The sequence below is a fragment of the Buteo buteo genome, chromosome 22 (genome assembly GCF_964188355.1).
Source record: "Buteo buteo chromosome 22, bButBut1.hap1.1, whole genome shotgun sequence".
Classification (NCBI taxonomy): domain Eukaryota; kingdom Metazoa; phylum Chordata; class Aves; order Accipitriformes; family Accipitridae; genus Buteo; species Buteo buteo.
The window spans coordinates 5,479,078-5,551,166 of record NC_134192.1 but is presented as its reverse complement, the minus strand read 5'-3'; positions in this window follow the sequence as shown (position 1 = coordinate 5,551,166).

Sequence of the window (72,089 nt, the reverse complement as noted above, 5' to 3'; positions counted from 1 at the left end):
ACAAAAAGAAATGGAAAACATCACATGAGAAGAACGGGAATGTCATCCACAAGGAGCTTACAGCGTGCTGATTTGGGACCTCCGCTATGGTCCCTTAACCTCAGTAAGCCAAATGACTGCATGTTTAAATTGTCTCTGAATCAGGGAGTCTTGAAATGCAGTCTAATTGATTAGGAATTAATAAATTATAACACCCAGTTAGCCTGTAAGGAGGGCCTTAGCTCTTTGGGAGACTAAATCCTAAGAAGTTAGATGTAATTTCAACAAACATGGGTATCTATCAGGTTAGTTCATCTTAATTCACTGTATTTCTGACTCAGGAAGATAAGTAGGTAAAAGTCCTAGTTCATAATAAAATATCAATCCTACTTATTTCTTACTATTTTTTAAAACCATGAATGTATTTTAAAATAGACATTCTCAATAAATCCGTATCACTAACATAATCAAATGAGTTTTAGGCTTAAAAGTGTAGAAATGCCAATAAGTTTGAGTAGACAAGTGTGTAGGCGAATAAATAAATTTAGTTTATTCCATGTTAAATGAAAATAGGAAGTGTGAAATGAGCTGTATTAAGATTCAAAGTTAAGTATACCCACTTCATCTACAGTTTCGTTACAGTTATATATATAGTCAAAACCTTAATTCATGTGTGCAATTATAGTTGGCAAATACTAGTATAAGCCAATATTCTGTGCAACCAGCTTTCCATCTGCAATTCTGGATGTAAACTAGGAAGAATGCCTGAGAGTAATATGTACAATTTGGAGGTTACAGCACCGAATAACGAGAATGACAAAGTGAAAGCACTGAAGATCTGATTGAGTGACAACCACTGACAAAACTTTGGAAGAAAGGGATGCGGAAGCAAGGAGACAAGAAAAAGCAAAAATATTCCTAATCACTTCCACTATGTATAAACCAATATAATTCTTAAAAATAACCAACACACTGTCATCTCACACTTCCAAATGCAACTTCTCAAAGCAGTTTCTAATGTGTGTTTCTGACAGCCATGAATCAGAGATCTGCTATTTGGCATGAAAATCTAGAAACCAAATTGTACACTGCCAGCATAAATGTACCAAAAGTAGCGAGAGTTTGAAGGCAATATGTCAAGTTGTCCACACGGTACTCTAGACCGAATATTTCGTCAAGATGTGTGTCGCATAGACAACAGGAAAATAGTTTAAAGGAATATAGCCCTTCTAGTGAAATACTTCAATGTAATTACAAATCTGTTATCCCTTGCTGTGGATTACCTAGTGGTCTAGCACACCTTCAATGGACAGATTTTTCAACTTATTTTTTAACCTCCATAATAGGTCAATGCCCTACCCATCAATTTTACTCTCCCTTCCAGATAAATGAGGCAATGACCCTATTAACTGTTTCCTTGAGTAGCTGTGTGATGGCACAGTGCTCACTTTGCAGAGCATGTTAGAAATACAGTAATGATACGGCCTGACAAGCCGCTTGACTGCATGTTATTTAATGCTCAGAAGGCCACTAAGTGTGCAGTGAAATCTGTGCTCATAAGATAAACTAGGCAGCATTGACAATTGTTTCATTCAGTGGGTGGAATTCTCAGAGGAGGTTACCTAAATCATCTCTAAGCCAATGGCCCAGCAGTGTGGGCAAAGGAGAAAAGGACAGAAGCAGGGAGAGCACGTGGGATAATGCAGGGACTCACAGCAGTCTTGAGTCAGAAGTGTTAGATAAATTCTGAAATCTAATGTATTTGAGGGAGGTATTCAGGGGCGCTTCTAAAATTCTTGAGACACAGGCAGGAAAAGTCTCCGAAAACTATTTTCACCACAGCTCTATCAAACTTTTCTAAGCTTAGCCTAATGAGGATCACAGACCCAGCTCATCACAGACTACACTGCAGGAGTCAAAATTGGCAATATTTCTTATTCAGCATGCCATTACTGTGCTTCAGTCACCTTTCAGGTCAATTTAGAAGAGCTGATGCACCTTCTAAAGCATATCTCCCTTGCAAAAAAATTTGAGATTATTACTTTATAATGGTCATTCTTCCCCCACATCACTACAGTCACAATTATACATGCATACCCTAGGCACATATCAGTTAAATAGCTTGAGGTTGTTGTTACAGAAGGCTGAAAGGAATGAGGCTGGTCTTTAATAGCATCTGTGAGAGCTTCACGGCATTGTCAGGAATAGAAGACATTAAACACCTGGCTGAAAAATACAGAGCCTTTACTTGCATCATTCGGTTGTTTTATATTTTCTTTTGCCATTCTAAAAATTTATATTTTTTTTATTTTTTTTTTTTAGAACAACTGTAGTGATCCTGAAATAACAACAACAACAACAACAACAGCAGCAACAGAAGAGTATGGCTAGCATGTCTGGGACATTTGCCATAAATGAAGCAACAGCTGTGGAATACCCCAGGATTGGTTCCACTTGTTCTTTGATAACTGCTGTTTAGAGAAGTCAGAAAAAGCAGAAAATATGGATAACAGAAGAGTGAAGAACTGTTGCTCCCTAGTGCCTAAAAAAGTAATCCCTTGACAAAGAGCAAAGCATTACTGTAAAGGAAAAACAATTAGGTGATCCATGTATCTCTAGCATTTAGCTTTAAGCAACATGATATGTTTCGTGATATTCTTAACGTTTTGCTCCAAGATAAAGTATTTTCAGGAACATTGACCTATACAAAATAGAAACAGCTTCCTGCATTCAATCATGTTTCAACCATCTTGCAAATAATTCAGAGATAATAAAAAGTAATAAAGACAACTGTCAGAAACTAGATTGTAGTATCTGTGTTGTGTGTTTGCATTACAATGTTTACCAAGAAGAACGGATTAATTTTAGGTCATATTGCATTTGAATTCAGTATGTATATTATGAATAAATTATCATGGAATTTTAATGCACGGACTGCTTTAAGTATATTTTTCATTCATGTATCAAAGAGTACAAGTGCAGAAATAGTACATTTATCCATTCTTATGGCATTAAGAACATAATCTCCTTGCAATTGTAAGCTGTTTTGTTCTATTTTATTTATTATTTGGCATAGTACTTTGGGTTACACCATTTGCTGTCAGAAGTTGAACCTGACATAATTTTATCTATTCTAGGCTTTTACTGCTGTTGTAGTCAGTGCTCTGTTTATTGTCCAAACTATGAAAATTACAATGCCTCTTCAAGTAAAATTACACTTTCTTTCTCAAAGCTGCTTAAGTCTCACTCTACAATTATCCTATTTTAAACATTGTGCCTCTGTAGCGTACTTCCAAAGTCCTTTTGAGACATTAACAAATGAATCATTTAACATTTCATCAAGCTATGCATTTCGTGTGTTGTTATACATTTCGAATCAGGCCTTCCTTACTTGGCCACAGTAAACAGGACAGCGTCAGCCCTATTGGTATGCAGAACCAGCTACCAAGACCGGACTGCAATGGACTCCCGCTTTTATTTAACGCTCTAAGGGTTCCCCAGGACTGTTCTCCCTTTCTAGTGCAGGGACCTCGCTCTTCAGCTGTCACGCCTGGTGGGCCCGCAGAAGACAGGCTCCCTCTAACGTCTCTGGCCTTCTCCCGAGGAGAGGGGCAGCCCAGGGTCCAGGGAGGACCCTCGAGTCACGCAAACTTGAGATTACCTGCTCGGAGGAGAGAGCCGGACCGTGAAAAGGTCGACATGCCCAGCCTCTGAAAGACGGGGAAGAAGTATCTCGGCCTTGCTAGGCAACCTCCCCCTCCGCAGAGGTCATCTGGACTCCCAGTCAGGACAACACTGGGAACGGACTGGCTCTTCAAAGCGCTCCCTGCACTGGCTTTGCACGCCTGCAACGTTCATTCGCGTGAGAATTTGAAATGATCTGCCATACATGAGTGTGATCGCACTGCGTTGGGTTTCAAGGAAGCTAAAATACTAGGTAGTGTATTGGGTTTGACCTTAGCAGCATTTGAAATAGTCTCCTGATAGTAACAGCGAGTTCTAGTCTATTGTGTCCAGCGATAATGAGCACTACCTTAAAAGAGCACATATCGATTTCGCTGCCAGTTGTCAGCCCTTACTTAGTCATTTCACAGCACTACAATAAGATCAACAGTGCTATAACCGTGCCACCCTGATCATTGAAATATGCACTGTGATATAATAACACTTTGCATTTAAGCAATGGCCTAGCAAAAAAAAAAAAAAAAAAAATCCTGATAGCGCAGAAACAATTTCTTCCTGTAAGATTGATAGCAATATCAAGTGGGAAAAGAATAATTGGTTTTGCTCGGGTTTCAGGTGAAAAACATTATAAGCTTAAAATATTACCCATGCTGTTAATTCAAATGGATTCTGAAATTAAAAAGTATAATAATTTACCTATGTAAAAAATGAAAATATCAGCAAGTTCATTAGAAACTTTAATTTTTACTTTATTATTTTCTCTCTAGAGCATGCATTGATCATATCTATGCACTATGGGTAAGTTCGACTCACTGTGATAATATACCAATTATTATGAAAATCAGAGCATAAAAAAATCATGAACACATTAAAAAATATTTTAAAAAAACCCAACAAAACCAACCATGAAAGAGTGGGTTTCAAACTTCAGTACTTATATTCTCCCTCATGTCATTAACCACTGCTCAGTTGATATATAGGAATGTCTAAAACTATTGATTTTATAAAGACAGAAAAATCAGGATTATTTTCATGTATTTAATTTCAAGATAGTAAAATTGTCCTTTTTTATAGCAAACCATTAACAGCATTTCCTAAGCAATGCAATATTGCTGTCCACAGGAAGTCTTGCCAAAAAGTGTAAAAAGCTTGAAAGAACTGAAAGTGTTTGGTCACAACTTTAATGTATCTTTCTCAGTTTTAGCTTCATGATTAAATTAACTCAGAGATTACACCTTTGGGTTTGATAGTCTTCAGCAGATTTGGGTTTTCATGAAATTCTTTGATCACCTTCTGAATCCATATAAACTTTTGCATCTTACACATTAAATAGTACAGAGAACCAGAATTTTAAAACGTTGGTGGAAAAGGGCTTCCTTTTTCTTGTTTAAATTTTGCTGCTTGATGTTTTCATTTGTAAATGCCACCATCCTGCAGGGAGTTCTTATAGTCTATGAAAGAGTGGACAGTTGCCCTCGACTCGCTCTGTTACTCATAATTTTCTAGACAAGTCCTACATCTCCCAATGTTGTCTCATTCTCAGGGTGCTCCATATCTTTGATCTTTACCCTTTTTACACCCATTCTAGCATTACTAGTTTCAGGTTTTGATATACGTGAGGATAAGATGGTGAGGAAATGCACAACTAAAATATACAGACATGAGAAAATAGTTCACTACTGCTATCAGCGTCCAGCCTTTCCCCCCCTCAACTGTTGTAAATCACATTGTCATTGAAGATTGACTTAGTTAAGTATCAGTAGAATTTTTCAGACAAAAATCTTACAAGGAATTGTCAGCCAATCCACAAGACCAGAAGACTACCTAACATCTTGGAGGCAGTTATTTAAAAAGAAAGTCGCTTAACTCTGAGGATCACTTTATACTGTCAGCAAATACGAAAACTGTGTCTACTGTCACACCCTCGGTGACAGCGTGCTAACAAAAAGGCATTTCCATGTGGATGTAATGCCACAAATGGGCAAGGCAGAAGCTCTTGCACCAAATTAGACTGCTTTTTGAATCCTGACATACAGCCGAAGAGCGTTTTGTATAAAGTCACTGCCACCTTAAACTGAACATCTGAAACTGGAAACAAAACAAATGCAAAAATAGAGAATTAGAAGCAGGGGTGTTTGTGTTGCCTGAGCTCAGGGGTTTAACCTCAGTCACTCGCCTTCCCACATGTCACGCAGTCCACAGTGAAAGCCCAACCATCCAAGAGACCACATCAGAGAACCTGGCTCTGAACTGAGACCAGCACAGAGGATGTGCGAAGAGCAGCTCAGCAGAGACAGGGATGATGCAGCCGTTATCACACCCAAAGTGACATCTGAGTGGGAGATTCAGAAAGGCAAGGGTGACAGCTCCCCGGGACAGGCAAGTGGACTCTCTGGAATTAATCAGACACAGATCAGATCAACGGTGGTGCCTTTTGACATGCTGGTCTTTTGTATGTAGAGAACGTAAAGACCGCTCTCAAACGCAGACCTCTCCTGTGCAAATGTTGAGAGATTAACATCTCTAGAACTGCCAAAAGCACAGAGTAGAAGAAAATGAAGAGTCATGAAGTTATCACATGGATTCATTAACCAACTGATTGGCGCTTTCCTATTGCTGCTGTCACGAAAAAGGACAGGAAGACAGATTCACATTTATCTTAAACACTTTGTAGCAGCAATTCTCAGGGAAAGTACATCTCATCTCTGAAAGGTGTCTAGCACTAACATATTTTGAAGATAGCGGGTGCTAACTGTGGAACGAGCAACTTTTATTAAGTACAAACTTACTAAGAAAACTTGGCATTTGCCATGGGGGTTTTGTTATTTCCATTCTTAGTATAATTACAAATGCTAGAAGTGCAGCCACTGAAGATCTAGGTATTAAGAAACAGGACCTAAAAACACAGATAAGTCCTTAAAAAAAAAAAAAAAAAGAAAAAAAAGGCACTTTTGTTTTAAAGTTAATTAAAAAAAAAAGTAAATGATGGGAAAGTAATCTGAGACTAGGAGATTAAATCATACTTCATATCACCTCCTTACTGACAAAAATCATAATCATTAGCAAAAACTAATTGTACCAGCGTTTTACACCAAAACTAAGATTACAAATCACTAAGATAAAGATCAATCAGTAATGAACAGTTCCTGAGGCTAAACTCAGTATTCTAAAATATTAGAGTATTGCTACAAAGACACAGCATTTACTAGTAAATCATTGATACAATATTCTGGACAACAGCCTTCACATATGATATGCCTTTGCAGAGTATGCTTCAGGAAGCAAGCATTCCTATTTTTGTCTTTTTACCTTCATAAAGCTTGACTTCTCTATACAGAATAGCCTAAAAATCTTCCCAATAGCACGAACGATGAGATTTTACAACTAGCACAAAAATTGGGGCATTGTTAAAATGTCAGCTACAGAGATACTACAGTTACACCGCTATCTACTGGTAGATTTCTTCTCTGTGGGCTGTAGGAATGCACACAGGCAAGTTAAGAAAAGCGGTTATTGATAAGAACTAGTTTCCTTGCTGTGATTTTCCCCGAATAGAAAGTGACATTGAAAAAAAAACATCACAAACCAAATGGGTACTATCAGTAATTATACTTTTTATATGGCAAGATTATTCAGAGCTTCCAATTAACTGCAGGGTTGCATCTTACTGGATGCTGTGTGGAAGTACACACAAAGAAACGTCTCTTTTTGAGTAGCTTAAAATCGAAACAGACAGTTGACACAAGAAGCAGGAAGAAAAGATGGAAAGAGTCTTCTGTAGACAATTAAATATACACAGAAACATATGTGAAAATACTAAATGCATATGGAGAATGCTTACTAGAGTTAACAAATGAGGAAAAGGGCTCAATGAGAAACAAAGAGAAATAAAGCTGAGAATCACTGCTCTCCTCCCTGCCACTACCAACATGCAATTCTGCTTCATTTTATCTCCAAGGTAAATGAGTCAGTGTGACAGGAGCAGATGCCACAAATGCTAGCATAGCAGGAACAGTTGCTGCAACAGAGGAGAGGAGTAAACAAAGGGATTCAGCAGCAAACAGTACAATAGCAGTTTCTGCAGCAGGCATTACCCCTCTTTCCCCCTTTGGGGCAGCCCCAAAGCCATTGGTTTTCCTGAGAGCATGAGAGAAACTGCCATAGATAACCTTCAACTTCGGGGCTACAGCTCATTCTCCTTGCAACCCTGAGAGCACCCAAGTCCAATACAGCAATAAGAGCAGCACTCCAAGTTACAAGTAAGTAGCCTGATGTACAGTGTTGCTGAACAAAGTTCACTTTTCAACTGTTAGATAATTCCAGTAATAAATGATGTGCTTCAAGAGGGTCAAGGAAAGTTCTCTTTGAAAAGCCCAAGAAACACCTTGATTGTTGTCATGACATTTGTTCTCTTTTTTGGCATTCATCTCCATTCTGCATTGTGTCCCCATTAACAAGCTCACATACCTTAACAAAAAATGCAAGAAACTGGCTCTACGGAATGTATTTTTAATGTCTCTGAAAAGATTAAAAGTAATTCTAAGGTATATTGGCATTTGGCTGCAATTCTAGTAATCTCTTGCTTTATCTCTTTGCCTGCAGTTCTCTAGCATGACTGTTTGGCACCAGCAGCTCGCAGAGTCTGGCGTGAGCCCAGCACAGATGTTTTCCAGTAGTTAATCTGTGGCTGTGACCAATGTCTCCCAACAGGAGTCTATTCTAGCACCAGTAAGACTATCTCTGAATCTAATGTAAAGTCAGTCTGGCCCAGCTTTAGACCTCAGGATGCCCTCAACAATACTGCTGAGCCTTGTCTTTGGACTTAATTTTTTCCCATGTTCACCATCATTGTGGCTTATAAAACTGTCACATTTTAACACAACTATATATTCTTCGCACCTGCAGCAAAAATAATTACTTCAAAAAGCACAGGTTAAGACCCATGTCTCTCTGAAGTAAGACACTTTATCCTAAATCAATTCAAACAATACTCTGTGAGATAAATTGATATGAAAGTTTGTCAGCTGTGTGATTCAAGCTATACATTCTTAATAGAGAAGAACTGAAACTCTTTGAGGCACAGGCAGAAATTTTGAATGGTGTGAGAAGAGGTGACAGATATAAAGGGTCATTTCTGTTCCTTCAGTCTTCTAGCATCATACTTTTTCTGATAGTGAACGTGCTAGAAGTATGTATCTCCTAATCAATCTGTTACAGTGCTTAGTTTTTCTACAGTCATTCTCTACATTATGCTATGAAAAAGTAGAATTTTCAAGCTTCAAGGAAGAATACTGGAATTTAAAGTTTTAAATTATTATCTTAGAATATTTCTCCCAAAACCCAAGGCTCCCCTTACTTGCTACCTCTTCTTAAGTATTCAAGCTGCCAACACAATCATGTCTATCTTGGCAATAATTATATTTTGAGAACACACTTGGGGGTTTAGAGGTTCTTTTTGATTTTGTATCAGCCTTTGATTCTGCTGCAGAGATACATTATATTTATTTTCTGAGGACAATGAACAAGTTTACTTTCCACTAAAGCAGGAATTCTTGTCTTCTCACTGAAATTGACTGGCTTAGAAAGTATGCATAGAAAATTATTCTTGCTCTGGCTTCCATTTTCAGAAGAACATATATGCAGTCAACATAAGACCAAATTTTTAAAATGCAAAATGGAACATGATTCTGGAATGAGACCATTTCTTGTAAAAAGTTACTTCATGATCACCTTCAATCACACACTCTAAAAGAAAACACCTTTGCTCCTCACCGTTGCCTGCCTAAATGCTGTCTGTTAACTAGGTACAACCAATAATTCAGCAGCAAAATCAAAGATAAACAAGTCTTGGTACTGAAGGTGAAGAAAATATAATCCAGTAAAAACTCAAGTTGGGGGGGGGGGGGGGGGGGGTAGAGTTCTGTACGTGGACATCGTGGTTCTAAGAATTCCCTCCCAGCAATACTACTCTGTGACAATAAAACCACAATTTAAGCCCACAATTACCATTTGACAGTATTTGAGGAACTTCAGTTATTATCTATTCTCAGAGCTACTCCACTACCCTCAGGCATTGTAGAATAAAAGGATAAATTTCTGCTGCTATGTCCTGGATGTATGCAGGCAGGGGGATCAGAGAGATGCTCTCTGCCACAAGTATTCTACAAGTGAAAGAATAAAAGAGGTTCTCCCAAGGTTACTGAGCTTACATTGAGGTGGATCCCAAAACGAAACCTTGGGAAGGAATGAGATAACATTACAGTATAACAGAAGAGTCAGAAGATTGGTTTTTGGGGGTCACTAATCTGTCAGCACTCCCATGTGTCTTTTCTCACTCCAGGGGCACAACACCCCTGGAAGAAACCGTATATCAGCTGTGGTAGCGTTCTCTTAACCCGGTAGAGTCTCCCGGCGATGTGGCTACTTCCAACCTCAAACACCCTTGGATGAGGAGCAATCATGGAAAAACTGGAAAAGGCTACAATAAGATCAAACCTCGGAGGTGGCAAAACAGCCTGTGGAGACCAGGCTTCAGGCTGGGTTTAAAGACAGCCTTAAACGTATGGGTGTTTGAAGGAAGCTTGAAATCACTGTAGTGACAGTGCTGGATACTTCTCAGGAGGAGGCTAGCATACAGTTCTAGCTATATAATATTTAGCTCTACTACAAACTTTGCAGTAAAAATCAAAATTCATGTAGCTTTACTCTGTAGCAATTCTTTTCAGCCTAAATGAATATTTCAAAGGGGTGATTTTCCATGTTTGTGTTGGTTTTGCTTTTACTAATTTTTGCCCCCCCCCCCCCCTCCTGTTTTTCTTTCTCCACCCTTTTGTCTTCATGCTTTTTCTCTCTTCATCCTTGTTTCTCCTTTGTGTTTGTCACTCACGATTTTCACTCTTTCACTTTTCTTCCCAACCAGCTCTCCCCTGCTATACTGAATGGACTGTTCAGACAAAGCAGTTCCTCTTGGATTGTGCCCACTGATTTCACACATCAAAGAGGAGATGTTTTCCAAAGTAACAATTCAGCTCAGCGAGGGCAAAGTGGCTAACACCAAGAGCAGCAAGATATTAGTTCATTATGAGGGGAAAAAAACCCCAACAAACCCACAACCACCAAACAAAAACCAAAACAAAACAAAAAACAAACCACCCAACGCCTACAAAGCTAAAACTTTAGATCAGCAGGATGGGAGAGATGGTAATTTTATGAAAGTCTATTAATACATTAAGGCAAATTCTCAAGTAAAGAACTGTTTACATGACAGGAGTTCAAGCCTGTCTTTGCTCTGTGATTAGCATGGGACCCATTTGGATCTAAGCCATGGGATTTGGGAAGATCAGATTAAAAGTAGATTGGCACCCAGTATTTTAGCTGAACAAATATCCGGGAAGATATTTGCTGGATACATCCTTACAGACAGAATAAAAAGAGAATATGTCAGTGAGCATAAGCTGCATTATCAATGCCATTACAACCCTGCAACTCTTTCCAGTCTGACAACACTGTTCTAGCAGTTTATGATTTATGCTGATTTCTCCCATCTTCATTACCATCCAAGTAAGTAGAGATTGAACCACACATGAACCTAGCAGCATCTGAATTAGAGAACTGATTTCAGTATTTGCCTTTCCTTTTAAATGTTTAGAAAAACTGGAAATGATTGGCTCAAAGGCTGGGTTGGTTTTTTTGACTACCATTAAAATCGGCTCCAGATTATCACACTTCTGAAAGCCAGACACATTTATTTCCACCTTAAATATATTTATATAATCCTTTAACTTGCTTCTAATCTTTTGATAGATTTATCTGGGTGGACTAAACACAAGAAAGTCTCTTAGCCTCTCCTCTTATGAAAGACTTCCCTATCTCCTGAACATCCTAGTTACCTTTCTTTCCACCTGTTCCAATTTGAATTCCCCTCAATTAAAAGCAGGCAAAGGGAACTATTACAAATATCCTAGATTATTGTTTCTGCAGGACCTAGTTCAGGTATTTGTTATTTCCTTTGCTAATGCAAATCTCTCATCCAGCACAGCCTAAGATTGTATTTTCCCTTTTCATTGATGTGTTGCATTGGTGGCTTGCAGTCATCCTGTGACTTTCTCCGCCTCTGTCATTTCCAATTAACGAGCTCCTAGCTTATAACAGAAATGTATTGGTTTTGTGCATGATCTTGCACTTTGTCCTATTGAATTTCATTCAGCTACTATTACTGTATTCCTCAAGGTCATTTTATTCTTCCTGTATGGTATTCTGAAATCCCCATGTGACAGGGCCCACAAACTTTGTGGGCATCAGAAAAATTGCTTTTCTTAATTTGTTTTTTCAAGGGAATTTTTGAAATTTTTAAACAAGATATACCAGGAGCAATTCTTGAGGGACCTACGTGTAGCCCTGCTACAGTCCCTCTGGTGTAATCTCAGTTTGTCTCCAGCAGATTACAGTAGTGGATATCATTACTGCAATGCCTTTGAGGTACTTGAAGTAATATTCAAGAACACGTTGGTCTTTCTCTGAAAAACTACCAAAGTTTTCACAGACATCTGGGCATTTTACTTACCCAGGGAATCAGATGCTTTATATATCTTTCACATTTCTGATGATCTCCATACACAGTATTGTCTAAACCAAAGTAATCGTACTTAAAACCTCACAGCAGCACAATTGTAAGGTGCAGAGCAGACGTGACATAGCCACACACAATGCGTGGTGTGAACTCTTGCTTGGAGATGCAGTCAAATCATACCTGGCTACAACACATTTACCGGACACAGACCAGCTTCTTCATTTATGATGAAGAAGTTACCCTAATGAAAACTGTATACCTCTAAAGACAAGTCTAACCTTTATCAATTTATGGCTTGAAACCTCCTCTTAACCAACTTTAGAGAAAAATGCATGGTTATCCTAGCTCCAGGACACTGGAAAACTGAAATATAAATTTGAGTTATGAGCAAACCAGTGCTAACCCCATGAAAATGAAGTCTTGGCCTACCCCTGATGATGAATCTTTCTGTGTTACAAAGAAGTCTATTTTTTAGGTTTTTTTCCTCTTGCTTTTGAGTTCTCCAGCTCAAAGGCTTGAATGATGACCTATCTTGAGAATAACTTTTCATAGTATTTTACAGGACACTTTGGAAGTATTTAGAAAATGATGCAATTGATACACATCAGGACTTCAGAAACATTAGCCACACAAACAACAACCACGAAAGCAAGAATGAAGAGTGGAGAAGGCTCCTTTTACTCCTTAACTAGGAGATCAAACGCACAAAAACTACTCGTCACTTTTGCCCTTGGGTTTATTTAAGCAGCTGTAAAACAATGTTTTGAAATTCAGAGGTCCATTTGAATCCTGCAGGAAAATGTTAGTGAAACAGTCATTCTGCTCTTACACAGTACAAAAATAATGAATGTGGAAGCAGGTATTGCTAACGTGCTGCATAGCAAAAAACCAGCACTCCCTGCGAATCATTTCTTCTTGTCCCTTCTGCCTCCCAGCATCCCTCTTCCCCTGGAAACACACATGGAGGACACACAACCTTTTGCCATGGACTCGGGTGTCCCCTTCGACACTCATTCTGACCACGTGCCATTTAGGGAGGACAGAGGACACATCTACACTGATCTTCCCCTGTAAACTGCAGTGTAGTTTCACCCAGTGAACACACTTGCCAAGAAAGAGGGTATATGCCATGCAGACCTATACATCAATTCTTAACTCTTTTTTTCCCCTAAAGTGGTACAGAACATTTAAGAATCTCAGTTCCTTGACACATAGCATTTGCTGGACTCTATTCTCGAATACTGTGTTGCTGCTCAAAATGTAAATGCAGCTTCAAAACATTTCAAAATAATTACGCAAACTTCATGAACTTCAGGTAAGAGTGTAATTAATTGATAGCAAAGTGGGAGAATTGGAGCTCTTCCAAGAGCCTCCCGGAGGAATCACCTGAGTCTAGTAGCAAAACTCTTCCAGTGTCACACAAACTCCAAAGACGCTAATGGCTAATGTGAACACAGATTCTGAAAATCTAAATAGACTTAAATGCAGACTTTTTTATAATTTTTAAATTTTTCCTCTGGTCTTGTTATATTCTTCATATGCATAATTGGAAGAATTGCCTTCAAACAATTTTATGAGATCTAAAAAAACCTCTTTTATTTCTCTGCACAATACTATATATTTAGTTTTTTAATAATTAAATATTACAGCTCCCTGTCAAATTGTATAATAAAATTTCAGAGAGGAGAAACACACATGGAGAAAGACTATTCAAGACTTACTGCAGAAACAGAAACAAACTCTTGGAGTGCATGTCCTATTGTAAATCTCTTTAAAATTCCTAAGAGTCATGGCAGTAAAAAATGTTTAATGTCTTGGGCTACTCAAGCTAGTTCCTGTCATCTCATTCTATAGGACATTTAGTTTTAAGCATGTGCTTAATGAAGAGAAAAATAAAAGGAGGAAAAAAAAAATCAAATACAGGCATAAATGACAAGGACTTGGTAGTCTCTATTCAGTAACCACCAAACCAGTAATTTGCAACTAACATATCTATCACTGCCCATGCCCATGCCAGGTGTCCTGGCACCTGCATCTGCTTTTTTCCTAGTTTTTTAGTTTTAAGTGTATAGTTCATTAAATGTCAGTACAAACTGAAGCATCTTTACAAAAATCCGCATTTGCAAGAAAAGCACTGACTAGTAATCATTCGCATTAGACACAAAAGAAAACTTTGTGGGATGCGCCACTGTACAGCAAGGCTAAAAGTACACAAAGTATAGGCTAAAAAGAAAATATTCCATGCGTTTATTATTTCAGACATCTATTGACTTTGCTTTGACCCTTTTAAAAATTAACAAAAAGTGAAATTTGGAAAGTAACTACTGGTAATTTCTTTGTTGTATTTTTAAGTTAAGGACTCTCAAGGAACAAAGTGTACAAAACAAAAAGACAGAATATGCTCAGAATTTCAGAGATACTTCCACTGATGTCTCTCAAACTCATTCTTTGGCTAGGTTTACAACATGCAAACATGGCTGCTCTCCTAAGCTTAGCCGAGCCCCATTCACCATTCTTTACCTCCTCATACCTAAACGAGCACCCCTGAGAAAGCCAGGTTTCACCTCTAGCCCCACGACTAGCCAAAGTGCCAGACTTCCATACGTACTAACGTTGCTTGGAAGTAAATTGCTGCGTGGAGCGGTGTTGTGGATAAATATCTAAAGATAGGAGAGGACACCGGCTTATTTGCAAAACAACATAGGAAGGTCTCCTGTGGTATTATCATTGGTGCAGACAACCAAATCCCTTTTGCATGAATTGGGAAATTTCAGCATTATACCAGATTGATATGGTAGCGATTCAGCCACTAATGAGAAGTAGAAACTGAGCAGAGTGGCAGAGACTTCAGTGGTGTTGGCTTAAATGCAGGTAGGGAATTCCATCCTTTCCATAATATGTGTATTCATTTCATAAGGCAACAAATTACTGCCTGAGCTGCCAATACTGCAAACCCAGCTGGACTCCAAGTCATCACACTCTCCCAAACCAGCAGTTTGCCACCAAGAGCAGGTTCTGCAAGTAAGCTGACAATAACTGCATTTTAATCCACATCACCCACCATAAATTCCAGTGTGTTAAGAGAGGCAACATTACTCAAGGACATAGCATGCAAAGAATATGTCATTCTTACATTGCTATTATTTATTGCTTACCTCCCACCTTGCACTGGTCTCTGTACCATACTTTGAAAAAACGACAGCCTCTTCTTTAAGTCTATAAATTCTAAACACAAAGTGTATTTCAAGGGCCATTTGCGGGTAGGAGTACAAATAAGTATTTTTTAGTGTCCTAAAGGCATCTGGAGAGAGTTCAGTGTCTTATGAATCAAGACAAATACTACAGCTGCCAGGATGCCCTGGGAGGCTGGCATTCCACCCCACGCCAGAAAAGAAACACAACACTGGCATGCTGTGTCTGGGGATAGAATGGGAAGATGGACCAAACAGACTTAGCAATCTCTCATGTTGAGGCTACCTTATAAGTAGCTTTTTAGGAAACTCGACTAAATATTTGGGCAATTTTCCTGCTTAACAGGAGGAAAGATTCAATAATTCAGCTCCAAGCAGTCGACCTTTGGTTTCTGTTGCTATAAAATTATACCGAACTGCTGGGGTTTCACATCAGTGCAACATGTAATTCCTCTGTCATTCTGCCTGAATTACGCTCACTTATGAAAAAATGCTGATCTTAGATGATCATTTGATATTTATATACCATATAACAATTAATTTCAAATATTTGAGTACTTAAAGGTCACAATTCATTTGAAAATTGGTTCTGATGTCCTTACCTATATACTCTGAGTAGTGTCTATTCTCTCTAATTTCTAGAAGGTCCACAGATAAAGTGTTGAGTGTAATAAAGCCAAATGAGTTTTGTCCTATGCAAACTGTTTTTCTGGTTTAGTATCTCACACTACTATTCTTTTTTTCCTGGCAAGAGAAAACAGAAGCCTGTCATTCATTTCTGCAGACTTCAAGATCTCATTAAGTTATGTGGTGGTTTGATGTTAAATCTGGCAGGTGTTTTGTAGGCAAATGTAAATAAAGGTACCAGCCGCTCCGGAACACTGGGGTATGCCTCACGTTCAACAAAGCACTAATGTCAATAGCTTGATGGATATATTTTATACTAGCAAAACCTATTTCATTTAAATAGCTGTCATCTTAAGAAAGAACATCACAAAATAAAGAAGTTTACTATAAGAACAACTTTTTTACCTTTACTGCTTCTCTTTAATGATGTTTAGCCTCCCTGAGAGATTTGCACCAGTCTGATTGACACTGAAGTAAGGAACAAGCACAGAAGGAAAATACACCCAACAGCATAGCCACTTCACAAAAATGATTTCTTCCTCAGAATTTCAGTTGCTTACTTCTGCTTCTTTACTGGTGACTTCAAATTGCTGCACATCTCACTAGGTAGGGTGCTGAACAGAATGATCTTCCTTCTCTCCACCCCCTATACTTTCAACAATAAGTTGGTTTACCCAAAGAGGTACTTCAGAGTGACATTTATTGTAGCAAACTAATGCACTATAATATAATAAAAATCACTTTTCCATCTCTCCGCCTCCCTTGCAGCTCTCCAATAAGGAAGCTTAATCCTGACAAATTTTACCAGCCCTGGAAAAAGCCATCAACCTTGACACTGCCCGGTTACTTAAAGTAAGTATGAAAATAAGAGCTTGGGAACTGTACAAAGGGTGATTAATGTTTTCATAAAACACTTACTAAAAGCTAACTAGTTTTGTGTTTTCAGGGTTTTTCAAGCCCCATATGGTACAAGTACTTAGGTGGTATTTCCTTTTTATTTGGAAAAATAGCATCATTTTCTGTACTAGGTAGGATTCAGACTAAAGACTCATGTAAGCCAGTGTCTGGCGGGGGCAGGTTTATTCTAAATTACTCAGATTACATATTTAACTTTTGAGGTTTGGGGTTTTTTCCTGCCTACATTGTACGTGGGGCTCGTTAGATACTGACCTAAATCCATCTCCCTTCATTTCAATGTAGCATGGCAGATTTTGTGATGGTTCTAATCAGCCATAGTAGAGCTGCCCACCTCAATTCCATTAACAAAAAGTCAACACATGCACACTTGCACCCTAAGCTATTGATGATTTCTGCATCAAGCAAGCAAAGCCCACAGATAAAACAGCTGTCGTACTTGAAAAGAAATAATATTATCTAGCTTGTTTCTTACTCTTTTTTTTTTCTGGCCACTGAAAAGTAAAACAATGAAATAGAAAGACAACATTAAATAAACCAGGAACTTTAAATAATCTTATTGACTAAGCTGTTCAGCTTCCAGTTTATTTTCTGGACCTCTCACCATTCAGTTTTGCTTTCAGTTTTGAACTCTGAGCAAGGCTGAGGATAATAAGAAGGCCAAAACATCCCAAGACATTTTTTTCCAATTCTGCCTCTCCTAAGAGTGACCTATATCAGAAGAAATTCCTTGTGCTAAACACTGCTGCCACAGCTGACTGAATCAGATCAGGGATGAGTTTCTATCCAAAGTTATAATTTCATTTAGGAAAAAAAACAACAAAAAAAAAAAACAAAAAACCCAGTCAGATAAGTCATTTCTTTCTTTAAAAAAGAGATTATGTAAATAATAGTATTGCATAAGGTATCATAAAAAAACAGCAATAAAGTTTCAGGGGAAATAACAACAACAAAATCCCCACATTTTGTGAAAATTATAGCCTTGTAGGTATTACAAATCCAGCTCCAACATCACAGCCTTTCCACATAGCATCTAAAGGCACTAAGAGGGAAGAAATTATTTAATGAGTCCCTAGTTGCTAAAAAAGTGTAGGACAGGTAAAGAAGTTCTACCACATGAAATACGCAGAGAAAATACCCACCTCAGAATTTCCTGTTGCTGTTACTTTAGTTAACAGTCAGTTTGTTAGAATATTAATGGTCTAGCAACCAACAAACCAGCAGTTAATTGCTAATAATGATTGGTTTCTTGGGGATTACTGCCTAAATAAATCTCCAAAGTTGTGTGCTGTTAAGTAACTTACTATTTTCTTAAAGTTGGCAGTGAAGTCCAATGGTAGCCATGTTAGTTAATGTTAGTCAGCCTTACCATTAATCCTGATCCCCTGAGTTCGATCATTAATTCTAATCCCTTGCATACGCAGAGAGCAAAGTACAGAAGTCCCTGATTGTCCTCAAGTGTTCATTTGGAAAAACGTTACTGAATATCTTGACAGTGGAAAAAGAAAAATCTGGTCGCATACTCTTGTTCATGCTCACGGTAGGAAGAATACAATGCCTGAGCGTGAACAAGTCTGGTCAGTATCATTCTGCCCCTCAAAAGCTTACTATGAGGTTGTTCAGAAACTCTCATGTATAAATTTGCAGAGTCATCATACATTACTGGGACTGTGTGTTTAGTGTTTTGCTTCCAAAAACCAAGGAGCTTATTAAAATTAACTAAAGCTAGATCAAAAGATAATGGCCACTCAGGGGACCCATAATAATACAGAATTATATCAACACCTAGAATTTCATACGCTGCATTTTGACAGTCCTTATACTAACGACATACTCTCCAGGCAGGCTAATTTCTTGATGCAGTAAAGTATCAGAAAGCACCAAGAATTATCAATTACTTGTACTTTTACAGACAGACCTTTTCTTTCATATGTCAACAGATAAGACCCTTACAACAAACCTGAGGCTTCCTCGTCTTATTTCCAATGGCATCAGGAGTCCCAGTTCTCCACCAAATGGATCCTGAAAGGGGTATCACTGATCAGGTCTGGGAACTCACAGAGAGGTAGGGAGCCGTGGTCGAAGCCACCGGCATAAGGGAGTACCGCTGCATTGCAATGTGGCAAACAGGGACGTCAGCTAGTAATTCCTCTGCTAGTCAGATTAGTCTAGTTTTCTATTTAAAAAACACTCAGCATAACCGATTGCACCATTTCTGTTGAGAAATCATAAGATTTATGGGACAGTAAGTCCGATCTATACTTTCAAATATGTAGACATCATAAATTTGCTAGCAGTGACTCTTGAGCTCCGGAGGGATCTCATTAAAGCAACAGAATTCCCCAACGGGACAGGGCCATCCCACAAACCCAGTAAGCTCTCTGCAGTAAAGGGAGTCTCTTCCAGGGTAGGGATGAAGCATAAATGGATTTCTGCTACCTGTTTTATAAATGACAAATGATTTTTAGTCATGAAGAAAGCAGTGTTCGTTCAGCAGGCTTTTAGTAGGGTGAGCAACAGGTAACATAGCAGGAAAAATTATTAAAGTCAAATTCATAAGCTACAAGATGAACTAGAGTCACAAAAAAGCAGATCTACATAAAGCACCAGTAGTGTGAATGAGGGTAGTCTGGAAAAACTCAGATCTGCAATATGTTTCCAAATAGACAGCTGCCAACACCTGTATTTACATATGAGTAAACTGAGGCATAGAAATGTAGCAACTTGCAAACAATACCAGGCTAAGAAATCTATATGTCCCAATGCACAGTTCTCTGATGATTCCTTTCTCTCAGAGAGGCCTACAAAGCGTGACAATGAATTAATAAATAAGAAACCCTGAAGGGAAAGCCAAAATGTAAGGCCTGAGTCAATTCATAATTTTTTTTTTTTTTTGGAGAATGTTTGAGGATTTTACATGTTCCTAGGGTGAGCATTTGCACCAGAGGTTTAAAAAACAAACCAACCAACCAAAACCCAAAATAAAATATAAAAACACCAACCAGCTGTACTTTACATTCAACTTCTCTGAAACTTGAATGTTATAAGAGTTTCTAGTGAAATCCATTAAAGTGTTCAACTTGCTACACTTACTACCCCCTTTTTCTCTTTAAGGTAATAATTCACTTCAGTTTTACATCAAATGTATACCTGTTAAGAAAACAGGAGGGCATGTGTATCATTTTCTTCATCACATATTTGCTATATCAAGAGAAATAAGAGGAGTCAAGAATCACTTTCCCATTCCAGTTTTCTTCCTATCTTAGTTGCTAATTGAATCGGTACTTTCTAAGTGTGAATTGTCTGAAGCGTTGGATTTCTCAGAACAGATGAACCAGAGGGTAAAACTCTTCTCAGCTGCTGCCAGGTCCTCTAACCAACCCTGGTCACTAACTAGGTCTCACCTCTATTTCACAGCTATAATATCAAAGCTGTTTCTTTTTTACCTCCTTAGGTTTTATTACTATCAGATATAATTCTCATTTTCTAAGAGTTGTTTTTTTCATTATGCTCATCAGAAAAAAGACTACGGATTTAGACATCGTCAATGGTTTTTCCTACAGATAAGAGTCACAAGATACCTTTAAACAATATATATGGAGCTATTTCTGCATAGAGCAATTACATACAAGAAGAGGTTTTGTGGGTACAGTCATCCGAGAGCACTCTGCTATTATCAGTATTTATTTTTCTATTACAGCAGCAGTGCCTAAGCTCTGACTCTTTTGAACACTATTTTCAGGTTTTCTTGCAAGCAACTGAATCTTTAGGCATGGTATACTTGCTTACACCACTGCTTACACTTTAAAAATACATATATATTTTTTGCCCTTAAGAATTCACTGTCACTGGTCTTATTTACAGAAGATAACATTAAAGCTTGCGAAAGTTTGCCTCAGACTCCCTTACTGCTCAGAAGACAGCAACTTACATTGATCAAACAATGAAACTTTGAGACTCTCACAGACATCAGTGTGACCCTTGCAGGACTGACTCCTAAGCTCTGAATGTATTTCTTCGTTGCATGCAAATGCTACTCTTGCTTTTAATAAATTGACTAAGTCACATTACTGTCACAATACAAAAAGGTTGAACAGATGTCACCTAACAACTCATTCATGTGAATGAACACAAATACAAAGTACTAGGAAGAAAACACTGCACGACGGGATCGCAAAGCCCAATTACAGATTTCTCCTCCTCCTCACTTTCCCCTCTGTCCTTCTGTAGGACCAAGGCAGACAAAATGAGCATATGTGACCTAGGGCTCCAGCCCAGCCCTCAAACATGGCAAGAGATGCCTGTGTTCCTGCAGGCTCTCAGCAGGCAATACTGTCAAGCAGATCTTGTAACCAGCTCACTACAATTATTACACAATTTTTTTGTTAGCAGGATTATTAATCTGCCACGTAAGAGATGGCTGTCTCAGGAAAGTTTAGAAAAGTCTTGATAAAATATGCATAAGTGACTATGAAAATATAGTAGATAACTGTCAAAATAACTTTGAATACACTAAAGCATATCTGCTTACTTTCCAGCACAAGAAAAATTTATGGTAATAAGTTTTGGAAAGTAATACAGCCATGTTGCTAAAAATGCAGAGCAGCTGCTTCAGTTATTATAAAATGGCTAATTTTTACTCATTTGTGACATGGTTTTGTAGACGGGTAACAGCTGCAGTTTCACCCAGCTGCATCCTGATGCTAAATGCACACCTCTGAGCAGTCAGACCAAAGTATAGATTGCTTTACTTTACAGCACTAAGTACCGGTGTCTTTCCAAGAAATACCCTGAAGGTCATTGGCAATTAAAGCTCCCCAAGGTCTCTTTCACTCGGGGAATGGTGACTAGCAGACACAAGGTCTCCAGAAGTCAGCCACCATACAGCAACATAGCAAGTAGTAACTGAGCTGCATGAATTAAAGAGGATGTTGAAAGGGCTTCCTACCTGGTACAAGTTGCTACTCCCTCTCACAGCCTGGAACCCTAGATGCTGGCTCTTCTCCTTAATTGCTGAGGTAACACGAATTTCTCTAGTAAGAAGTGGGGAAGAAAAAAAAAAAAAAGAAAAAAAAAAAGAAAGACAGGTTCTATTGGCTGCTGCCTCCTTCTTAAAAAGGTTACTTCAAATGCCTCTCTCGCTCCCTATTTATTTTCTCTCCCTCCCAGAAGAGCAGTTTAGAGGGAGAGTAACGGAGTGTTTATCCTGGCTCTGAGGATGCACGCTTGTGCGATAACTGCCTGCTCCCTGCAGTATAGCCGGCATGATGTGATGTGCATACTAAAGCAGTTTGCATTAGGCAAGGCTTAGCAGAGCCAGCTTCCCAGTCTCCACCTTCTATATCACAGAACAAGCTTGCTTCTTCGAAAACAGTGGGGCTCTAATGACAAGACGATAGGGCTCTGGTTATAGCATAAATGCATTTTCTTTGAAGATAGTATTTAGGGATAAGGGTATATTTCTTTATCACCTCACCTGTGAAAACACAGAAGAAGCTGTAAGTGAAAACACAATACAGTCATACAAATGTGCAAAAATTCCCTATTGTTTGCTGTCATATGACAGATGATACTAAAAGCAAAAACTAATGAGACATCTCCAGTTAGGAAACATTTATCTGCTGCCATCTATCAAACAAGCAAAGGCGTAAATAAATAAATAAAACCCTGAAGAACACAGAGGCTTCGATGTCCACAGGCTCAAAGATAAATGCGTGATATTTATACACCATAGTCACGACTGAACAACGGCTACATTAGGAACAAGAATTAGCTCTAAAGTACTACATTTATCATAAATCTGAATAAATATTAGAGAAGGGCTCAAGCTGTAAAGCCCTGATTTGGATTTTGAACACTCCACAGCTCAGAAGTGCCTGAATCTGGGGATTTGGCTGTGGCCTATCTGTCCATATTAGCTACTCACGCACTCACTTACGGAAGCACACAAAATAAATAAGACTATACACGATTATGTGAAAAATCCCATTGCTTGCCCAGGTGTAAGAGTACAGCAGGGAGTGCTAGTGTGTGAGCTGCTTATACTTTCTTGTTTTTAAAATCAGTGATTCAGTGCTTAGTTACAAAGCATTTTCAAAACTTGCTCATTTCTTGACTACAGGGGAGGAGCTCAAGCAGATCAAAGCTTTTGGGCCCAATTTTTCCCTTATGAATAGTGTGGTAGCTGAATGCTTATATGGGCTTGCAGTGCTGATTATTTATGTAAATTAACTTTATTATTCAGCATGTTCAGAACATGCTTCTTTCCTGTGTTTTTTTTTTCTATTTTCTCAGCTTTGCTTCTCTCTTGCGGGGTGGAGGCATGGTTCAGTCAATACCACTTTATTTCCATAGGCGAGTGATGTTGCTGCCTACTTCTCAGTAGCTTTCCAGTAAGCATAAACTCAGTTAATAATGAGAATAAACATAAAAACATTGAACAACTTGCATGAATCACTGTCAAAAACACCATATAGAATTATGTCTAGAGTTCCTTTAAAGGATATATAGATAGATTTCTAATATATCTATACATTCTGCTTTTTTTTAAACACAAGCAATGACTACATGGTCAATTGTCTGGCTTTCTGCTCTGGTAGCCCTGGGGAACATTGGCTGATATGTCCATCTTCTCTTGTGGGAAAAGATGTTCAAAATTTAACTCCTGTTGGTAACACCTGTACTGGCCATCAGTTGCTAATTTCTGCCACCATAGTAAATGCTCACGTGTTTAAACAAGAAAGAATGTCCTATGGGGTAGGACACCAAGCAAGAATTCTGCAATCTGATCTGAATTCCTGATTTCTTTGGGGAAAACTATAGGTAAGCTATTAAATTATCCTCCACTGTGGTCCCTCAGTTGTGAAATATGAACAAATACTTAGCCCAGGATTCTTGTGTGGACAGAAGAAGAGTATGTTAATTCGTGATCCTGAGATGTTTAGGGTATAGCAATGGTGAAAAGCGTATAGAAAAGCAGCAAGATAGAAAGGATTCCTATGCATTCACAGGACATTAGAAAAAATAAAAATCAGAATCCTTCACAACAGAAACAAGCTTATACTAGGATAGAAAAAAAAAAATCAGCACAAAGATACAACCTTCTCCATGCTTTAAAACAGTGCATGCAACTGCAATTTCAGAATGCTATCTTGAAACTTGAAAGTACACACCAGATCTGTTTACTAGCTGTTATAATATGGGGTAAGCATGTTTCTCTCTTAGACATGCTGATCAGGCATTATTTCCAAAGTCCACATAAAGCTGGACTGTTGAGTGTCTTGCTAAACTCTCTGGGTTCTTTCTTCTTTTTGGATGATGCTAAGCACTCTTAAAAGCACACAGCCAGAATGAGCATCAAGAGGCACCAAGAACACTTTACTACCTTCCTGCTAGCCCAGGCCTGACTACCCTGGGCATTAGGAACCTCGCCTGAACTCTCAATATATTCCGAGTAATTTTATGGCCACATATTCTTTGGCTCATATTTGACTTTTCCTGAACTAATTTTCCTTCCTCCATGCTGTTTACCTCCCTGGCATATTTATGAAAGGATCTCAGCTTTGGGTGACTGATTGGAGGAAGCCTACCTTAATTTTTTCTTATGAGGAAGACTCTGAAATCCTGACATGCCTGGCAGCCCTTCTCTTCTCCAGGTTCGGTACCAGGTGGTTTTTTTGTTCAGTCGGTTTTGGTTTTATATTGAACATGAGTGACCAGGACTCTGTACGGTGTCCCAGCAGACAGCTGAAGAACACTTTATGCAATTACAATATTAGCATACTTTCCTCTCTATTGGAAATAATTTGCAGTGCTTTGAAAGACTGCATTTGCCTTTTTATGGCTCTATCACTCAGGCAACCGTAGTCATCTTATTATCAACTTGTATACCTAAAGCCTTCCCACTGGATGAGTTCTCACCTTGCAGAAGTTAGTGCTAGGGTTTCTCATATGCATGGATCTGCTTTTCATACTAGTAAATTTGATTTACTTTTATTCTCACAGTTCTTATGGGTCTCTGTGTATGATATTCTAATACTCCTTTGTACTGACAATGCCTCTTATCTTTATTTGTGGCAGACTTCATCAGCACAACATCTGTACAAGGATCATTCTTGAAAATATATTTTTAATTGGTCCCAAGACTGATTCTTGCTGAATTCCACTAGTAAATTTCTTCCCATTTATTACTTCCATATATTATGCAAATGTTCTTCAAGCCTGGAAAAAGCATTTGGATGCTTGGGTTTAGATTCAGAAAAGCCTATGGCAAAATATCTCCGCTCAATAATCTGCTCCACAGTGTCATATAGAATAATGACTAACTTTGTACCTGGGCATCCACATAATGAACTCCCTTTCATTTGAACGTCTTGACTGAAAATTCTCATAAGAATCCTTGAAACTTCTTGTTAAAGCAAAACAAAATACCTCCAACACATGAATTAGTGCCACTACTTGAGGATAGACTACAGACCTCGTTTATAATTCTGTATTAAAAATCTGAAGGATTTAGTTAGGTGAAGTATTCATACCATCCAAATATCGGAAATGATGCAGAAATGTGTGCACACATAGATAGGTGCACAACAATACATCTGTATTATTCACAATAGCAAGTACTGAAGCCTTACAACCTTACAAGATAAAAGATGACAAAAGGAAAAAAAAAGTATTATTGGATTGCTTTTTCGCTTTTACTATGCGTAGCTTTGATACTTATTATAAGATGGTTTTAGCACACTATCAATTACAAATCTTGAGATCTCTATTCCAAGTATAGTCCAAATTGATTCAAATATTGTCACCGTGGATATTAATAATATAATAAGTCAGAAACTGGTGAAATTAATTGCAACACATGACTGTTCCTTTATGCATTTTTGTTAAAGACCCAGCATATCACTTTGAAGATATCCATTAAGAGATAGATATCAAATATATATGTGTGTGTACCTGTGTGCATAATTTATTTTTTTTTAATTGCCATAAGATTTTCAGTAGAGCACTCCACTATCCACAGCCAGCTAAAGAAAGCTTGAAAGTAATGTGTTTTATATATAATTGCTGCCAGGAGTTACTCAAAAGGCTAGCAACAGGAAAAAAATGAAACTGCCTGTAGCCAATTTTAATACAACCTGTTATTCTTCCTATCCCATGACAGACAGGAGTTCTGAGTGAAATAGAAGTAACATTTGGCTGGCTAAAAAATCTTTACAGACAACTCTGCCAACAGACATTACTCATTAACATTGACAATGTCTGATGTTCATTGTGCAAATATTCTCCTTGTGTTTCAAGTTGGAGCCAAAAGATATTTTACAGCTTACATAAAGTTTAGTGGCAACAGCAGAGGCATATTTTTATGGACAGTAGAGTAAAAGTCCTCCTGTTCCTGAAAAGGCTATTGGGAAAGAGCTGGCAGTCACAACCTATTAAGAACTACAGGTATTGAAATAGAGTGTAAAATATACCTGTCACTCTCACACTTTCCAGGGTGGACAGAAAGCACTGTGTACTACACCATTTTCTAAGGAGTAATTATGTCTTCCAACAAAACTTTAGCTTGCACTTTCAAAGTTGACTAATAGATTTATGACATAATCAATCCCCACTGAAATAAAATGGAGGTGGGTTTCTTTTTTTTTGGGGGGGGGGCGGGGGGAAACAGGGGAGGAGGAGATGGGAAGGAGAAGGAGCCATTCTAAAAATCCCAATTCCTTTGAAACACAAAGGTCAACTGGTAACCCAAACTGTCTAAAGCTGAAAGCTACACAACTGTATAGGTCAACAGAAACACAAAGATTTTTTCAGTAGGCATTTTCTGCCTTACTACGTACTCAAAAAGAAAATAAAGGCATCCAAAACCAAATTCATAGAAGTTTATAAAATAAAAGGATGATATATTATTCATAGCAATGTTAGTGTTATTATCTTACATAGCTAGACTTTAATCATTGCCTACCAAAATGTGATGGGTGTGTTTCAAATATCCTGGTGCTTCTTTCCTTATTGCTGTTGGCAGGTGTCACAGGCAAAAAAAGGCTCTGTGCCTCTTGGTGTATAACTTTTGGAAGTCTTATTGCAGAATGGTAACGTCACCATTCCCTGGTAACAAACTTTACTGACAATAATTTCAATGCATGATAACCAGAAAAGCTTGACATGTCATTATAAACCGAAAACTGGAAGTGGGGCAAGGACACGAAGCTGATCTCACTCCTCACTTGCTCAGAACTATGAGGTGTTTTCAAGGTTACAACATTCTGGCCCACCAAGATAAGTTTGAGACTATTTCTATTTCAAGCCAGTAACTTCTCTTGATATCCAGTTCTCTCTCAAAGAAGCAGCAGCAAGCCTTCAGAGATACACTAGAGAAGTCTGCTTAGCAATTGGCACATGACCAGCCTAAAGATTAAAGTGATTGCTATTCATGAATTGAAAAGAGAGATGGGAAAAATGCTGGGTTTTGTCTCTCATATTGAGTTTTCTTTTGCAATAGGCAAATTATTATGTATCTTCATTAAATACTGTCTATATTTGAAAAGAACGTTCCTGTTCATTACCTGACAGAGCTTACGTGTAAAAAGGCTGAAGGCCAAAAAAAGTGCTCCATATGATTAGCTCCGATTTTCTGTTCTACATAAAGAACATCATTAAAATGAAATTATTATTCACTGTAACCAATATAATTCAGTTCAACTGTTAGAATTACTGTTTTCCCAAACTCAGTTCTAGGAGAACGATCCAGTCTCCTCCTCTGGCTGGGTATTTTCCGAGGGACACGGAAGAGCGGGGTGCCCAAGTCCTATAACCTTTGGATGCAAGCCACTGGGAGATGGGTAGAAAACTTTGGATGGAGTACTAGCTTCTTTGATCAAAAAGTTATTTAAACAGTGTTGTTTAGCATTTAAATATTCAAAATAGAGATGATCCTGCTGTGGATTAGAATAGGAGAGGAAGTTCTGCAAACTATTTAGGAGAACAATAAGAAAGTTCTAAACCATCAGAACAAGACAGCGCTTTTTTTCTTCCCAGGAAAGCTAATCTATATTTAATAACAGAGCACCAGGAGAGGGGCACTCATAATAGGATGAGAAATATTATGGTGTTTCTCTTGTTAAGCAGTGAAATATAGCTATTAAATCGTTAAAACCTCTGTAGTGCTTAAATGTGACAGAAGAAAATTGGTCCCAATGAGATGATATGATCTTATTTCAGTCTTTTAGAATGGTGAATGTGGACAGCAAGACTGGGAACTACAGTATTTTTCAGTGAAATTTCAGGGCATAACCACAATTGTAGTGAATCAATTTTGACTTCCCAGAGAGATTTACGCAGAGATGTTTAATACAGCACATTAATCCCCTCATGTGTCCCCAGAGGTGAAACACACTGCTTATTAAACAACTTTTTTTTTTTTAAAGAGTCTTTTCAGACATGTATTTGTTCTCCAAGTTCAAAATGAATAATTTGGATAATAGCAGTATTCTTACTAAAATAAAAATAACAACGTCCCCCTATATGTGATGGTGCAGTTATGTATATTATAACATGAAGGGATTGCAGAGGCCGATCGGTTTGCCATTCTGTGTCTGCCTCTATGGGGCTCTGGGCATGAAGGCACAGATGTGGCCAGAACACCAGAAATGTTGCTTCAGAGACTCGCTCTTTGAGCCACGAACAGCTGGGCAAAATTTGAAGCAGATCTAAAACTGCTCAGTGCTGCTCAGGGACCAATGAGGCACCATCAGTCCCTGGATTCCCAAGGCAAAGGGGGTGGAGAAGAATAATGTTTTCAAATATTTCAGAAGCACACAGTTTTCTGGGTTGCTTGCATGTTTGTTTTAAATTATTTACTTTTATACCAGTTTGCATTCTGCAAATTCAAGTATCTTCCTAACATCAAAAAAACCACACCAAGAAAAACACAAAAACCCTGAATCCTGCAAATGTTTTATTGCCCTCCGTATAAATCAGCAATGAGATGACAGAATATCTGTAACCTATGAAGCACGCAGACAGCGTGCCAACTTTCCTCTTGTGCATCTGCTCAGCCAAAGTACAGCCAAGAGATATTAGCAGACTTTTCTGAAGACAGTAACAGCAGCAATGAAGTACCAGAATCATTGCAAAATGGTCACAAAGCTAACTTTTGTCAGGTGACTAATAGGCAGTGTTTCTAAAATGTCAATTGTAATTACCTGCAGACTGGTTACACATATCAGAAGCACTCTTCAGTCTTATAATCACTTCTGCATTTTTCTCAAAAATGTATCTTTATAGAAGCACTCACACTTCCTTACAAGTTAGCAGAATCCTACAAATTTACACTCTTATTTGGATTTCCTGTCCTCAGCCACTGGAAATAAAACAAATGTCAACAAATACCATTTCCACTCTAATTTTATAGACCCTGACAGCCTTCAGCAGCTTACTGTCTGCTAATTCCTTTAATAACCTTATTTCTCGGTATCATATGTTATAGTTTATGACTTCCTTTTTAAATGAAGTTGTATCACCCCGGAGGAAACAAAGCATCTACTCCTAGCAGTGTAGTGAAAACAGCACAGCTGGAGAAAACTAGTATCTAATCATGAGGCATTATTACTTTTCCAGCAATTGTACCACCAGTGGCTCTATAGTGCTTTGCTAAAGCATCAGGCTCCTTTTTTTATTTTATTTTAATTAACTCAACTTTTATTTCATTTTTAATAAATGTATCAAACATAATATTTATGAATTTGATTACATTTTGCATCTAAGACTCTAGGACTAGCTCTGAAATCTTGATTTTTGGGTTTGTGTTTTTTTGTTTTGGTTTTTTTTTTTTCACTCTCTTTGTAAAAGGCAGAGGGTGTATTTCTGCACATTTAGCATACACCATTTCCTATGTGATCGTTTTGTCAAAGGTGTTTTTATTTTATGGGCAATAGGCTGAAAACTCCAGGTTAGAAGTCAGCGACTTAGTCAGGAAAACTTAAATGTTCAGCTTAAAGGAAAGTTCACTTTTGGTGCCCCGTGCCAAAATTGCATCCTGAAAACTCAGAGTGGAACTGGTTCAAGACTGAAATACAGTGCATCACAGACTCCATTTGCAGAGCAAACCCAGGCACCAAACAAGAGCTAATAATAGCAGTTCAGCTGACTGGTGTGATAGTGCAGTTCAAATTCATGTGGAATTGTGCTAAAAATTCTGGGTAAAGCCAGAGGATGAAATTGTGATACAGCCCAGAAATCTCCTCAGGTCCCAGCTGGCAGACATTAAGTGAATGCTCCACAAAATCTTCCATTTCAATGACTTAGGAAGGCGGGGGGGGGGAATAAAATTAAAGAATTTAAGGCTTGTAAAAGGATAGACAGGAAGACCACCTGATGTTTTACTCATGTTGACTCGTGCTAGGTAATTGCAAGCAATTTCTAACCCCTTCTCCATGTATTACACTACACATGGTGGTAGGAGGACCTGTATTTTAATTTAGTGTTTGAGACAACATAGCTCATTTTTATTCTGAGTGCTTATTTTGGGTTCCTCCCCATGTAATATTAGGGTGCCCTTGTAAGAAAGTCCTGACTCAATGATCTTTGCAAAAATAAGAATTTATAACTCAGATATTGTAGAACTCACTCAAAAATACTCATGTACCTTCTCTACATTCAGTAATGTCAAAGTAGGTCATAAAACATTAATAGAAGAAAGTGAAATGAAATTATACTTAAGACTTAATTCAATATCCCTGATATCCCAAGTATTTTATTCTTATACTACTGGTCACTTTAAATTTTCCCTCTGTATCTCTTGTCTTTTCACCTTGGTTGCTAATTTGAACACAAAAATGCAGATATAAGAGCCAAGTAATGCAAAACTTTTCAGAGAAACTTTGCTAATTTTAGAATTGTTTTGATTAAATTTTGTGAACTAAATATTTGCTCCTCACTCTAAACGAGGGGTGCTTATAGCTTCCCTACTTGTAAAAAGATGCAAAAAGATATTTAGGGATTCAGACAGTTCTTTCTTCTGTAGAAATATAGTAACTCAGATATTCAGAAGATATTGTCTCCACATATCTAGGAATTAGTGGAATAGAGAAGTTTGTTTAAGCATATTGGATTTAACATTGTATCTTTTCATACTGTGTTTTCTCTTGTGGCCCTCCTACATGAAAGCCCTCAGTGTCATCATAGAATTAATATTGTGAGAAAACTCTATTTGACTTTATTGAAGAAAAATAAATTTTAATCAATATAATCCAAATCAGCTCCTCTGCTCCTTGTTTTCATTTCAGAACAAAATGAAAACAAATTCTCATGGGTAAAGAATTATTATCTGTAGAGGAGAATCATATGAGATGATTCAACAGGAGTGAGACTGACAGTAGCAGACACCTCAAGTACTCTTTCAGAAACTCAGCATAACTAAAGTAGTTTAAAAAATTTAAAAAAATGAGCACAGCTTTTTGTTTGTTTTTAAACAGAATTAAGATTACATGTGGCCCAATAGATGGAGAATAAGTCAGTGAAGAAATCACGAGCTACTAATATTGGGGAAATAACAGCAAAATAGCCAACCTCTGACTAGCAAGATGATTCAACTCCTTCATCGCAGACATTGGTATTATTCACAGAAAAGTCTGGAGAATGGGGCCTCAGTAGGGGCTGGCATCTGTCACCACAGGCTAGTGTCATCCATTAGAGGTATTCAGGGCAGCACTGCCAATACAAAAGCTGCGCAGGTTGGATTGGCAACTTGAAATAATTCACAAATAAGAGACATCATGTACCTTAACTATACTCTCAGAAGCAGATCAAATTTAATTACCGTGACCCCACTTTTCCATTTTGTTACACGATGGCCAACCTCTTCAGGAAAAGAGCAGACACCCGAAACTGTACTCCTTTGTGCATGAAAAGAAATAGTTTCTCACACACTTACGTATCATAACTGAAAAAGCACATATCACAACATGGAGAATAAAGGATCCCTTTTAATGGTCTTTCTGCCCCCTGTGCAGATATAGGGGCAACTATGTTTAAAGCACACCACCACACACAGAGACCTAAAGCGAAGACCTGTGAGGAAAGGTCTCCACCAGTAATGGGCTCAGTCTGTACCTCAGCAATAGCAGGACCTCAAGGTACAAGACTTCTCCCCCCAGCTTCATTTTTGAGTCTAAGCACCACCTGACCCATTGCACTCCAGTCCACACAGTTCTTAGGCCTTTCATAACCAATGACACCATTAATGAGGTTGTTTTTCTGAGGTCAAGGTGGCAGGACAGCACTGGAATAACTACCTAGACTCTCAGCTCTTTCCAGAGGACCTATGCAGCCCTGTTTCTTGTTGCAGTCAGTACATTTGTGATCTATACCAAAATGTTTGATTAATTTTGAATGCATATATATAGTTTTGACAGTCACAGTCCCCAAAGAATTAGAAGATAATAAATACGCATTTTAAAAAGTCTGTAAACTTCCATTCAAACAGAATGCTGAGTTTACTCAGCCTTTTTTGGTGGGCTTTTATGTGTGGTTTCTATAACCTTCCAGCAAATGAAGATGTTCACAGAAGGTACTGAAAGAGTAAACGTAGATACTTTGATGGGAAAAAAAAAAAAAAAAAACAACAAAAAACCAACCAACCCACCCTCCCCCCCCAAAAAAAAACCCAAAACCCCACACAACTGGATAGAAAGGAAGATAAAGGAAGTATGTATTCAGTCAAAACATAAAGCTATACGACCTGGTTAACCCTTCCCTCAAATTAAGAGAGATTATATTTTCTCTTCATCAAAACAAACCCAAAGGAGATAAAAAGGAAAAAAAACTAGACAGATCGCGTAGACCAACAGAAGACATGGGGCCAAAACACTCCAGCTCTTTTGCTCTATATCATGAATGACAGGACCAGGCGTTCTTTCAGACACCTTTCATCCTCTCCTCTGCCTCTGGCTACCACAGGATATTTTGTGATTTTCCCACATAGCAAGCAATAGCTCATACCTCAGAATCCCAACCAAGTTTTATAAAATGCCCAGAAGGTACCTCTCAGGAGGTGGGAGGAAACATAACAAGCTACACAGGAGAAGTGTATTTCTCCCTGCTACATAAAAGCGGGCTAACAGTGCCTGCCAATGGAAAGAAATCCTAAATGGCTTGGAAGTAATTACTCTAAACATTTAATTTACACTTGCCGTTTCTGTTCCTAATTCTGCCTTTCAGTGAAATGGTGTTTATCCCTTCTTTATTGTTAGTATGCAAATACTGTCCCCATTTCCTCAAAGAGCCATGTCATTGTTATACTGTAACATACTGTACATTAATGCTAAATGAAGTTTATGAACTAATGCAAAATAAACTGATCTGTGTCCTCAGCCTACCATGCCACGCTACAGGCCTCATGCGCAACAAACAGATTACACTATCGCTGTGACATTTCCCTATCATACCATAGTGGGGGCTTTTCTCACCTGACTCTTTGCAATATGTGAAATTCATGCGTAGGTAGAGAATTTACAGAAGGCATGCATTGATTTTGAAATCTGCCCGATTTTTATGCAAGTTGCATAGAAAAATGCTGCATAACTCTAAGCTGAGAGGCAGTCCGAAAGTAAACCTTTTGTCTGCAGCCTGAAATTGCTTGCATAAAAGACTAAACAATAGCACATTGTGCAAACGAGTATCTACCATTAAAGGAAATTAGTGTGGAAGCCAGGTGTGCTTCGCAAATAGACCTAGATTTTTTGTCCTTTCTTGTTAGATGCATGGCAATTACTGAGATACCAACAAATCTCCCTTTTTTTCCATATCAACACCCACACAAAAGACACATAACCTCTATGTTATTATGCAGCAAACACATTACAAAGTATATTCCATTTGGATTCACTTTGATGAACTATATGTACTTCAGACCTGACTAACTAAAACATTCCCATCAGACTTTCAAAATTACATCAATACAACAAAATTGGAAGAAAAAACCAGGCTATTTAAATAATAGAATTTCATTAGATTTGTTCATTTAAGTGCTTACTTCCTGCAACCTCTGACAACAGCTGTGCAGAAAATGTCTCCGAGCCTGGCTAGAAAGACCGGGAATGCTTTACGAGAGCTGCATCCTTCCTTCTTGAATATACACTGTATGAACTTATTTATTTGCACGTGAATAATGTGGAGAGCTACAGCCCTGGGATCGGAAGCTGGCTGTCCCTGCTGTCGAATAAACCAGTAACAGCAACAAAAAAAGATAGCTTCTTTCCTCAAGAGAGGTCATACTCGTGGAGGCAGAAAAAACAAAGGGAGCACCAAAACCTCCAAGAACATACTTCTCGGCAGGGAAGGCAATGCTGATACTAAATCACCCACTGCCTCCCTGTCAAGTTTTTGCAGCCTTTCTAGCGCAGGAGATCTCAAAGGGGGCTCTGAAGCAGGATGCTTGCAGGTGTTTACAAAGAGCTCCTCTTACATGAGCAAAGTAACAGGGGAAAAAATGCGACAGGCTTGTTTGGAAGCATACACGGGCACATATAGGACCGCAGAATCAACCTCTTTTTGTACGCCCAACTTGGAGTTCACTGTTAATCCAGGGTAGTAACTGTTCTTGGAATTCTTGTGCATCAGAATGAAACCGAACAGATCGTTACTTACATCAACAGTTATCAGAATTGCAGTGGTTTTTATCATAAATGCCCTGTTTCTCCAGAGGGGCAAAGAGACATGAAGCAAGATTTACCAAGTGGCTATGCGATGAGCAGCTCTACTAATTCAGGGTAGTGCAAGGAGTACGTTCCTGCCAGCTTCCCCGACCCAGATTTAGATGGCAAAATGCATTAGCAAAACAGAAGATTATCCATCAGCTATTACAAACCAAGAATCGTAAGAGCTGGATTTGTGTGTATGTGCCAGGAGCGGGGGAGAATGTGCCTGGTGAGAATAATCAATATTGTTAAGAGTTGTGCTCATTCTGAGATTCATCCCTTTTATACCACCTAAGTGGCTCAAAGGGGCCTTAATCCAGCCACAGATTGCCAGTAGAGAATGCCCTATGAATGAAAACCACTGCAGCATTTTGTGTTGGGCCTTGGTCCTGCAAACACCGCAAGATATGACACACACCAGTACGAGAGCTCTCTCCAGCCCTATCTCCTGCCCATCTGAGCCATCGAGCGCACTACCTTTGAACTTTTACGGGGGACATAGCAAGAAGACCTTAATGCCCTCAAGTCCTTGCACAGCCTGGAAAGCCAGGTACTGCCTAGCCAACAGGGGCAAGGACCAGTCCTAGCTGTGCCACCAACACTGGAGCCTGAAAACTCATTTTTAGTTGTTTCAAACTGCCTGGAACCACATGCCTACAGGACTTCGTGACATCTCCCCCACCACCACCTTGTTGATTTTTCCCCCCCCGTGGAATTCCTAGCAGTCTGACTGTGCAAAACAATGCTCTTGAGATGAAGAAACAGATCCTGCTACAAATCTCTGAATCTTTCTAAGGAGGAAAACAGGGAAATGGGAAAAGCCTCGCCAAATCTGAACGGTGGTCTGTTCTCAGCATCTTAACTCAGGCTGTGGTCACTGTGGCCAAAGGCCTCTCTCTTCCAAACTGCAAGAAGTAAATGCCCTTAGCATTACCCTTAGCAGATTTCAGGGTAATTACTTGGGCTTCCAACTTCATTGTTACATGCCTGAGAGATAGTTAAATGGTAATAGCGCTTTTTTCCCTTCAATTCCAGACTTGTACCTTAACAGAAGATCAGTCCTTCTTTGATGGAAGGCGGGGGGGGGGGGGGGGGGGAGTATTAAAAAAAAATATATATATTAAAAAAAAATCAGATAACAGAGGCCTCAGTAAACTAAGAAACCAAGAACAGTACTACATTTGTAGCTAGAGGAGTCTATAACAAGCTCAAATTCTAGAGCAATAAAGAAACTAGTCAATGTTTCATTCTTTAATTTCTTTAAAAGTCATTTAGAACTGCTTTATACAAAATCCCAATTTTAACCCCGTGTGAAGATAATGCTGTTGACCTATAGCCAGGATTTATCCTGTCAGCTTTTGTTATACTATGTGCGTTCTGTGTGTATTACTTCCCCAAACTGCAAATACCTCTTCACACTTAAGAAATGGCTCCTGGCAGTTGTCCAGCTTATTTCTATGTCTATGCTCCATCAAAGCTCAATTACCCTGAAAACTTCAATAAATGTTACCAGGATCTCTGCCACAGTTCTTAGAGGACATGCAAGAAGATTGTTTTTTAAGTAATATTATTGCAATGAGAAAAAGTAGCTACAAAGTTACATATTTTCTGGGGAGGGTGTAAGCAAAAAGAGATCCAGGGTAGGAAAATATATTAAAAGTAGAATTTTAAGTGCATCTTGTAATGAGAGTCATTGTTTTTCTACATGTACTCTCTGTACTGGTTTCTGAAAGTACTTACCTTTTTTGGGTTGTTCACCAGTCACATTATAGGTACTTTATAGTTCTACAAATCATTTTCTGTCCTATGAATGTTTAAACAGAAAAAGGCTGAATGTGATACTAGTGCAGTTTATTAAAAAAAAAAACCAACAAACACCAACATACAGACACCAAGAGGAAAGGAGAATAAGTACAAAATAGTAAAATGGAATAACATGGACCCAGTGAAAAGCACTATCTATATAAAGGTAGCTTTTCTGGGGAACATTAAATATTTGGTGAAGGTTAGTTTGCACTGCTAACACTGAAGGCATGGAAATTGAGAATTTTTTGCAAGCACATGTGACCAAACCACAGCAATTTTGGAGACATCCCAGTGAGCCTTCTAACACTGACATTCGGAGCGTGGAGAGGCGATGAAGGGTAGGTCTGAAGCACACAACATGGCAGAGTACCACAAATGAATAGCCAGTCTGTGAGGGATGTACAGTAATTAGGAGAAAATCAAATTGCAAGGGCCACGGCTGCTGGAAATCCCTAATGGGTTCTTCCCAAAGCACAGCCGTGCAACCAGTTATATACTTTGGTTGTAAAATTTAGAGATGAACATGGTTTTTCCTCTAGTTCTATTACAGACAAAGTACAAGGGAGCGGCAGCTGTGAGGGAACGGAGCAGAGACTCTCTGCAGGAATAGCTGGGGCTCCACAGGAAGCACTTAGTGCTGCTGAGGCTTCATAAATGATAACAAATGCGTTGTTCTCTGATTCTAGATACTGACAGAACCAGCTCTTTAATGACGAGACCGATATGAACAGTATCCCATGTGAATATGCATTAAAACATTTTGTATTTTCAATTTTTAGCTGCTCAGTTGTCACTGTGATAATTATGGAAAAGCTTGTAAAGCTTCATGCTAGCTCTACAGAGCCTGTATTTCTGCATCATCCAAAGTCTAGCAAAAATCTGTTTCCAAACAAAAATTCATGCATAAATAGTGCTATCATTGTAAAGGTTACTGACGCACCATAAAAACCAACTTATTTGCTATATAAAGTTAAGTATACGCTATCTAAGATCCTGAATCAAACCACCTGCTCCAATAACCTGATTTTAAACTGTGAGAAAATTGACATCCAAACTCAGTCATTGATCCACAAACCAACAGGATTGCTCAGTGTTGTAAAAAGTCTTAGAAAATTGCCATATCCAGAGCAAGATAAAGTGCCTAGGGCTAACCATTAATTTGAACTATTAAGTATCATGGCTGTGGCAGCTACAGGGGACCCTCTCATCTTGGGTGAGGAACTTGCCCCCAAGGGCGTGTTGGATGCTGAAATCTGTGCACACACATACCTGTCCCCTCATCCCATTCATATTTTGCATTTGTACATTTTTATGATTCAGAGACCAAAAGTAAGTCCTAGTTTGGATAAGCCCCCTTTTGGAAATTTATAAATAAATAATAGCTTAATATATGGGATTTAAATTTTCTGGTCTGAAACATTTTTTCCTCTTGAGAACAAATGTGGCTGTAAATCCTACAGAGGCTAATACTGCATATTCCACAGCTGAAGATTTCCACAAATCCCAAAGGCCATGACATCTACCAGATTATAGATAATGAACAGGACTTTTTGCAATAATATGTGTTTTTAACAGTGCAGGACTGACATTCACTGTGTACATGTGCTGAATGGGGCGGGGGTGTTTGTTTTGGGTTTTTGGGTTGGGTTTTTTTTTTGTTTTTTTTTTTTTTTTCCTGGTTTTTCAATCGGAAAGAAGCTAACTCTCCTCGCCTTTAAAATACAGATTTTTAAGCTGTTCTTAACATTTGGTCGTGCTAAAATTCAAGCATTTGAAACTCCTAAAATTCTGTCAAATGAGCCATCGCAGCCCTGAGGACACTAGTAGGTCTTAATGACCCTGCCCAACCTCACCCGACACCCCCACCCAGTCCTGCTCAGGGGCCCATTTCGGCTCAGCCCAGGGCTCCCGACCCTTGCCGTGTCCGAGGCTGTTGCTGGACCTCGCTGGCAGCACCCTGTTCTGCCACCCACCCACAGGGCTTCACCCTGGCTCATCCAGGCTGGGCAGCACCCACGTTTGCTGCTCCCTGGCAAGGAGGAGACGGATCGAGGTTTCAGGGTGAAGCTGGAGCGAGACTTCGTGGGTCACCCAGGGCAGAAGGACCAGCTTCAGACCTCTTAAACTTGCTTGCACTGGGCAGATGACCCTGCACCCAGTCAGTTTGGGGCATTTTTGCAAGCTCAGGGCTAGAAGTTTTAATAGAACTTGAGGTGTGTGCTAAGCTGGAGTGTTTGTACGGCGTACTGCCTCTCTGGTGCCCATCAAGCAGCAGGGACTCGTTGCAGAAAAAAGAAGTTAAAAAAAAACATTGGCAAGAAAGAGCATAAGACAGACAGAAAGCAAGTAAAAGTAGCTATGGAAAATATGAAAGATCAATACCATTAGCTGGATATGCACAAAATTGACCTATAAAGCCAAGATAACTTTTACATGCCATTCACCACACCTGGGTTTCTACTCATAGATTTCCTTTAGACAAAACTGCGCTTAGGAAGAACATATCTTGAGAGCTATCTTGAACATTTTGCACTATGCTAGAGAAGCCCACGGCCACCGATCACTAGAAGTGCTGCAAAAATCTTTGTATTCTCAAGGGCTGTATAGCAATGTGATCAACAAACTGGAAAAGCCACCTTCAGCACTGGCCAGGCAGAGGGCTAGCAGCAGAAATTTGGCACTCTTGACCTCCCAAGTCCGGAGAAGGAGCAGAAGGGACAAGTCAGTGGTGCATGTGCTGCTGTGCTGAAGAAAGGCAAGTGCCAGGTGAGGATCTGTAAGTGAGGATCTCCCTTCTGCTTCTCTTCTCACCCGTGACAAACCCAGAAGTAGAAAAGAGACTGCTAGAAAAATTCTGCTTCATGCATAGCCAGTGAGATAGGGATGCACGTGGTCCATGCTATAGGTGATGTCCCAGGTGGTGTTACAACGGGTGACACCACCAGGGTATCATCACATACGAGGTACCATACTACCCAACGTGTGGGACAGCTCTGCATCAGCCCCCATCCTCCAGGAGGTCTCCTTCCCAGCCCAATTACACACAGTCCTCACAGTAAACATGCACAACCTGGGCTCCAGAGCGATATATTTCTCTGCTTTGTTCAGGTGTCACACAGACCAACTTCACCAAACACGTCTTTGCTGTACCCAGTATCCTGTAGCTTTAAACAAAAGGTCAGATGACTCACTTGCTCTAATTTGGTTGTATTTATACTGAGTTTTGTTTCTAAGAGACCTTGGGCACAGTTTCTCTTACCAACAAGTGTCCAAGCAAGCGGAGGAGCACAGTTGTTTGCATTTTCCTAAATACTTAAACCTTGGTTTAGCCTGTATCTCCACTCTGAGACCCAAACTCTCGCCTGCATTTCTCCTAGAGGAAGTACTCTGCTTAAGAGGACCTTCTGGAACTATACTACTACTTCCAATAGTAAGCCTAGCCAACACCAAAAATATTTGAAAATATTCATTGTGCGTTTGGCTTTGAGAGCATGAAAACAAGCATGGAAATACCGAGTGTAATATTACTCTGTGTTATGTTTCTCTGAAGTCATTAAAAGAACCCAAAGGCTGCTGTAATTTGTGGCAGCTGCCATTACCCTCTGGGGAGCAATAGGGCAGCAGGACAACCCCAGCATGTAGGGACAGCCTGGTTGCATTTCTCAGGTTGGTGAAACACAAAACGCTCAGCACATCAGTTCCCTCTCATGCCATTCAAGAGTCATCTGTGAGGAGCTTGCAGACAAGAAGTGGTAAGAATGAAAGTGCTTCCATCACATTACACGCAGACACCAATTTAAAATTAGATCTATTAACAGATATGAAAAATATAGGAAGTCCAAGAGCTTCAGATTTCTGGACGCCTCACTAAAACCATCAATCGATTTAAAAACCTAGTAAAATTCATAAAGGAGTCTAGTTATCTATAGAGCCTATTCAATTATAAAACAAGATGAAATAAAAATGGACAAAATAAGACTGCTGTCTTGTATTTGCTGATCCATTTAATGTTGCTGGTTGTACACGCTAAATTAATATTTTCCTCATGAAGATAGCTGGAATATTTATTCAGGATACCAAGGAATGCAATCATTATTTAAAAACAGTAGTGAAAGCCTTGCCAGCATAAGAAGGATTTATTTATTACCCTCTATTTCTAAGTATATGTGCATATATACATACGCACATTTAGTGTGTATAAGAGTAGATGTTTATATATGTATATACTTACATATCTTTTTATATATCTGTATGCTTACACAAACATGTGTGTATATAAAAATGCAGTTTTAGTATGTTCTTGTGGTTTATCGAATCTATAAGAGAAGTTAATTTGTGATTAGAAGCCACCAGATAATGTCAAACTTTTCATACTGAGGTCATTATTAATGTTTATTTTCTGCAGTCCCAGAGGGGGGAAATACTAGGTTTCATCAGGGTTTTCAATAAATTGTTAATTAAAATGTACAGCTTTGGAAAGTTCTGACTGAAAAAAACAGTATTGGCGAGCTCTATTCTCAGAGGCTTTTGGACTGTATCATTGCCAGATCCCATCTCTCCCTTAAAGAACAATTTTCAAGAGTGCTGAGCTACCACAGCTTCCATTAACTGCAACTGGAACTGTGATTTTTCAGCACCATTTAAAAAAATCAGAATGTGTTTGGTTAGCTATTGATGAAGATTTGCGTTGTTCCAGTTCATTAGATTTATATCAAGTAGAGTTTTAAAGGAAAGTTGATGCAAAGGCAAACGTAACCCCCAGCAGTTTTAATTATCTTTTTTGACTTGTCTTTTTTTATTATTTGGACTTTGTCTATTCTTTAACCACACAGCAGAGCCACATTAATTAACTTAAAATATCAAATGACCATGTCTGGGAGTACTAAAATTATATTAAAAATACCAAGCTGTCTAAAATATATGTTACACCTTAGGTCATTCAGAAGTAAGTTTTCATATTTAGAAAGCACTAACAAGAATTCCCATTATTCTTAAGTACAAGGGCTTTTTTTCAAAAAAAATCTCTACCTAGAAACTCACATTTTAGCTCAGTGTGAGGCATTTTGATGTCACTCGTAGGAGTCAGACAAATACCTGAATAGGATATTTTGCTAAAGAGCAAATCCTATACAGAGGGGAAAATTAGCTGAGCGAAAATAAATATGCAGTAATTGTTAGCAAACGACCACACAGATAACACCGCAGCAATTTGAAGACAGAAGGAGATAGATTTATCACCTGCAAAGGCCACAAGTGTCGTTGAAACCTGAAACTTAGGAGCTGCAATCAGCATCTCACAGATCTTTCAGAAGTTTAGTCAGAAAAAGATCAGTTGGCGTACGTGGTGTCTTTTAATAGCATCCAAGTTGCCAACGCCTGAAAAATTGGACAGGAAATCTCCTGGAAAAAGGTTTTCTCAAAAAAAAAAATCTCAGCGATGAAAATACGAAAACAGGATTTCCAGCACTGTTTCAACTACAGTTGGCTGAACTCTTGAAGAGGCAAGAATGTGTAAATAAGGGAACAGTTCAAGCTTCTGGAAATCTCATTAAAATGAAACTGGGTTTTCTTCAGTCCGTGGTGCTATTTGAATTACCTTCTCAATTACCTGAGCCTCTGAGCCTTCTTGTCGTGTTTAGGAACTCAAGGACAGTCTAACCCAAACAATGCACACAAGAACAAAAGGCACCAGTGCTTAGGTACCACACTGCCATATATTTTAAGTGGTAAATTAGAGTCAGTTATTTAATCCCCTTTCCTTTCTGTTTTTTTGCTGCCTTATATTCTACAAGGACAAATATCAGTACTTTTCTACTTGGCTTGGGTATTGAGAGATTTCTCATGAAATGGTAAGAGACATCATTTGATCTCTAGGTATATACATCTAATCTAATTCAATCACCCTAGAAAATAAAGATATAGTACTATGCAGCTACCATAAACAAACATCTAGTGTGATTTTAAGATGTAGATACTTTTGGGTTTTCATATTTTCTTTTTGACAGTACACTTTTTTTCCCATTTGCCTAAATGTTAAAGCCACTTAATTGCTTCAAAGAAAAATTAAAATTAACTTAGAAACTGGCAGCCTTTAGGCTCTGAAGGGCCCATCTAAAAGTAAACCAAAAGGAAAATATTGCAAAAGAGGAAGTGATCCAAAATAAACAAAACAGTTCAATGTATGTGTGTGGTGATTTAATCTTGGCTGGACACCAGGTGCCCACCAAGCTGCTCACTCTCTCCCCTCCTGAACTGGACAGGGGGAGAAAAAATATGGCTAAAGGCTTGTGGGTCGAGATGAGAACAGGGAGAGATCACTCACCAATTACCATCATGGGCAAAACAGACTTGACTTGGGGAAATTAATTTAATTTATTGCCCATTAACAACAGATGAGGGTAATGAGAAATAAGAACAAATCTAAAAAAACCCAAAAAACTCCCCCCTCATCTCTACCTTCCTCTCGGACTCAACTCCACTCCCAATTTCTCTACCTCCTCCCCCCAAGCAACACAGGGAGACGGGGAACGGGGTTGGGGTCAGTTCATCCCACATTGCCTCTGCCACTCCTTCATCCTCACACTCTTCCCCTGCTCCAGCGTGGGGTCCCTCCCACGGGAGACAATCCTCCGTGAACTGCTCCAGCGTGGGTCCCTTCCACAGGCTGCAGTCCTTCAGGCACAGACTGCTCCAGTGTGGGCCCCCTACAGGATCACAAGTCCTGCCAGAAAACCTGCTTTGTGGGCTCCTCTCTCCGCAGATCCACAGGTCCTGCCAGGAGCCTGCTCCAGCTTGGGGTTCCCACGGGGTCCCAGCCTCCTTCGGGCATCCCCCTGCTCCGGCGTGGGGTCCTCCCCAGGCTGCGGGTGGAGATCTGCTCCCCCGTGGACCTCCCTGGGCTGCAGGAGGACAGCCTGCCTCACCGTGGTCTTCCCCACGGGCCGCAGGGGAATCTCTGCTCCGGTGCCTCGAGCACCTCCTCCCCTCCTTCTTCAGTGACCTTGGGGTCTGCGGGGTTTTCTCTCTCACATATTCTCACTCATCTCTCCTAGCTGCTGTTGCACAGCGGGTTCCCCCCCATGCTTCTTAAATACATTATGCCAGAGGCACTACTACTGTCACTGATGGGCTCAGCCTTGGCCAGTGGCGGGTCTGTCTTGGAGTCAGCTGGCATCAGCCCTGTCAGATGTAGGAAAAGCTTCTGGCATTTTCTCACAGAAGCCACCCCTGCAGCCCCCCATACTACCAAAACCTTGCCATGCAAACCCAATACAACGTGATTGTTTCATTCCCAGATAAGACCAGGTTAAGAGTAAGCACAAAGACTGAACTCCATGTCTTGCTTTGCATCTCTATTACAGACAGAACCCAAGTATCTTTGGTATTTCTGGGCACATTTTCTTTTCCAGGTCTTTTAAGAGCTTTAGCTCTGAACTTGGCTCTTACCAATGGTTTTCATGAGCACCAAATTTATCTGATTTCATTTTTCATTTTTATTAAAGGTAATATTTGACATGGTTTGACAACATCAAGCTTACTAACTACAATACAGTGATTTATCTTGGACCGTAACGCTTGTCACCAAAACTTATTAACATCACTATCTGGAAGCCAGTTCCTCAGGTTGCTAGGAAGGACAATAACCTGGAAATTAAATCACAATCAGATATTCTAAGCCAATGATTCCAGAATAGAATACATTAATCAAAAATATATAATTAACTGTAAGTGCAATAGAACCAATTACTGAAAATCCTAAGGATACAATTATTTTTAAAAGGCAGTAAAAAGTGAAGGGAAGAGCAAATTGAATTTTGCTAGAGGTTATTCTCTATGAAAATATGAAAATCAGTATTTTTCAAATGTGCTGTATCCTGCTTCTTATATATGAATAAGGCATATTGCTTTTGCTCAGGATTTGTGCCAAACACTGCTTGCAGCTGAGCCAGCTGGGGATATACACCTCTCCACCCTGCTCAAAGACTGTTCTGTCATTCCCATGAGCGCCACGGGCTTCCTGTTCTTGCCCCTTATATTAAAATGCAAAAACAAAACAGGAGATTAGCTATCTACCATGCCAATAGCATAGCAGATTTCTGGTAGAAATCTATGGCACTATTCAAAAAAAACCCCTCAAATTGCCTTATTTAAATCCCCAGTTAGGCACTGTGTCTAGTTCTGGGACAGTTTCCCTGTTGCATTGAGAGGCTGCTGCATTTCTATTTGGTTGGGGCTTGGGTTTGGGTTTTGTTTGTTTGGGGTTCTTTGTTTCTTACATACCATAGTGTGCAATCACTGAGGGGAAATAAAAGGTACTATTCATAAACCTATCATTCATTATCATTCTTATAAGTGATAATCACTTCACTAAAAGCAGAGTAGCAGAATCAGCACTGAAATCAGTGATTTAGGAATGTATGGGTAGTTATTGAACAGTTGGAGCGTTGCTGAAATGTCTCTCCTCAATCAAGTCTTTCTGTATGTACACACCAATCACATAGAAACCAGAAACCAAAGCACAAAGGAATAAATATAAAGTTGAAGCCTTAGTTCATTCCTGGAGTTGGCACGATAAAATGAATCCTTTTCATTCTTTCCACTTCCAACATGTTTTAATAGTAATGAATACTAATGCAATATCACTCCTTGATGGGATTTTTTTTCTAATGATACAGAGCACTTTAAAGGATTTTTTTTTTTTTCTCCTCCACCAAGTGTAATGGTATTTTAATTATGTAGTTCTAAATGCTCAAGAACTTTAATGAGGAATTTGATAGACTAATTGAATGAGACGCAGCCAAATATAAAAATTTAAATAGATGCTCCACACACTTTACGATTCCTGGCAAAGGTGCCGGAAAAATGTGTTGACCCGTTTACACATCACCCTGGGTATTTCACTTCACTGCTTCACATTCTACATCAACAACCCATCTGATGGCAAAGAAAAAGAGGATATTAACTTGCAGTTGCAATATCACCATCTTTATCTGAGTGTTAATAGTACAGAAGCAACAATTCTGCATATTGGGGTGAGGGGTTCCATTAAAAAAAGAGATAGGTATAAAGAGAACAGAAACTTAGTTAACTCTCTTGAACAGCTGAGATCTAATCTTGGGGGGAAAACTACAGATTTAGAAAAGGCAGACTGTTCCCCCTCCCCCCCGCATCAGGACTCCCAGCATGTACTTGATAGAATACAAGCCTTTAAGGAGGCTTGTTTAAAGTTACCCATCTCATTTACAACAGCTCCATAATGTAACAATAACTTTGGAGAAACTACTTCAATTACAAGAGAACAAAGCTTCTGTAAAAGAAAAATTAGGGCCAGAATCCCTGAATATCTTGGGTTGCAAATTTACACCATAAAACCCCTAGCTTTTAAAAGCCAGCACAGTGATAGGTATCTGAAGGCTGGAAGTCCTGTTTTTAACCATTTAACTCAGACTGCAGACCGCAAAAGGACAAGGTCCTTTAAAGTGTTCTTCACATCAGTGGCTTAACACAGCCACTGCCACAGGAATAATGCGTCGGTCTCCCTGGCAATTCAACACGCTCCTCCGCTGTCAGTTTAAGACAGAACTTTGTCTGTTGCTTCTTACCAAGAACTGCTCTGATCACAAGAGAATGAGTGTTAAATGACAGTAAAGCCATCCCTACCATTCCTTATTATGCATTATTACAACAATGCACCTTACTGAAGTGCATTACTTATTAAATATGAATATTTAACTATCTTATGTATTTGCTAAGTTACCCTTCAATTCTAAATCTTCAGAAGTTACACGGCACAAACTGAAGGTCTTCTGTTTATTTAGATATATTCATTTATCCTTCTGCAAACATTGGTTCACCTTCCAAGGAGAGATATTTAATATTGCTTTTAAGTTCATTTTCATTTCAGATTTCTTCTAATGCAGCCCCATTAGCTTAAAAAAAAATCTAGCACTGTAAAATCTAAAATAATTTTGCCTTCCTGAAAGTAACTCAGCGAAACAGGCCACAGGGTATCATATAAGCCAGGCTCAGTTGATTCCAAAACTTCTGATTTTGATGGAGAAGTTGAAGACTGAGGACACACAGCTTCTGGAACAGCAGGTCTGTCCAAGGGCACTAGCGCCCAGGAAGCCCAGCAGCACTGCATCCAGGGAAACGTCAGCTTCAGCCTTCATCCAGCGTGCGTGTCCATCCGAGTTTCTCACTACTCCCTGTCTTTCTGTTGCCAGAACACAGTGGTCTGTGGAGTTCTGCACCTCCATCAGATCAGTCTGATATTAACCACAACATTCAACAGTTCTGGGCACAGACGGCAGAATCCCCTGGAGGGAACAGGATGGGGAAAGACTCCTACACCTCATAAGAAAACAAAAGCAAACCATTTCTATATATGGCACCAAGACATTCCATACCCTGTTGCCCACCACCTCTGAGCTGCTTCCAGATACAAGCCCACCCAGCAGGACAGCCATCATAAGCTCTCGATCAGAATTCAGCGCTTTCTAGGACAAACAACCGACTGAACTCTGATGAATAGCTAGATTGTCATTAAATCGCTAGTAAGACTGATTTTAACTTCCCAACACCTATGTTGTGTCAGACATAGAGCAACCAGAAGCAGCTGCTGGGGATTCAGGAGATCCTATAATGGATGATTATGGAATAACTCACTTTCTGGGGAAGGTTTCTTTCTAATTTGCAGGCACCGAGAGGATTGGCAATAGTCAGAACTATGAGCATACACTGTCTATCACGCCTGTGGACATTCAATAGCCGTATAAACATCTGGTCAATGAACTCCATTAGAGTTTACTATTCTGTGGCAATGAGTTCTATAGATTAATTCTGTGTTTGGTAGAAAACAGATACAATTAGTTTGTAACCTAGCAATGTGAATCAAGTTGCTTTTGCTGACACTAAATTTAACCTGCCTTGCTAATTTGTTTGCATCTTCTTCTGTGTTTACATTTGTATATAAACTGTCCAGAAAACCACTAGCAGTACCTAAATAATTGTACTACTAATTAAAATTAGTCCTATACTGGGTCATACTGCTAAGTTAGCTGAGCAATAAGCATGACATCAACAGCTGAAGGAAAAAGATACAGAGAAATTATACTTTCAGGCCTCAAATATTCTTATTAGATAACCTGAAGTAGCACTTTGCATTTTTCAAGGGCATTGTAAGTGTTCTGCAGCTGCCTGGTAGACAGTATGGGTTTTGTAATGTTAAAAAAATAAATATCTAATGATTCATGTAAAAACACAATGACAGAGTGAAATACTGTAGGATGACAGCTTATTTTTATTATAAAACTCCTGAGGATCACTTGCTTCAAGAGTCATCAGCATAATTTTAGGAAGAAATGTGTTGTGTGCATTTGTCTTCATACACTTAACTACACATCTCTCAGCTAACACAAAACAAAATGTCAGAAATCTAACATCTTAGGCACTTCTAACCTTGGTAAATGTGTAAACCTGGGTGATACACAAGTTGTCTTGTAGAACCTCTTCTCCACAGGTGTGACCTTTCTTCCACGAACAGTCATTTGTCTTAATGAGAAGTTGACACATCTACAGCTTGACTAACATGCTCCAAAACACAACACGTGCTCCTCTGACTAACTGCACTAATGGGGAAGCTTATGCAAAGAAGATGACTTCACATACTAAATAACAGTGTCTACTCAGTTTGCATATGCACACTAGCTATAAGAACTGGAGGTGTTCAAACCTGTGGCATTTGGTCAACCCACGAGAATTAAAAGCCCAAAATGATGCTCAGGGCCCATATACATGGATTACTTTGTTATAAGATTTGTATCTCATGCTGATGTCCACTAGGTATGTCTCCACTGAATTCAGATTCATGCCAGTGAAATTCAGTGTAATGATCCACAGCAATCTGTGCTTTTCCTTGGGGAGGTTACACTAAGACTTGCACCTGCATGGCAAACAATTCTGAGCTTTCCTGAAGACTGTAAATGTTTGAATTCAGAATGAAGTTTTGCAGCTGAGCCCAATGTTTACCGAAGGGTGTCACAAACACTGAAAAAAGTGGCATTAAGTAAATTTTTTTAAATAATTCGAAGAGGGGGAAAAAGTAACCTATAGGCACTGAAAAATTGTGTCCGGTATGAAATACATTATTAAAAAGGTTGTCTAGGATAACCATTGAAGAACCCTATTGATTCATTCTGTCCAGTGACTAAATTCTTCCAGGAGAATCTCTCAGTATTGGGCATTCTTAAGCGTTGCCAATTGCATTCCACATTCTTGTTGATTTTTGCTGCAAGAAAAATATTTCCTATACAACACTAAAATCAGTCCCAGTTCCTTAGTGCTAAATTCTAAGGATCCACAGGGCTGAAGACACATGTGGTTCCTGCTCCATCTGATGAAAGCAGTCTTGCACATTTGCACTGACCTCACACTTTTAAGGGAGTAGATGTGAAGAACATGGAGATGAAATATGTCCAACCATCCTACACTTCCTGAAATTCACGTTAAACTGAGAAAGCAGTGCTGAAGAAAACAAAAGGCATGTACCTTTCTCATCCTAACAAAACCACAGAAATCAAAAAGCAAAGCTGCTGGTTCAGTTCAGCATGTGTTGTGCACAGACAAATCAACCTATTCAATATGCAGTGTCATCTACTCTACTGAGACTCTGAAGTAGTACAGAGAATGTATCAAGAAAAAAAAAGGGGGGATCAGATTGTGCCATCGACAGCTATGTGGAAAGTGTGATGTTCAGGTGTTTATTTTTAACTGATAGATGTACATTGCTGAGAAATTCCCTAACTTGAGTTAGACTGTTACTGTAATCCCCTCGCCTCTGGCATGTTCAGAAACCCCTCAGAATCAGTGCTGATACCTTGCACTGAAGTAAAACGTATCTCTACACCTGCATCAGAAATGGAATAGCAAATCTTCTTATTACCAATACTACAAGCAAGATGAAAATCTTAGTTCTACAGCATAGAAGTGCTTTGCATTTTTCCAGTTCTAATTTCTTGATGCTTTTCTTCCAGTATAAGAAATGTACATCTTCTGTGCCTGTGAGTTTCTGTGTGCATGGATATGTATAAATATATGTAAGCATGTATGTACTTACTAATTAGGCTGAAATAGGGAGCTCTGAAACTGGATGATGGTGGATGTTATGAAATATGATTATTTCCAGGAAGTCAAACACTGGCAGTTATGCTTTGTACCTTTAAAATACTCCAGGGTTTGATTATTTTATGATAATTACAATCCCCACCATGCCTTATTACACAAATAGTCATCTCAGACTGTGAAACTGGAGGAATATGACCTATAAAGTTTATCTAGTGCAGCAGTTTTCTTCCTTGGTGATTTTGCTGTCAACATTGCATTAATCTATGTCTATTTTTGAGCAAGACACAAACAGCACATTATCATGGAGAAGAAGAAACAAATGTTAATGAAGCACACAAATCAGCTTGTGTTTCTGAATATAGGATTTCAAGACAGAAGAGATCGATAGCTACAGTGCTGGTCTCTTAGCTCACCCATGACCCAAGACTTGGCAAGACAAAAGGGCCATTTTGTAGACCTACTTCATATTAAAGTTATGTTAAATAAATAACCATAAATATACTTCTTGAATAACAATATTGTGGTAAAGAGGAACTAGTTTGTCAGCTAGTAAGTAAATCACGGTAAATTTATAATAAAGACATTCTTATACAATATAACAAAGAGCAGTATTTCGGCAGCCTTTGTGGAGAGCATTAGAACCGGGTTAACCTGATGAAGATGCAAATTCTGCATGGGTACCAGCATGAGAAAGTGTTGTTACAGTCCCACTTCAGTATATTTTCAGACTGATTAGAATGTTTGCTTGACATTCTCACCTTATCATTCACTCCAAAATGTCAACAGCCACTTAGGAAATTAAGATTTAAGCAAAGGTGGTAAAAAAAAGTTTACCTCAAACATGTCAGATTATAAACACTTCTATTGACACTAAATGAGGAAACAAAGGGTCTTCATGGCTTCATCACAACCCAAGATTGTTATCCGACTCTGATGCATTATTAAAGCTTTTCCCTCAAGATCCAAGTTGCAACTTTTTGCATGGCATTTATACCTCAGTTAGATAAGTGCTGAGCAGACTTTACTGCAAAGGTAATAGCAGAAGTTGCTAGACAAACTGATTTAAGAAATACCTTTTTCTATAAACAGTTCTGAATTTCTGAGCATCTGGATTATGTGGTGACCACTTCTCAGATTACATCCACTTCGTGGATGCTGTGCCAGTTGTACTACTCTGTGTATTGCCAGTGTGTCCTTATGCTCCACACAATATTAGGACTTCCACATATCTATACTTGCTGTGTTGTAATATAAAAAGCCTAATTATGCATTTTACGTACATACAGAGATGATCTATAATAATCTGTAGTCATTTGCCATACCAGGATCACGGCGCAATTATCCTACACCAGCATTTCTCCAAAAAGATGAAGTGTGAGGAAATAACCAGCACTTTGGATGGAAAAAAGCACATCCTACTGCAAAGGGCTGGAAAGCTGGCCCTGTACTGCTGCTGTGCCCTTCTACATGCTACCCCGGCTACTCCATAGGTGTCCAAGCAGCTGCTCTGTGCTCATTAATGGGCTCTCCTGCTATGCAAGGTGAATGCCCTGAGAAACTGTACTAAATACTACTCCAACCTTAACTATCAAAATCAGAATTGACATGTAATGCAATACACAAGCAGTCTGGTAGGTGATGATGTATAATGTATCTTTGGGTATGGCTAGGAGACATTAAACAAGTATTCTGGAACTTTCAAGGGTATTTGTTCTAGCTACACTTTCTTACTTTGTCGAAAAAAAATCTCAAAGAGAATTCCTTCAAGTAAAAACAGAAAGATGAAGCTCACTGGTACTAGCAAACATCACCATCTGGCTGTGTTGTATGCTCTGTATTTTCAATAAGCATCCCTCCTGCAGAACATCCAAGTAAACATCCTACTTTTCTATGTCACATTCAATACCGCTTCGGCTTAACAAGACAAAGGATAAAGCTGTGACATTATCACCCCAAGTTTCCATAAATTATCTCTGCTGTATCTCGCTACTTCATTTTCCTCCTACATAAAAGCAATACTCATGGAACCACCGGATTACTTTGTTTCTTTCCAATATCCCTCTATATATTGGGCTTTTTAAAAAACAACCTTGAGAGAGTTTAAAAGGCAGTCCTCAGTGCCATAGCCAAGATCCGATTTGTAGTAGTCTGTTCTGTATTCCAGGTGCTTCATAGAAACCTGGTATTTTGTTGTAAGTTATCTTTGCCCACGGTTACAGTGTGAATCACTCCTTTCTTGAAAGTATGAATAAATCTTTGCAGTAATGCACTGTGTCAGGGTGGTAAGGAGCTGCTGTAACATTTTGTATCCTACTCATTTCAAAAAACAATTAGGGCCCTCAAGATGAGTATTACATTCTGCTCTTCAAATTTCTGCCATTTATCCAGGAACTCCTTGTTCAGAGATGAAAATTTTACTCTTTCTAGTCCCAGCACTGCCATATCCTGGGCATTAGTGAATAGCTAATGAAGTAAAAAACATTAGATCCCACAAATATAGATATGTACATACCTGATAAATGGCCCAGCATAGTCTAAACAAAACACTGCTAGCAAAACCCAGGTGAAAATGAAAATATTTAGGCACAAGATGCATTTTGTAAAACCCTTGAGGCAATTATGCTGTATCTTCTATTTCTGTAGAAGTCCCTAGCCACTAAGATAGGGGAGGGAGACTAACTTCACCTGCGCTTCCAGTATTTTATTTCTGACATCAATACCTAGGAGTTTAGTTCTAGACCTGGAATTGGGAAAAAAAGGCACTTTAAAAATCACGCCTTAATGATTGTAACAGACACCCAACAGGTCTTTTTAATAAAATCAAATTAAAAATGGAGCTATCTTGAGCCTGATTTCTAGGAGATGACTCCATCATGAAAGATTAAGAGGAGCAATCAAATTTTACCAGGCTTATCCAGTAACTTCTCAGGTACTTAGCAGAATACCATGTTTGAAATTAAACATGCCTGTTTTAATTATTTCAGTCCTCCAACAACTTCTAGATCACCAACCAAATTCAGCCAAACCTGCCTGTCCTGGTTTTGGCTGAGATATAGTTAATTTTCTTTCTAGTAGCTGGTATAGTGTTATGTTTTGGATTTAGAATGAGAAGAACGTAGATAACACACTGCTGTTTTCAGTTGTTGCTAAGTGGTGTTTAGACTAAGTCAAGGATTTTTCAGCTTCTCATGCCCAGCCAGCAAGAAGGCTGGAGGGGCACGAGGCACTGGGAGGGGACACAGCCAGGACAGCTGACCCAAACCAGCCAACGTGGTATTCCATACCAAGCGATGTCATGTCCAGTTTATAAACTAGGGGGAGTTGGCTGGGGGGGGCAGGGCACAGATCACTGCTCGGGAAATAACTGGGCATCAGTCGGCAAGCAGTAAGCAATTGCATTGTGCATTGCTTGGTTTGTATGTTCCAATCCATTGTATTATTGTTATTATCATTATTATTAGTTTCTTCCTTTCTGTTCTATTAAACTGTTCTTATCTCAACCCACAAGTTTTACCTTTCTCCTTCTGATTTTCTCCCCCATACCACTGGGTGGAGGGGAGGGGAGGGAGTGGCTCCGTGGTGCTTGGTTGCTGCCTGGGGTTAAACCACAACACTGCCATAAAAGTAAAGAGCTCAACAATTTAAATTTCATTAAAAAAAGGCAAAATAAAGCACAACCAAATACATACCCACAAAACTAAACAAACACACCCCAGCCATCAGCAAGACAGGGTACAGGAGCCGCTCGCAAGTGGGTGACCCTGCAGAGCAGGCTGCATCGCATGACCTTTGGTTGTCGGCCCACGAGGTGGGACAGCTGCACAGCAGCTGCGGGTTTGCAGACACTTGGTCTGGAGCTGAAGCACGAGCTACTTCTTGCCTTCACAATGATACAGGAGAGAAAAGAAACTAATCAGATGGAAATTAGGAGATGCAGAACATGACTGGAAATATTAAGGGAAGGGTGAAGTTGTAAAAGCCAGAGGCACAGAAAATTTTTCCAAAGTTGAGAGGAAGGAAGAGGTGTAAGACACAAATCTGTAGGAAGGACATGTTAGTTATGCTGCTCATGCAACAGTTTGTACATATATGCCCTCCCGCTTTATGTTGTACAAATTTTAGTCTCCAGATGATTGTTGAATTTTAATGCATTTGTCGAGCTTTAACTTGTGCCGTGCAGAGTCTATAGACTGCTTCTGACTCCATTTCAGTACCCTTAAAGGTGATTTTTCAATGGAAAGTTTGCCAAACAATCTGCATTCATGAGGCTGTTGATAGTTTTGAAATCAATACTACTACAGTGAGCTATCTTCCCATCTTGAAAGCTTTGTAGCAGTTATGGTTGGAATTCCTTTTTGTGGGATTAAATCTGAAACTAGAAGTTGATGATCTTCAACCAGCATAAATCATTACCTATACAACACTGGTGAAAAGTTTTAACTGCCAAGAATAGCTCAGAGATCCTTTCTCAATTTCCACGCAGCTCCGTTTTGCCAAGGTAAGGAATTTAGAGGCAAAGGCAATGGACCTTTCACTCTGATCTTCCATCAGATGTGAAATTACTGCTCCTGTTCCGGTTAAGGAAGCATCATAAGGTAGCTTTATAGGCAAAGGTGTGCAAGGACTCTCTCACACAATATGAGCACCATTACTCATCAAAAGTCCCAAAATGCCATGTGAATCAATGTGTTTCTATTCATTCTGTAACAGTTCATTCTGCAGATCGAACGCTGTTACTGCCGTGGGCAAAAACCTACAGAAATAACTGACTATCTGCAAAGAGGGGTACACATGGGGAACATTTGAAGGTTAAGGTTCCTAAAGATAAATCACAAAGCTTAGGTGAAACTCTGCCAGCCATAACACAGTTGAATCTTAAGGAAAATCTGATATATTTATTTATTTATTTTTTTATTCCCTTCAGATTCTTGACAATTTCTCAGCAGTACTATTTAAGGTGCTCTGTAGCACTAGCTTCCACATAATACCAAGTGCTAGGAATGTCATAAAACATCTGTTTTATTGTTCAGTGCTAAAAGATGAGTACTGATGGCATTGATAGGATTAGCTGGTGATATTACAACTGTCTTTGAAGAGGTATTTCTTGCTATCAACTTCAATCTCCAATTTTATAGACATATTTCTCTAGGTAGACTTGGGAGCTTACCATCAACTAATGGAACAAGTTCATCCACTGTTTCAGTTAAAAGTTACTGAATTGCAAGTATGAGTTAATATTGAATTCTGTTTGGATGTATAGAGCGTCAGCTGTTTTTATCATAGCTAGTAGAAGTGTGTTGTAGTGCTCCACCCTCATCATACCACGATTTCTGCGAGGGACCTATGTTCTGCCTTTTCTCTTTTGCTTTGCTAGGTACTGAAGAAGTCTAGCAACCTGTATGACTGGTCTGTCCTAAACAACAGAAATTTAAGATCCTAATATTGTCCTAAAACCTCTGGAAAACTATGTGGAAGAGCCCAACAACTTTTCACTGTGGGTCACGTATGACCTCCTGCAGCACCACTGAAAGCCTGGAGAAGTGTTAAGCTCTATCAATCCATCTAACATTCCCAGCCACTGTCTATCACGTAGTAAATGAACTTCTCCCTTCATAGCATGCTACAGAAGAATACGGTATTTATAGTTACACGTTACCTTCATTGCAAAAATGCTTAGAAGATACAGATATTTTTTTTTTCTGCACATTTAAAGCACTAAGTCTTACTGCTGCTTCATCTCTGGTGTCTGAGAATACTATCAAAAATACATTTCAGAAGCTACTCCCTCCACTTCTAACAAAATCCAGTAACATTTTGGTTATTGTATCTTCACTTAAATTGTTGTAAAGTTACTAGTGCTTTTACAATAAACTACAACAGATTACAATAGACATTGTCCTCTGCAGCATCACAGCTCTGAATGGGTTTTATCTTGCCTTTGTAAGAGGTAGTAGGTTTGGAAGCGACCTGCGCATTTTCTCTGTATATCCCAATTTCTTTTAGTTACTTCAGATCAGCACTCATTTTCATGATAAGACAGAGACAAGACATGCTGCTTTGCTTGTCTGGTTGGAGCTTTCTGCCTAGAACACCAGTTAGCAGTTACACAGGTTGCCTATAGCTTTTCAGTGTTCTCCACTACCCTGCCACTCTCCCATGTGCTGCTTTGGATCAGTTACTCCAGTCAATAACCGTTTTCAGACTGTTTCATTTTTGCATATAATACACCATCTAGTCTCTTAACACATCGTTTGAACTCTTTCTGAACTGACAAATTCAAGAATTATCTCATTTGATCCTCTTTATAAAAGCAGATACATTTGGCAGATACCAGAAAGGTAATTTTGTAGACTTTCCACAATCTCAGCAAACGTTTTGTCTGCTGATTTAATACCAGCTGTTAAGCTATACAGCACGTTATAGGCTTTAGCCCTCATTACACTCTGTAGAAGTGTCAGCTTTTTCTCATTACTAATATCATTTGTTATAATACATTGTTCTGATTTCCTGACACAGACCAGTTGTCTATTGAGCTATCAAACAACCATGCTTTCTCTGGTCCCTGTGAACTCCTTTCTGTCCTTGCATAGTGTTTACCATTCTCATGGTGCAAACCCCAAACCCTGGGTAAGCCCTCTCTATTGCTGTATTCTTGAAGCAGGCTCTCATGCACATTTGTGGTGTTTCATCTCTCCATATTAAAAGGAAATCACACAGACAATTGGATTCCAAAGCCTGTTTTTAGTAATTCCAGACAAATATAGAATTACTAGACACACAGAGATGTTCCATAATAATCTAGTATCTTCTACCAAGGAAATAAAACTGTTAGAAATTTATAAGTTTTTTTAAAGGGGTACAAAAAGATTAGCTCAACTGGGCTTGAAAGAGCCAATGATCACTCATAAATCAAATTCAGTTTCATTCTGTGTCTGAAATTACTCCAGAAAACATAGGATTATATTCAAGAGTACTGTATCTGAGACACCAAGCACATATCCACAGAAGACTTACAGATTACATTTGGCAAAAGCTGACTTGAAAAGTGGGTACTAAATGTTCAAATTGGTGCAACTTACCAGCAATGGGAAATGCCTACTTAAAAGAACCGGGCCTTTCTGAACTGCATTGGGAATATAGCAGATGATCTTGGAAGAAGGCTAGAAAAAGTACTCACTGCTTTATCAATAAAGAAATTACCAAGAAACAAAATTATATTTATGAAAGTTTTCCTTCCATTCATGCAAGTCAACTATCATTTCCTTCAAACTGTCTAAAAATATTAATAGAAAATCTGCTGAAACATGTACTGCTGATTCAGCTTGCTTGGAAATGACACCCCATGCCCTTAAATAAACAAAGTTTGTTTAAAAGTTTTATCATCAGTCATAATAAGAACATTAAATTTAGATTTTATGTCAAAAATTAATAGATATTTTAATCAGAAAGAAACAAGACTGCCGCCTTCAGAAAATCTTAATGTTCAGCTTGTTTTGAAGACCAAGACATAGGAATACTTTGAAATCTAGAATACTGATGCAGCCCTTTAAAAGCATCTCTTTTGAGGGAATCAGATAAGTTATAGTTTTAAGAAACTGTTTTTATGTGAGGTTTAAAGGTTCTCCGATTACAAAAAGGAGTAATTCCTGGTAAATAAATCTTTTTTTTAGAATAGTGGTAAATCTAGGTTTAAAACTTGGGATTGACTGGGTGAACAAACAAGTACTGTAAATAATAGACTGTATTTTTGAGTCTACTTAAGATGATAGGTCATTGAAGGCAAAAATTAGTTTAAGAACCATATGTGACTTCATACCAGGAGATTTTTAGGCTGTAAAAATTTATCTGAGAAAAAAAAAATCAGGTTGAAAGGCTAAATGGATCGAGTTGTCAGAAGGATTATTAACTCCTTTCTGAGACCAAGAGATAAAGTCTAGAAAACACAGACAGCATTAGCAAGGGAATTGTGAGTATAATGCAACAAACTAGTAGAAGGAAATGCAAGTTCGAGGGAAATTTTGAGATTAGGCAACAGTTGGTCTCAGATAGCAGAAATGAAGTCTTATTGAAGGTCTGGTAAAGGAGCATTAGATGACAGGGGAGCGCAGCAACCAGAAAGTACCATGACAAGATCAGTTAGAAATATAAAGAAAACATTTATATTAAGGTTCACAATAATAACTCCCTCACCTCAGCTTGTATGCCAGAATAGTAGGAAGAACCTTAAACACCACCATTCTTTTTTAACAGGGGACATCTGCCCCTGCCCCACGCCAGGTTGTGAGGATGCACAGAGCCAGGAGGGCAAAGTATTCAGTGCCACAAAGTCACAAGTGGGGAATAAACTTCTGTTTGCACTCACAGCTGCTCTACAACATTGCCCTGTCTCTCTGACTCAGGAGGAGGTAAAAATTAAAAACTTCCTTTGTTTCTACCCTAATAAATCCCTGCTCGCAGGTTGTTAACAGAAAGCTGGAGTTGAGAATACCCTTAGACCATTTGCAAAGTTGGCAACTGTGGAATTGTTTTTTTTCCAGCAAAGAATAGGTGGTACCCAGAAAAATAACAAAACAAAGGTTCTCTTAACAGTAGTCCCAAGCTGTAGAACACTGAGGCATAAACCTACTGTCTTTGCCTAATGTGCCCAAGGAAGAGGAAAAATATTGGATTGCCTGAGACCTTTAAAAAGGAGAGATACTCCACTGAACACCTCTCCAAAGACAGCTTCCTCCAAAGCTGAAATTCCAGAAGCTATCCACTGCATTCCATACTTGTGCCTGCATTTAAGAGGAAATCTCTATTCCTAAAAACCATGGGGGGGGGGGGGGCAACAGAAGAGGGAAAAATGGGACTTTGTCATTACAGACATAGATCTTCACAGAACCAAAGCAATTATTTTGAACAGACTACGAAGATTAAGCAGGGAGAAGAAAAGAGGGAATGTACTCAAAGAAGGACCAAAGACAAACAAATGCAGTGCAAGGTATCCTTCAGGAAGAACTAGACTGAGGCCAATATGAGCCTTAATTGACATCCCTTTTATTCTTCAGGATTAAAAAAGTGTCCGTGTCACACTGATGTTGCTTCTCAGTGTATCAGCTAAGCCACTTACCAGCTAATTCAACACCTTCATAGAGATAAAAACGCTAAGGCTTGGACCAACAACAGAAAAATTAATAATGGGCATTTTATCCTAGTACTGTCTTGAATTAGATGTTGAGACCTTCTGTTCCATCCATACCTACAAATATTTGTGTGAACAGAAGTTTTCTTCTCATAAATCATTCTGCAACCTGACTTGCACGTTTACCCAAAATTAAGTGGAGTGTCTATGCTCTCTAGGAAACATTATCATTAACTCACAATTATCCAGTTAGAAACCAGGAAGACCACCACACCAAGGGATACAGTCCTAGCCAGGTTGCTACACAGAAACAAAGCAGGAAGCGTATGATGCAGTGTTTACAATTTACAGGTAACTGCAAATACTCTCAGAAATTAAAAAAACTGTTTGTGGGTAATTGGAAAACACAAAGAATAGAATACGTCTCTTGACTAACATAAAGGCAGAACATTTCACCTATCCTTCAGCTTCATTTCAGCACTGAGAAAACAACATTATACTATTTGCAATGATTAGGAATCCCCTACATCCTGCAGATTGCAGCAAAATTTGCACTTGTCTGTGGAGAGCAGTGGAGATCTTTGTTTTCTCTATCTCCACCATTTCCTACCACTTCTGATTCTCCTGTCTGCAATGGTATCAGAAAACACTTTAGCTAAACAAGCACATCTTAGCATTATTCTATTTTCTGTCATTTGCTGATCTTGCTTCCGGGCCACCATGCTTAATCCGTAATGGCAAACAGTAACTGTGACATTTTAAGGCATTGAGGTGAATCCGAAGATGGAAAAAAATCACAACAGATTATTTTAAAGATAATCCTCCAAATCCTAGAACTTTATATTTAGGACAGATCATCTGTAATATTGAAATATAGGAAGTAGAAACTTCCATATAGCAAAAATTGACTTACTGGATTCTTAATATAAAAATAAGTATTTTGATTCCCAGAGGTTAAAATAAGATGGAATCTCTTTCCTGACATTTCAGTCCATTTTATCTACTTTTTTCTCATGTAAAAAGAAATAGTTAAGCTAGCAGTCAGTGAATGAGAAAAGAGCAAATATACCCAAAAAGGGAATAATAGAGAAAAACTATGACATTTATAAAGTGATTGGCTTGGGCAGGAGGGAAGTAAGGAAGGGATATAGACAGTGAGATCCATTTCACTTAAGCCTCACACAAAGGGCCCATAAAGGAAGGAAGGAATTACAAAGACATGGTTTATTGACTGCTCACCACTGAGCCAGAGTTTTCCTGTATAAATTCTTTCTTAGAAAGTTAATTAAAAAAGGGTTAGGGCCCTGATCTGAAAACCCTTTATTCACTAGCGTAATCCTTATTCACACAAGGGATTCCATTGATTTCAGTGGACAAGGGATCGCTCATGTGGCTTAAGGCTTGCAGAACTGGACCCTGTGGTTTTGAGGCATTGAAAAATGGGAATACTTTCAAATAACAATATACACAGCCTAGGCACAGCAGCACAGCTTAGCTTGAGTACAGGAGCAATATGGAGCTCCCCATGCTTTTGGCTAACTTGAATTATAAGAGACATAATAAATAGATGGCAGCTATGTTAAAAACCTGCATGTATAAATATAAGACAGAGAGAGATCATTAGATGATTTAGGCTTTGGTTTAGTACCCAGAAAGTATATTAGCATGCCAAAGTAACACCCCATTGTCAAGAATACCTCTCGTGTTTCTGTGTCAGCAGTGGCCACGTCTCTGCCAAGCTCAGGGCTGAAAGTGCAGGCATGGGACACTGGGGCACCACTGCACGTCTCACAGCTGCACAGGATAGAGACTGAAGGTATCAGCTCTCCCCAAACTCGCCATGAATTGCCATAGCACCAAGATCAGCAGCAAATATAGCTGGAGCCTTCTGCAGATAAACCTGGTCTGAAATTCATATCCAATATCCTATTCACAGCCCACTCTTCTCGCCCCCCCCCCCCCAAACCTTGCCTTGCTCTGCCTCTCTGTCCCTTTACAGATGCCAACTGTCAAATGTACAAAAGTTGTATAACTCTCATGCAAATCTTTGATACATGCAAAAGTAGCAGGCAAAGATGAAATTAGGTCTGTAGCATAACATACACATACAAAAATCCTGTTTAGGCCTACATCTCCTAACTGCTGTTTGTCTGAATTCACAACCTCATTTTAGGAGTTTAGCAGTGTAATTCTAATTCCTAGTGCATATTTACTTCAAAGGAGCTTTGCTTTTGAATGTATAGCAGGGTCCTACTTCATAACTGATGATCATAAAGACAGACAGCAGTAGTGACAGAGATACCACTGTTACCCACTGCACAGGATCAGCGGGAGCCACAAGTCAGTCCCCATGTACTTCCCAAAGGGCAAAAATAGAGGGAGTGGATGAAAAGCAGAGCATGAAGGGATTAGATGACACCTCTGCTCATCACGTACATGCTCAATAAGACTATTCCATACATCATTACTGAGAAGGACAGTGACACAAGGAAATACTTTGCATATGTGCAAAACATAGGACTATGCTTCTTAGCAAGATTAAAGAGATTACCAAGGGAGGAATGCTGTAACTTACACACTGGCACTTCTAGCAACATCAGAAAAGGAGAATTTTGGAGGAACCCGAGTGATTCATTAAATGAAAACTATTTTCATACAACTAAAACCTTACATAAAACAAGTGCTTTACAAACATCAGCTTAATCTATGCCACAACCAGGGAAACACCATGATGCTTGTTTTTAGAGATTTCTTAAAGTTACAGGGACAGGAAATCACCTGCAGTGTTAATGAGATAGGAGTCCACAGATAACTGTATACAGAAAAGCTGTAAAACTCCCAAGTATTGAGACGTATATGTCAAATATTTGAGGAAAGGTAGAGATGACTTCTTAGCTAAAAGGGGAAAAGCTCACATGCCCATGCAGGAATTTAATGTCTTTGCTCTGTGTGAATATTACACCACTTCATTTTTTACAGTTAGACTCCATGACCTTAACCGTCTTTTCCAACCTAAATGTTTCTATGATTTAGCACACACAAAAAACAGAGACACAGTTCCCTTCTAGGATAATACAGGAATATCAAGGACACAGGCTACATCCACCAATACATATTGTAACATAGTTTTCCTTCAAGCCTCCTCAAACTTTATAACAACAACAAAAAGGGGAAGAAAAGAATCACTCTGTGGTCCAGGAAAGGTGCTGCAGGGCATAGCGTAGGTAGGAAATCTTATCATACCTTTTGCAGCCTGCTCTGAAGAACAACACTTTGAACGCAGAAGGATGATCAATAAATCCTCATGAAAGTTAAGCCAGAAGCATTCAAAGCTTTCACATCCCTGTAGCTGGCATTACAGCCGTCCTTTGGCAGCAGGGCACTCCTCAAGGGCAGCACCCAACTCACTGCCTTACCCACCCAAGACACCTCCCTGCCCCCATCAGGAACACTTGTAGGCACTTAACAGCATGCATGTAAGGGGAGACACAGGTGTTAACCCTTTTCTAATGAATGACCTCAGCTTTAGGTAATCTGTGGGTGAGTGACCTCCTGAATCAGGGGTTCCAGGTGTTTAATAGCCCTGGTTGAATTCACTCACCCAATAGTTTTGTCTATTCACCTTTTGGACTCATCAAGCTTTCAGCACCCTCAATGTCTGTTAGCAATGAGTTCCACAATTTAATTAAGCTTTGTGAAAACAATTACTTTCTCCTGGGGTTTGGGGGGTTGTTTTAGCTGCCTACCTGAAAAGTTCACAAGGTGCCTGATATCATAAAAACCAGAAGCAAAGTAGTAGAGCTGCCACAAGCCCAGAGAAAGGCAAGAAAGCTACTGTGTAGGGAGACCCGCGGTACATTCCGGGGGAAGGAGCTTCCTCCTGGGAAAGGAGCTACCGACAGGCACAGAATAAAAGATTTTAAAACCATAGTGCAGCACAAAGAAGATGAATAGGGAATGATCACTTGCTTTTTCTCTTGAGATTAAGGTCAGACTAGGGAGGCTATATTATTTTACATTCACAAATGTTGGCACACAATAGCAAGCATACTGTCTTCTTTCCTAAAACTTGGCTATAGAAAAAGTGCGATTAACTACTTAGGTTTTATAGCTCAAGAATAATCAAGGGCTAGGCATATGCTCTATGATTAAAAAAAATGGGTGTGTAAATTATTTATCCAAAGAGAAGGTTTAGATGTGACAAGCTCAGGTTTTAAGAACTATGCAAGAGCCAGCAGGTGGATGGGAAAGGTTTTCATTCTAAATAAAATGTTTGTACTTAAAATTCAGCATTTTCAGATTGAGAAATAAGGTGCTAATTTTTATCAGTGAGAGTAGCTAATACCCAGGATAACATTTAACTGATAATAAATCCACATAGTTAAGTAGAAACTATTTTTTTTTTTTAACAGACAGACTTTGGTTCAAGTATTATTATTAAACCAGTATCAGGCACTAGAGCAGGGAAATGTTATGGTCTGTGTTACAGAAGAGACCAGAGCAGACAATAATCCCTTCTGGCCTTAAAAAATACAATTGTTTGCTTTTTCTGTGAATGTATTAAAGTAACCTCAGTTCTCAACATGCACATTCACCACTGACAAATCTCCAGTGGAAAAATGTTGATAGCTGCACAGGTGTTAGAATAAAAAATGGCAAAATCTGTTTTCTAGGTGGGAACAGAAGGTGGATTATGTTGGAGATATGTTTGATAGTTACGAACACCAGATACAAGACGGTGTCAGTTAAAGACAACTTGAGCAGATGGATGGCAGAGTGTGTGCACTGTGAAGTGATGTTAATTGAACGGCCTGGGATTATGTTTAAAAATCTTAAAATGAATAATTGGAAAACAATTAAAGAAGCAACTACAATCTGTGAATTCCAGGGTTGCCAGCTGGCCCAGAAGGTGGGATTGAAGCTACATGGAACACAACATTGGGTTTTTTCCCGATTTTCACACAAGAAAGCTCAAGACAGAACGTTTTGTGTATTTCTCCAGGACAATAAGTGACTGGGTTTGATGCAAAATAGCTCTTTGTTTTATAATAGCTTTCAAATTGGCAGGATCTCAAACTATTTTTATTTAGAACATCACCATTTCTGTAAGCAAACATCAGACTGCCAGAGCAGAGTTTCCTTAATGTTTCGTCAGTATAGTTTGAATGAACGGGCTGCAGGGATGGGGGCTCTTGTCACCTATCTGGAACGAGCTCTGACCCAGGGCTGTGAGGATGAGAGACGTGGTACCATATCTGTTATCCCTGCTGTAAACACCACCGATTTAGACGTGCGGTGGGACCAGTCTGGATTCACTGCACACGTGGTGTAGAGTTGAGGCTCACTGTTCAGGTGACCAGAAGTGGTGCACACATAGTAATGCTGAACCCAGGTTTTTAGCCAAAATAGCCCAACAGGACCATGGTTTCCCCCTTGGTGTTCTTCTCACTGAAACCAGTGTAAAGTCAAACACATTTGCACATTCTTATCTTCTTCCTCAACCTCTCTTTTCCTCCCTCAGTCAATGCTGGAAAGAAACAGTGTCTGTCACTAATAAAATAAGACAAAATATAGAAAAAGGGCCAGATGTTCAGCAGTCCTAGGACAGTAGGTTCAACTTTGCAAACTACTCACTGCATGGTGCTGTGGTCAGGACCTGCCCTCTGTGATAATTTCTGCAGTGCTCTCTTTCAATCTGTTCAGCACTAGAATCCCAGATTATCTTGAAATTACTGGAAAGCTCAGTTGATTTGTCTCCCTTTCTGTGGCTGGGACCAGGTCCTAGATCATGCCAAGCAAAAATGTGAGGGAAACAGCACTGTGGTGTTGTGGTCCTTTTGATCACAGAGCATCCTGCAGTTTGGAAAAGACCCTGGGGCAGCCAGGAGTCACTGCAGAGGATGGAGATGCTCTGTCCCAAAAAAAGATTTATGTGACAGCCTTGGCACCCATGGAAACCTTCCTTCTGTAAAACGTTTAGAGGCACAAGGTACTGCAGCTCTGACACTATGATTAATACTATTTTACACTGAAATACTAAACCCAGAGAGACTGAATGTAAAATGGGTAGGTCATAGTCTGGTTATTGTACAATTTCTGCATTTATCGTGAGGGAGCAGCGTTCAGAAACCATTGTGTGGGCCATGGCCCCATTTTCAAAGTTAATTCTGAAGATTCTCAAAAGACAAATTAAGCTTATTAACCTTCTTCTCTTCCTTGAACTCCTTTCCTTTTAATGTCAGTGACGTGCCGTATGGACTAAGAACAGCGTTCAGTTTCCACGTGTCTAATCTCCAAGTTAGCCTTTACCAAACATTATCACCCTGCGTTTAATCCCTGTTCTAACTCCAGGCGCGGGGTTGCATGCAAGATGTCAGGATTTCCTGCCTGCACAATAGGAAACACTGGTGGTATCTCTGGTATCAGTATGCGGTAGCTGTTGAGAAACAGTGACTTTTCCAGTGGCCACTGCTGTAACATCTCTGACTGCTACGCACCTCTCGCAATTCATCAAATGCAACTTCAGCATCAACTTACTTGGAAATGGCCCACATTAACCACTTCCACCAGCTCCTGCCCTCGGTGTATTCCCCAAGCAGCTCTCTACGCTGCTTCACAGCATTCCCATCCAGAGCACCTCTGCTTCAGGAGATGCACTTTGGGGACTCTTAGAGCCCTGATGCCTCTAATAGCTCCAGTAAAGAGCAGAAATAAATATAAGGAAGGGAGAGAGTGATATTCAGGTGCACTGAACATTCAGGCAGGTAGCCAGCTGCCTGTACAGAAATAGTGTGGGAAGAGAAGCTCAGCTCCTCATCACAGTCTCTCCCACCCAGCAAACGGCCCGAATGCAGGTGCTCGCCTTCCTCTGCCACGGCAGCGACTTGCCACGATGCCAGTAGGTGACACAAAAGACAGGGGCTGCAGGGGTGCTGCCTCCCTCCTCCAGCAGTACAAGGCCTGTAGACCCCAGCAGGAGCAAGCACTGCACTTTACTGAGTGCTGGTTCACTCTGTAGGAATGGAGATGACAGGAAAACTTTGCTCTTGGATGGCACTGGGAGACAATTCATTTCTGTGGGTGATGTTAGCAGCTCTGCCTTACATGACCTGGTTTTTAACCAGCTCCCCAGTCAGGCCATGGGGCAAGGCTGATAATAAAACATTGAGGGAAGTTTATCTGGCATTTGCTGGAGCGAAGACTGTGTTAGTGCATGGAGCTCACCCCTTGCCATGATCCCCTTCTAATGGCACAATAAGAAGAAGAGCATGAAAACGTTGAAGTAAAAAAAAAAAAAATTATCCAAATATTTTGAATCTCCACACTACTGAAATTAATCCCCATTTGGGTTAATTTTCAGAAATGTTTCTATTTCTTATGTAGGCTTTTATTTGATCTATTTTAACAACAGTCCCGGATGCTTTAAACTGAGGTTTGTTCACCAGCAGATGTGGGATTGCTGTTCTCACACCTCCCCGGCCAGTCTTGCTCCTCCCGGCTGCTGGCCAGGGTGAATACTGCAGAAATAATTTCTTCACAGACATATCCCCATCTTTTTTTGTCTGTTTCCCAAATATATTCTTGAAAACGTGCTTACTGGAGGGAGTGTTTACAGAAGATCTGGTAAAAATGCCTGATATAAGAAAGATCAACACTGCCAGTAACTTAGTGGGCTTTCAAACATGCCCCAAGCCAGGAAAACATAAGCATGTATTTAGAGAACGTTCAGCAAAAAGATGATTGCTAACTTAAAGCAGAAGCTGAGGTTAAAACCATCTTCTATCTCCAAAAGGCCTGCAAAATGCCTGCATTGGGGACGCAGGTGCTATTATCATGCTTTTAAGCTTCTCAGATGCTTAAACGATATGAATTAGAAGCGTGCTGTATTTCCTGGAATATCTTGAAGGTTCGCCAGCTCCCTAGCTCTCCTTTCTAGTAACGCCAGTGAAAGCAAAGCAAGTTAAGGCTGCTGAAAACCTGTGTTTTTCCAGAAAAAAACACAGAGCGCAACAGAGGCCGGGCCTGCTGACTGTGCAGCCGTGCCCCGGCCTGCAGGGATGGCCTGGGGTGCCATGGCTGCTCCCCAGGCCCCGGGCCGATCCCTCCTCCCTCCAGCCCTCACCCGAGTCCCACCAGGTACCTCGCCGGGCCCGACCTCATCTTGCAAACTGGACTTCTCACCTCCATGAGAGACTGCCGGGGGCGGCTGTCCCCAGAGCCACGGGGCGGCTGGGCACGGTGGAGGGACGGGGAAGGGTCTGGGTGCGAAGGAGCCACGCAGCCTGCAGAGAGGCACCCCGGGATCCCGTTGAGCCCGCGCTCCAGAAATCGAATGTTTTTGCAAAGATGAAGATAGGCTGAACGATCTGGGGGAAGGATTTGGGGTCTGCGCCGAGCGGGGGTCCCTCTGAGGGGCTGCCCCACCGCGGGGCGCAGCTGGGCCCCTCACCGGCCTGGTGGCACCCGCCGACTCCGGGCAGGAGATTTCAGTCAGCAGGCCCTGCTAAACCTCGTCATGGTTTCTTCCCCCCTGACAATTTAAAGCTCTTACATTCTTCACTTCTTATCGGAACAGAAATGGCATTTAGTCCCAACAGGAGTTACATGCATTTACATCTATAGACTGTGTCCTTAAACGTTCTTAATGCCAAAAAGGCCCATCTTTTTCTGATAACAATATTGTATCTTTGAGGTGTTTTTCTTGTCATGTCATATTGTGATGAATCACACGGTGCCATGCCAGTCACCTTAGGGAAGCAGATATAAAACAAATGCTGCTCAAAAAAGGATGGAAGCATTTATAAAACTAAGTATTAGATGTACTCTGTTTCAGCATTGCTAATATCGGGGGGCTGTTTTCCATCCAATACAGACAGGGTGGTCTGCAGGCATGTCTCGGCACCTTAGACAAATCACCTCCGTAGAGTAACTCACAAGTTTCAGACAGATTTTTTAAGTTGAGCTTTTGAAACCCACACTTCAAAGCCATGAGGGAAAATAGATTGTATTACATTATCAATATGTGAATCAGGCTGGAAAAGCTTCTCCTTAGGGATCTGAAAGCCATTATAGTAAATTTGTGCTTCATAATAAAAAATATGTAGTTCTAGAATAAATCAAAACCAGAAGCACTTTTCTCTTTAGTGCTGGTGAGATGAGTGAGGGTTTCAGGTGGCTGAATCCAATGGTTTGAGAGTTCAACAATAAATCACAGAGATAAGACAAAAAGCACCCTCCTATCCTCCCATTCCTAATGTGTAATCAGCTGCTTGGGAAAGTTAAATGGCGCCTTAAAAGACAAAAAATAAAACCCCACTTATCTTCTTAATCTTAAAAGTAATACAAAAAGGCAGATACCCAATCTGCCTGTTGCTTTCAAAGGAATATTTATCTTTTCTTGGGCAAATGTGAGCGGGCAGGAATTGACTGCAGGTCGTGTGTGACATAGCTTATACATCTGATTCTGCATTATTTCTGCAAGGCGTAGAGTAGCTTCAGGATGCAAGTGCAGACCCGGCAAAGGAAAATGCAGTCTATTTTCCCCAAAGGAGACAAGACACCTGCCACTGCAGAGGGCAAAGTCTCGCTGTCAACCTTGACACTTTGCATTAAAATAATGGATAAGGTGGTTGCTTTGCCGCTATGTAGATGCTAAAACTAAGTTGGGACATACTGTTCTACACACAACTGAACAAAAGTTGATTTCTGAACATACACTAATGCTCTTAACATTTTTTAGAGTCTCTAAGCTCTTTGGTGCTGCTGCAGTATTTCCCTTGTTCTTTCCCCCACAGTTCTGCTCTTGTTTTTCATCTCCCCTCCCTTTTGATCCTGTCTCTTCTCCTGCCTTTATCTTTTCTATTCATACTCCTCCTCTTCTTTCCACCACTATCTCAAATTATTTCTCCCTCTAGATCTTCTTTCCATTGTCAGGGGGTTTCTTTCTTTCTCCAGAAATGCTTGATTCCACTAGTCCTGACAGGGCTCCCTGTTGTCTCAGGACAAGAGGAGCTGAAAGATGGAATGTTAGATTGCAGAGGAAGGCTGCCAAGAGTGAAACTCTGCTCCAGAAGAAGCAGAAAGAACAACAAAAAGTCTGGGGAGGGGATAACATACAGACATGCCATGTTGGGTACTTGTCTACTCCTGGAGCAGTCTTAAAAGTGTTCTTGCTGTTAGCAATGCTTAGCCTGGGGCTTTTTGCTATCACAGCTGCAGTAACCAGAAAAAAAGGCAGGCAGGCAACTTACTGATGCTCACACCAAGAAATACAGAATACAAGTAAGAGGAAATATGACAGTGATAATGCTGCTGAGTTTTTCAAGTAATTCTTTTCTACAGACAAATGGCATAGCCTGTAAAGTGGATGGGAGACAACAGCTACAAGTAACGAACCCTGTCATGGGGGGTGGGGGTGGGGCAGTTATGGTGTGACTGCTATATTCCTCTCCTTGTGACCTATGCAAAATCCCAACTTCCCAATTTCCAACAAAAAAGACAATATTTCAATATTTCTTTCTTAGATTAGGAATAAAAACTGAAGCAATCAACATTTTCCACAGGGTTTCTGGACAATGTTAAGTTTAGAAATTCCGAAATCCTTCATTTCCTTCCAAAGCACCATTCAGCCACTGACACTCTTCAGTGCCAGAGGGCAGTGGCTTTGGGGGAACTCCTGCCTTCGTTCTCCTGCAGTCCCACGGCACTCTGCACAGTTCAGAAAAGAGCCTGTGCCACTAGAAGCCAGTGGACATAAAAGTTTGTGTTAAGATTTTGGTCAACTGAAGAAGAAAAAGGAATAAAGTATTCCTTTCTATTTTAAGTCCCATGTTTTATTCCCCCAGCATCCAGGTGGATGCAAATAAACGCATAATCAACAAAAACCAAAATGCTTTATCTGTATGAAGCAGGTGAAATATTTCAATGCTAGCTAAATTTCCTCATTGGAAAAACAAAACAAAACATAAAAAATCTGGGAACTTACATTTCCCATTACATAATCATTGTGGAAGGAAAATCTTGACCACCTCTAATTCTGAATTACTTTTTAAATTGAAACACTACTGGGGCCAAAGTCCACAACCTTGAACCAAGCTCTCATATGTGGAAAGGTGAATCAAGACTCTTCCTTTCTTTCTGTTCCAATTAAAATATACACTCTTTTAAGCCTACTTTTTCTAGAGCTGAGAAACAAGAGCATCTAAAAAGAAAGCAAAACATTTCACCCACAGCTCTGACCACAAGAAAGAGAAAATCGCACAACTTTGACGTTAATGTTGCTCAATGAACTACCAAAGGGTATTCAACAAGTATCATGACAAGTATGGTATAAAAACCATACAGTATGATGTAAAAATAAACAGCCCAGAAGTTTTACTCTTTTCTGGTTATTTCTGTTTAGCCAAAATCCTATGATAACGTAACAGTTCAGCATTACAGCACCTTACTTCATCACAGCCATAAAGGGCTTGTCTGTCTCACATGGTTTACTCCAAGTTAATTGATAGCTAAATGACTCAAGCTATGTAGCAGTGTTATAGAGAGCATTGTGAATAGATGCTACGCTTTGGTCCACCTAACGACATTTTGTGCAGGCTGTCTTAATTAGGACAAATACAGAGGTTTCTGCAGCAGTCGTACTCACTTGAATGAGTTATAACAATGTACAAGACAAGCGGAGATGAGGATTATCACATTTGCCTTTGTGTAAAAAGAGAAGTAGAACAGAGATTTGACCTCATCTGTATTTCCCAGAATTTTCTTTAAGCTTTCCATCCAAGTCAGCCATCTTGAACTAGCCAACTTAAAGACTCCACTTTTTTTTTTTTTTTTTTTTTGCAGTGGGGACAGAGCAGTAGCATATTTTTCTCAGCTAAGCAACATACTAAATTTCCACCTGCTTGACCACGATAATATTTTCCCTTATGCTAATTAGCCAGTATTAGCAAACTTATTGAGGGTGAAGAGGGGAAGAGAAGGATCGACAAAGACATCTTTCCTCCCACCAGGATAAAAAAACCAAAGACTTTTCCTATTGTTTTTCTTACTGTCACTTCCAGAAATCTCAGGTCCAGCGTCTGCAGAACTGAAAAATGTGCAGCAGATCAAGGAAGTGTCATATGATAACACTGGGACTGATTCTCATGTAGTCAAAAATCCCTTTACATCAAATTTAAAAATATGTTTTCTGAACTGCAAAAACACTTTAAAGTAACCTTTGTATGAATCAGTGTCAGGACTGTGGTGCTTAATTGATTAAGATGCTGGAGGGTCTGAAAAGAAAATGGTTGTACTGTAAAAAGTGCAGCTCCTTCAACGTGTTGAAATCTAATGAGATTTTCCACTTGTTTGTGCACAGTTGGCTCAGGGCATCTTTTGTAAAGTCCTCCTCAGCTCTGCTGAGGAGCTGGAGAAGAAAAACACTTAAAGCTGCTTCATTATTGTTTCTTGCTTTGAACGACAAGCCCAATTACTGGGTTTTTCTGAAGCTCTATATGGCCATCGGATGTGTTTTTTCTCATTTAGAGGTTCTGAACCAGCCAGTAGGATTCTGACCAAATTTATTGTAAACTGCTAAAGTATCGGTGGCAATTCCTTACTCTGTACATGCCCGTGTTGTGTCTAGCAGTCATATCAGGTTCCTGTCTTCCCCCAAATTTATGAAAGACTGACTTAATCTTTTTGAAAGCAATAACCCCTCAGCAAATCCTTCCTCTCATCCCCTCGCAAACAAGGCCTTGTTTACTAAGTAAAACAGTAGCTTCATTCTTGGTTTTTCATGCCCATGGTAAAGGGTGAAAAACCATACAAATGAGAAAGGAAATGGACTTAAAATTGAGATAAAATAAGGGGGGGGGGGGGGGGAGGTAACTGGCAGAGTGTACAAGAATAAATTGTGGCAATAATGACCAGAAGGAAAAAAATCTGTTCCCTCCAGTATTCTTCATTTAAAATTTCACTCTCCTGATTAAAACTTTGTAAATAGTAATTATTATCACAAAGATATTCATAAACAGATGTTTTAAAAAATGCAAATTAGTTCACAATTCAGAAAATATGCAGTTTATGTCCTACAGGGAATTTAATCTTTGAAAGCAGAAAAATGCATCAGACCCCACTTCCAGCATAGCACAGTAAGTCAGTACTGGAAGCAATGCTTTTTTTTTTCTCTACATGTTAAATATGGTAATGGAGAGAAAAACCTATTATTTACTGAAGACTGTTGCTTTTGTACTGCATTTGTATTCATAAAAAAACATAGAGTGTACCTAATTCCAAGTTACTTTAATAGTTTAGCATAAAACTGAAGCATACTTATATAAAAAAAAATAAAACTAGTTTCTGTTAATATATATAAGTCTCTACAAATAATT